The sequence below is a fragment of the Triticum aestivum genome, chromosome 2D (genome assembly GCF_018294505.1).
Source record: "Triticum aestivum cultivar Chinese Spring chromosome 2D, IWGSC CS RefSeq v2.1, whole genome shotgun sequence".
In the NCBI taxonomy this organism is placed as follows: Eukaryota; Viridiplantae; Streptophyta; class Magnoliopsida; order Poales; family Poaceae; genus Triticum; species Triticum aestivum.
The window spans coordinates 601169285-601226816 of record NC_057799.1 but is presented as its reverse complement, the minus strand read 5'-3'; the positions used below and the strand labels follow the sequence as shown (position 1 = coordinate 601226816).

Below are 57532 nucleotides of genomic sequence, written 5' to 3'. Positions count from 1 at the left end.
GCGTTGCCCGACTGTAGCGAGGGGATAGAGATTGGGAGGGATGTGGAAAACGCGGATCAGATTGCAACCCATATCGCACTGCAACCTCGGGGAATCCATGCACAAACCGTTTGAGATCATCCGCCGCAGGGAGGAATCCGTTCCGCAGCCCAAGTAGTCTTCCTTTTGTTACATGCCAAAATGTAGGTGGTAGTGATTATACTTTTTCTTATATAATGCTTGGTATTTTTAATCGATTATCATAACTTCTCTACATCTATGTGCTATCTCCTAATGTTGTCCCCTTTATCCTATACTTCTATTTCAGTTTAGTTTTGTTTTCAATCACCAATGTGTATTCTGATACATGAAAGCTGTAGCATGGTTTGGCGATTTTGTGACTAGGCCTGCGACGAAAAGGTGCTCCGGAAGCTTTCTGGCGATTCAAGCATGAAGGCAGTAATACATATGCATACACTACTCGAATTGAGCTATACGCCGAGTGCCACGGACACTTGGCAAAGGGCCAACAACCGCCGGCAAAGCCTTTGCCGAGTGCTGCACTCGGCAAAAGCCACCCGGCGCACACCACTCCGGTAAACAGGAATTTGCCGAGAGCCAGGACACGGGCACTCGGCAAAGACTTTGCCGAGAACCAAACAGTACACCCGGCAATAATAAATGACTTTCACGTCGGCTGGTTCTGTCAGCTCTTTGCCGAGAGTGGCTCTCGGCAAAACTGCCACAGCCAACCGCCAGCGCATGCCACTTTGCCGAGAGTCGCTCTCGGCAAAACTACTAGCGTGCCACTTTGCCGAGAGCCGCTCTCGGCAAAGATCCGTTCCCAGACAACTTTTGTACTGCTTTCCCTCGGATCTCTGTCGCAAAAATATATATACAATACACAAACATGCATTTCAAGTCTCAGAGTCTAACGACAAACTCACATAACCATTATATAAAATAGTTCACACGAACTTCTTTTGAGATATCACAATGTAGTTCTTTAGTACAAATGCCTACTTACTAAACAATAAAGTGGTCAATGCATTTCTACATGCGACCACAAGATAAAAGCAACACCACATGCCTACTTACTAAACAATAATTGCATCCACTTGAGGGAAAATTGCTATTGTCCTACAAAACTCTGCGCTTGGAGGCCCAACACGTGTCTACAAGAATAAAGTTGAGTAGTAGGCATCAGTAACCCAGTGGCAGGGCATGCCCCTCCCTCGTCTGTGCAAGGCCTAAGAATGCCACAAGGACATCACAAATGATTTCCCATGCCGCTACCGGGCATGATTTCATGTGTCGCCTTGCTGATCTGCAATTCCCGGCGATGAAACCCTAGCAGAGCAATAAATTTCTCGAATATTACACGCGTCCCCGAAAAATGCGAGGCCGTGGCACGTGCCATGCAGTTGCCCCCTCTTAGAGCACGATAAGTTTCGAGGCCAACGGGGAAACAGGACCAGCACTTCCTGCACAAACCGGACACGTTCCCTCTCGATACTAGCTCGGAGACAGTGCGGTTTACAAGCTCAGGGCCCTGTGATGACACCATTAATAAAAAAATGCTGGCATCCACCATTAAGAAGATGACCTATCACTTTGAATGTTCTCTGCTCCAGAGAGGTGAACATTCAAAGTGATAGTCCATCTCCTTAACAAGAGTGTAATGAATACCAAAGCTTACTGCATTGGGACTATCCCACTATTTAAACAGGTTTTTTTGCTTGTCTCTTGGGACTAAACTTTGATGGTGACCTAATCATTACCGAGAGCCACTCTCGGAAACTGCTCTCTTACCAAGAGCTCCTCTCGGGTACTTTGCCGAGTGCCCGTGTTTTAGCTCTCGGCGAAGACGCCGACACCCGGGTATATGAAAATTCCAGTAGTGATAGATGTACCAGATCGTGAGATGAAAATTCAGTGTGAATCCTACGATTAACACTGTTTACAAGGGTTGGAAATTTCAGGTGAGGAGAAGCACATTTCAAAATCTATGCATCCTTCTCTCTTTAAGATTCAGCATGGCAATCTCTGTTTATTTTCTAATCTTGAAATGGCATGATAGTTCAGTCATTGTGCAGACGGCAATGGATGTGGCCATTTCTTCCATCTCCGCGGTAGGAACATGGTAGTTCAGTATCATATCATGATACTGTATCATATCATTTTTTATAATGTGGCACATAATTATATGAAAAAAAAGAGAGTTGAGTATCATATTAAATGATGTGCTACTATTTGTCATGCATGGCAATTTGAAGCCCACTATGATACCACATATGATACTATGCATTACGAATGTAGTATCATACATTAGTATCATATGCATGATACTCCCCACTACGACCGGTCTAATGCATTCAGGCCATGGCGTACAGGAAGTTGTGCCCACATCTTAAATATGTGCTGGTCTTCCAGTCCACACAGGGTCACTAACCACTCTATATTCAACTAGAACACCACCCACATTGCTTACGTTATTGTTGAAAAATATGCCATGTAGAAAGAGGATGTGATAATGATGTGACAAAAAGCAGATCATACATGAGCTATTTACAATAAATGTTAATGTCATGAACTCATGATGTGTTGTTCTGTACCAGTTTGTCTTCAAGGGATACGAGTCCGAATGTACTATATGAAGTTGCTAGGTAGTTTCCAAATAAAACTGACAATTGGGCAAGAGCGCCAGACACAAGGTGACTTAAGTTGTGTTGAATGAGTCATTAGATGACAAAAAAATAGATTCGAGTATGAAGACTAGTTTATTCAGAATCATTAGTACATATACGTACAAAAAGGACTAACTTGTGTGTTAGTTGCTTAGATAAATAACAAAGCATGACAAGTGGGCATCTGCGTACGTAGTCTGAACTAAATGAAGGGGTACCAAGACTTGGTATGCTATGCTCAAGTCTTTTCCTATTTTATACAGCCAACTCAAATTAACGATTTGACCTCTGCTAAAAAAAGGTCTACAGTTAGAGTTAGTCCATACAAAAGGTGGAATTATTTCGGTCGCCCACAAAATACAAGCGGGTCATCATTTACCAATATATGCAAATACTTGGCTAGAAGTTATATGTGTTGATCATCCTACTTCAGTAGCAATTGTTGCTAAAGTTTCAATAATATTTTATTCCATATGTTAAATCCAATACTATATTTTTGCATTCATGTAGGAAAATATGTTTGTTAGTTCTAACTAATTAATAACTATCAAACACCTCTTTCTCGATTGTCCGTTGGCCAAACTATTATTGAAGTTGAGTTGTTATAATCTTTAATATCACCCCTCCAATTAGTACTAACACATTATTTGGGACAAGATTAAATGGAGTAGGGACAAATATTGCGAGACATTTTCGGATAGGAGTATGTGCATTATTTTGGGCTATGTGGAACTATAGAAATGATATGGTGTTTAACAGACAAACATGTATAATTTTTTTGCAGGTTATCTACAGGGCCACTGCTTGGATTAGTACGTGGTCGTTACTCACTCCTGCGGAAGACAGGGAGCCTTTGGTTACTGGGTCTACCCAACGGGAGATGATAGCTGGGGATATCTACAACCAGTTTGGATGGCAGACCAGTAATAGGATAGGTGTTTAGTCATCTCGTCCTATTTTCGCTGGTTGTGGCAACTTTTACTGTTTTGACTACTTTTTCAGCTTTGAACGAGCTTGTTCTGGACCACAGACACTTCAATTACTTTGCTTAGTAAAGGGGTTGCATGCATCTTTCTGATGCAGAGGCCGGGGGTAATCCTCCTTTTTAAAAAAAAAACCTTTGTGTGTTAGTTTGATTAGCTAGCTAGTGGCCTATTGTTGATCTTCATAGTTTTCTACCTTATTTTTTAAAAAAATATTTATATAAGCCAACATTTTAGGGTATACCCCAAGCTAGTACCCAATCATTCAAGTAACTTCTAACTAAACAACTACTGGGGATCGTTGAAAATGTACACTATGGATGACTCCTACAACTAGTTTTTTTTTAAAGACCCAGCATCGCTGGCGTTCATTGATAATAGCAGGAAGCAATGGAAAACAACAAGACGGTGAAGGTCCTAGCACCAGAGGATCCGAAGATCAAAGAAAAAAAACAATAGCCCCGAAAGCTGCAGCACAACACTCCATACAATCCATACTAGGCAGTGCAGCTCCGACTCTAACGATGAACTACTAAGGAAACTAGGCAGGGGTGGCGTCACGAAGGATCACCAAACGAACCACTTATCACGCGTCACCGTATACCGCCGGCCCCTCACCGCGGCTTCGACTTCACAGCAACAGACAGTCGAGGCACTCCCACGGACACGTCGGAGAAGAAGAGCCGACTACCACAACCAAGGCCACACCTCCGATATTGCTCACCACCATCATCGTTGCCACAGAAGCCACCGTGCACGTCCAGTCGCAGGAAGCACCAAAGGGATCAAAGTCTTCAAGACGGCGCCCTAAAGAGGGGAACGACGTTGAAGACGAGGCCACCGCCCGACCCTGCAGCAGGATCTGGGATTTCACCCGAACTACTTGATCCGGGAGATCTGGCTGCGAGTTCCGACGACACCTCCAAGGAGGATTGCGACGCCCACAGGCGCCGTTGCCGCCGGCCGGCCAGCACCGACCAGGCTTTCACCTGAGGCAGACACTCCCATGCAGCAGGCCAAGGTTGACCCATGCCTCCGCTGGACCGCACACCCCACACACAGCGAGCGCACCACCGCTGTGCAGGGCCACCACCAAGCCTCCCCGACGAGGGGCCTCCATAGACCAGATCGGGCTCTGCACCCCGCATCCAACCGCGGCTGGAGCCTGTCTGCTCCAGCACCGCCCGCGCTCACGAACCGGCCGCTGTCACCACGCGCCGCCACGCCCAAATCCGCGCCACCTCCCCCAGCCGCCGGACACCAGAGCAGCAGATCGGCCAGAGAAGCCCACCATGCTTTGTCTGGCCCAGATCCGCGACAGCCATCTCGCAGCAGCCGAACGCCCGCGCCTGCACCAGCCCCACACCGGCCCGCCTTTGCAGACGCACCTCCGCACATCTCAGCAGCCCGGCGCCATCACCTCCACGCCCGCCAAACCACAACCTAGGAAGCTAGATCCGCGGCGGAGGACGACTGCGCCCCGGAGCCACACGCGCACGACACCCTCGCTGACGCCCCGGGCAGACGCCAGATCCGCGCAACATTTCACCGGATCTGCAGCGCCCGCGCATCTTCTCGCGTCCCCGACCAGAATCGCCATGGTTGGCGCCGGACCAGACCGCCGCCAGTCGCCATCGCCTGCGCACACCGCAGCACTGTCCCCGCGGCCTCGCTAGCGCACGCATCCCCGCCACCTCGCCACTCCAGTCACCCGCACCGCCGCGCCAGCAGAGAGCATCTGCCGAGAACAGCAGCCCCCGCGCCGCAAAGCCCGAGGAAGGGTAAACTGCCCCACCGCCGCCAGCGTTGCACGGGCTTTGCCCGGCGATGCCTGAGGGCGGCGGCGAGGGGGAGGGGAGCGGGGTGGTCTCTGCTGGCTAGCGCTGCTTTTTGGCTCCCGGGCCGCTGCGGGGAGGTGACACGGGAGAGGAGGGGAGAGGAAGTAGCCCCACAACTAGTTTTTTAGGCACCTGAAAAACTTTGGCTATGGGGGGTCCTTTCACTGACTGTTCGTTAGGGCATGTACAATGGTTGATAAGACCCTCTTATGACAATAGATACATGCATACAATAGGTTATCTCTGTATTCTTATCTTCAATAACTAATTGTTTCTAAAAACATGGTGAGACATATTATGCTAAGAGATGATCTTTTAAATAAGAGAAGACAAGCATTTTTTTATGATTTCTCTCTTCTCCACCTGAGCATTTATCCTATGTGACTATGCTAAAATAGCATCATTGTACAATGCCTTAGACCTCTCCGGAGAAATACTTGTGGATAACACCCCAACGGAATCCTCTTTGCGTCGACTCGAATGCGGTTGGGCGAGTCTAGCATTATGGGCTCTACCCGCTGAGCTAGTGCTTGACGGGTGTTAGTTGGCATCAACCATTTGCATCAAATCAAGAACCAGATACAACACAACGACTGCATCACGTAGCGCACACACACAGACTGGAAGCGAGCCGTGCCAAGCTGCCCAAGCCTTGTACTTAGCACCCATCACCACAAGAATAGATTGAAAAGAGCGGGAAGGAGTATTGTAGGATCGATCAAAAGGAATCGTGACATCGAGAATATGAAGAGAAAAATTTCACCCGGTTGTCCATCGTACACTCTTAACCTAAGAACTAGGAGAGTTGTAGCCATCGTGGAAGGGCATCCCACCATCTATGCCACCTTCTGACGTCGAGAGTCACCTAAGCTACTAAAGTGCCTAGATTCTAGAGTATATCTCCTCCTCCAAGAAAGAAAGCTAGGGTTTCTGCCTCTCGCCGGTGCCGCCGCAGGTCCGCCTCGTCTCCGGTGGCCCTAGGGTCATGAGGGCGCGGTGGATCCTGCCATGGGCCGGTGGGAGGGCTCCGTTTTCAGTCGCTTTTTTCTGTCTTGTTAGGGTTTATGTCCTGCTCAGGAAGGCGAGACGGCGGCGGCTCCCTGCAGATAGAATAAAGGTCTCCCCGCCTAGCCCCCGTTCCAGCTGTGCATCTAGCATCGTTGGTGGGCGTGTGGAGGTGTGTCTCCGGCGGATCTATCTTTGGTGGATTTGCTCGGATCTCGTCGTTGTTCGTCTACGTTCGTGTGTCTCCGGGTTGATCCTTCCAACCTACGTTATTCTTCATCGGCGGCGGTTGCTGTTCTGGTGCGCTGGTCCTATGGGGCCTTAGCACGACGACTTCCCGACTGTCTACTACAACAAGTTGTGCCCGACTCCGGCGATGGAGGGGTGATTACGGCGGCGCGTCTTCGACTCGCTTCAGTGCTTGTAGTCGTCGCTAGGTGGTCTACGGATCTGGATGTAATTTTTATTTCTGGTGTTCGTTATACTGCCATAATTGAAGATGAATAGATTGGAAGTTTTTCCGGAAAAAAAGCTACTAAAGTGCAATTGTGTCGAGCAACCACTACAGTGGAGATGCATAAGTCCATGGTCTCTGGGTGGAACCAACAGGAGACAGCCTCTTGGGCTATGCTTAGCCGATTTGACATCGTGCCCCGCTACCAAATCTGCTGGTCATCCAGTATTCCAGTCCACGGGGTCCTAATCACTCTATTTTCCATTAGAACATCTCCCACATCGCTTACGTTATCACTGAAAAAACATGCCATGTAGAAAAGGAACATGATAATGATGTGACAAAAAACAAATGATACATGAGTTATTGAATACATAAAGGATGAGGGACTGCGCCCAACTAGCGGCCATGGCCACGTCTCCTTTTATTCATCTATAAACAGTGCGCGCGAGGGAAGGGATAAGGTCCCGAGCGCCGAGTCCAGCATCCTCTCCTCTCCCTTTCCCCTCGCTCGCTTCCTCCTCCCGAGCCCGCAGATCCCTAGCCGCCTTCTCCCGCAGCACCTCAGCCGCCTCCTCTCGCTCTCCACCCAGCCGCCTACTCCCTCTCGCCCAGTGCGGACGGCCTCCTAGCCGCCGCAGCCTTCTCTTCCTCTTCCTCTCCCTCAGCGTAGCCCCTCCACCTGCCTCCTCCGTCGACGGTGCCTGGTCCAGATCGGGCTCAGGTCGTCTCCATGGAGAGCAGGGGTGGACAGTGGGAAGCAGTGCGTCTCCTCCACCCGCTGGCTGCCACCGTCCAGGTCCCCTCACTCACGGTGGAGAGGCTACGGCGGAGGGGATGCATAGGACGAGCGGGGCTCGCAGAGGAGGAGAGCACGTGGCCAAGGGAGGCCGTGGAGGAGGAGGCGCCGCGGTGGCGGGAGCTCGCGATGGAGGAGGAGATTCCGTGGCGGTGGAACGGAGCTTGCGTATGTGTGGAGTGCGCTCGGAAGGAGAGTGTGCGGCGGCGGAGGGGCTGGGGAGGCCGGGCCCGAATCACTAAAGTAGCAGGGGAGGCCGGACGAGGGCGGCGCGGTGTCCTGTGGCCATGGTGGCCGGAGGGGCGGCGCAAAGTCGCTGCCTCAGCTTCCACCCCGACCCTTTTAGTCACGCGCGGTGGCCGGTGGACCTGGGTGAGCAGGCTAGGCAGGATCTTAATGGTTAGTGGAGGAGCAGGGAAGGCCAGCGACATGGGGGAGGAGCAGGCCGGGGAGAGGCCAGCGTCGGGGACAAGCAGCAGCAGGGCCAGTGGTCCCGCCGCGGTGAGGTGGATGGAGAGGGAGGAGTCGGCGACGGGAGAAAGAGCAGGCCGGCCCTGATTGTCATGGATGATATCGTCCAACAGCACGGCTGCTCGCCCTCCTCCGCCTCTACCTCTGTGGACCATGGATTTGTGGTATGTCATGTTGCTTCCCTTTGTCATTAGACGATGCCTTCTCCCCCACTCGATTTCTTCCTCTTTCATGCCTGCACATCTCTAGCTTTTTTAGTTTACCCCGTCTAAATTTCCGTGACATAAGATCTCCTGAAATAATGTGATGCTTTTGTTATTATTGAACTATGATGCTCTGTTTCTTTTTTCGAAGTACGAAGTGATGAATCGAACAAGGAGGAAGGGAATGCTTGATCTTCAGCCATTTCTTGACTCTGAAACCCAGGTTAGGATTGTCCCCTGTTAAGTATGAACATATAGCAAGGTAAAAGGCCATCCATACTGATTTTCCTTGTTTGTATTCTTGTTCATATCTGTAAAAAAATTGTGGTGGTCATGATTGATCTAAGTATCATGATTTGTAAATTAGATGCAGATGTTAGAACCAGCGCCAATTTTGTAGTCAATTGGTTATGTTGTGCTGTAGTGACCGAGGGTAGTATACATCTCATACTGCACTCTCAAATTTGATTAGTGATTTTCTCAAATAAATAGAAGCATTGCTATCATAAACTGTTGATTGGTGAATCATGATTTGTAAATTAGATGCAAATGTTAGAACCAGCGACGATTTTGTAGTCAATTGGTTGTGCTGTAGTGACCGAGGGTAGTATACATCTCATACTGCGCTCTCAAATTTGATTAGTAATTTTCTCAAATAATAAATAAGAGCATTGCTATCATAAACTGTTGATTTGTGATGCAAGCACTGCATACCTTAAAGAAGGGGTTCTGGAATATTGCTCGAGCTATGCTAGCTAAATATAAGAATTCAGACCATATTGATTCTCATCTGTTCTTGTCTTTTTCTTTCGGGCAAGGTTCTCTTCTTGTCGAGGGGAAGGTATCTAGAATGTTTCATACATATTTTGTTTTCTATCCTTGTTTTATTGTCTTATACCTTGAGTTGCACTGCATTATACTACGATGGTATAATGCAGTTACTGAACTAATATACCTATTCGTGCTTATGTGATCAGTGGAATTTTGTATTTGTATCTATGAATCGGTCAGCCTACCTACAACATTCAGACGTTGTATCTGCTTGTTTCTAGGTTAATTTTTTACTTTGTCATGCAGGCTTCTAAGTTCTGCATGTACATTGTTTATTCGATGTTGTCTGTCTTATTTTCTCTTTGGGTTTCTACAGAAGAGAGATGTCTATGGAGCTTGGGAACAATATCTTGGGTTGGAGCGGACTGATACTGCAATAAAAGGGCCTATACAGCCTATCAGGTATGCAGTTGTCTTGCTGGGAGGTGAACATATCTAACTTTCCGATTTCAAGTTCTACCTTTACCCATGCTTGGGCTTAGATATGTCGTACCTATGCTTTGTTGTCTATGTAATAGAGCTTCAATTTCTTTTACAAGATTTTCTGTAGGCTTTGCGTTTTTTCAGACAGTAATGAAAACCTTAATTTCCATTACAGGGACATGCATCTCAATATATCATTGCTCTGTTCTGGTGGTTTTATGTACCTGCAGAACATCACACACATGAGAAGGCAGTGACTTCAAGCAAAAGGGAGCAATGTCGATGGTTCCAGGCACCAATGGAGATCAAGATTGCTGCCTTCCCGAACATGATCTCCTAATCATCCATTAACCTTGTTGAGTAGACGCACTATTTCTTATTTCGTCACATTGGATATTCTTATCTTATTGACCACATCAAAACAAAGGCTGCCGTGTTGAGTAGATACATTACTTCTTTCTTGGTCGCGCTTGGATATTCTTATCTTATTGATCACATCAGGCATAAAATAGAGAGTATGAGATGTTGTTTGGTGGGTCTCGATGTTGTCACCTATGTTCCTGATCTGTAAATCTATCATTGTTGAACTATATGTCCGTGGTGCCAAGTTCCCTAAAATGAATTTTTTGTAGCTTTATGTGTATGAGAAATAGTGGAAAAAGAACTTTACCTTAGTGATCATCTCTCTACTGAAATTCTTGTTGTGATGATAGGGGTATATGAGCTAGAGTTCTGAGAATTATGTTTTTTAATGTGAACTTTTACCAACAAAAAAAAACCCTGAATTTTCTGCGTTACACTTCAATGGAAATTACGGTACCATTCTGCATTTTAACATGTGCATATTCCAGGAAAAGGAAATTCACGATTCATACAAAGGAATGTCATGCTTCCTGTTTTTACCCACTCTTGACCTGGATCCAAAGCCTTCGTTAGGTTTTTGTATGTGCATGTTCATTTGTTTGTTGCAGCACCATGCCATTTATTTGTTCGGCCCTGTAGTTTGCGTTCTTGCGGCATGCCTCCGCGCTGTGCTGTACCACCGTGGCGTCCTGGCTTTGTCGCGGCTGTTTTACCTGATGTGTCACTCGCTGCTGACCCACTTGTTTTTCGGAAGAGGAAACGTACGTCCTTTCCTTTTTCTCCCTTATGTGGTCCCTTTCAAATGTATGTTGGCCCCTAGGTCTTTTCCTCTTAGCATGTTCTTAGTTTTCTATTTCCCCGTAGGAGATAGGTTTTTCCCATTCCTTAGTTCTGTTGACACAGCAAGGAATCGTAAAACGGTGCACATTTCTGTTGGAAAGGCTACGTGCTCACAACATGGGTGGTTAGTTCTTCGTATTCCTCTCTATCATTGGTTGGAATGTACCTCTAGTTTCTCTATGTAAGCTTCGCACCTTCTTGTTCTACCTGATGCAGAACACGTGCTTTCATCACCTACAATAGTCAGTTGTTTTTGGCACTCTGTGCAAGTGGTACATCATCGATAGGCATTGGATCACTGTTTTCTTATTTCAACAATTTTTGTTTCAGCTACCCAATTTTTGTCTTGATGGTTGTCTAAGATGAGTTTCACTTCCTTGTTCAAATCATCCCTGTAGTAGAAGCCATGCAAGCGCCATGTAAAATGGTTTTGAATCAGAATCGAAGCCATCTGTTGGAAGTAACATCTGTAGGGACTGAACATGTATGCCACTCCCAGTAATATAGAGTAAAGGCAATAATAACAACATTGTTTGTTTTTGGTTTATAATGGGTGAGTTCCTACTCCTTGGATTCACCTGTTTATCGCCAGCACACCTTGGCTAGGATATGTTGTTTCTTAATATTACCTGCAAGTCTGAATCTTTTAATTATTTGTACAATATTTTTCATTATAGGAGTATCGGCCATCGTTTATTCTTGGTATGCACATCAAAGTTTCAGATATTCTTAATCGTGGATGTACCTTTAGGCTTTCGTGAAATAGATATGCATCATATATTGATGTGTGTCCTAAGCAGCAGATGATTACTATAGTTTATGTAGTGTCAAAACCTTAAATTATGTGCCTTCTTTTAAGTTTTCACATAAAGCTAGGGTGTTCCTCTGTTTAGAGAGTTTAGATAGAAGGCAATATTGAACCACCTCCGTTTATTTTCTCGATGTGATCTTTTAAGATTGTTTCTCAACTGTGTTCAATCTGGCTTATCAATAAAATATACACTACACCATGACCAAAGAATAGGGGTCAGAACATCTGCCGGGAAAAGTAGCCATTGGAGGCAGTCAAACTGCCGGGAAAGTTTTTTGCCGGCAATTACAAACCGCCCTTGAAAGTCCCGTCGGGGAAAGTAATTCCCGGCAGTTAGTGTGAACCCCGGCAGATGTTCTGCCCTTCATATTCATACCATTGCCGGCAATTAGAATTATTACCGGCATACTGCTCTTCCCCGGCAGGCTGACAATTCAGGGCAGTTAGAAGATTTCCCGGCAGCTCTTCTGCCTGGATTTGAGTTCGCTGCAGCCACACAAGTCTCCCATACATGTATTTCAACAGCTATTATCTAAAGTCCATTTTGTGCCATGTATATATAAAACACACATGCATGCATATACTTATGAGCAATCCATCATCCATAGATTCACAAGTCTCCATCCATACATAATCCATACATATATAGGTTCACAAGTCCAGGACAGCCAAAAGCACAACCATCCATCAGGTCTAAATGCATACAGTTGTAGGTTCATAAGTCAAAGTATTACATCATAGACAAAAGTGCAAAATAGGTTTTAGGTAGAAACATATCCCAGCAGAAGATCCTTTTAGCCTCACCAAACACACCTCTTGAAACTTGTGAATGCAAAGGCATTATGCTGGTGACCTGTAAAGAAAAAGGTAATGGCCAAATAGATCAGCTCGGAAGAACACATCTTCCAAACATAGAAGTTGCATGGGTTAAAAAAGAAAATCAACTCATCCAAACGAAAAGACACATGTGTGTTACCCTGTACTTTGCATTGCACAAGGCATAGAAAGAATGTGTGGATGTACTCATATGAACAGATTGTGCACTATGTATGAATCATCAGGAAAATCAATGTAACCTATCACTATAAATATATACCAATTGTCATCTTTTGGTGTAGTATAATTTCTCTTGATTGCTGTGAAGTAAACAAAACATTCAAAAACAGGGGCCATGTGCAAAATCAGAACTTAGGCCCTCGATGTCATTCAAAATTAGAAAGCAAACTTTATAATATATATCACGTTGGCAGTGCGATTGTTTGAATAACTACATTCTATCAAAAAGTGATTTTCACTGTAACTCAAAAGTAATACATTCTAGTGCTAGAAGAAATTGCAGAAAAGGAAACTATATTACAGAAAAAACGGCGACTAAATAAACAGATGGGTTTTAGGGTAAATAACCAGATGGTTGGTTGAGGCCTTGAGGGTGATCCCCAAGCTAGTAACTGGTCAAGTTTATTGAGTAGCCATTAGGATAGTCACTAGTAATACTAGTCAGGAGTCAGGATTACTATTACGTGCAAAATTGGGGCCCTAATAATTTGGGATAGTCATCAATAGTTATGAGAATGTATACCAAGTGAACAACCCACTGATTAAGTTTGCACTTGGTTTCAGGAAAAGAGTTTGCAGGCACATAAATGTCTGTGGAAAGTTTAAATAGTAGCTGCAGAATTATTTAAGAAACAAGAAACAGAGTTGCTGGTTGTGATTCAGAATAGAAGGACTTAAGCATATGTTTGAAAGTAGGCACATTTTTTATCTACTGGGAAAACCAAAAAAAGTACTAGTTGCTAAGGAGGAAATAAGAAACTTGTAGGTTGCTACTTTCAAGCACATGCTTCATTCAGAAAAATAATAAGTCATCAGTATGTGAAAGGAGAAACATATCTTTTCTTTAGTATAATATTCCAAAATTCGAAGAAGATACAATACCTTCTAGCTGTGGGAACTGCTATGGGCTGCCATGGTTGCTTCTGCATAACTTTACGAACACCCCAATCTGCAAACATAGGATTATCAACAGGAAGCAATTTGAGAAACCTACAATTGCTGAAATAGACATGATTAGAAAGAAGTTTAAAATATCTACAAGGTCATGCAATAGATCGCCCGAGAGCATTGGCCATGGTCCTCACATTCCCATAAGGGCATTGCAAAATAGCATCATTTTTCATCACCATGTTAGCTACAACTTCAGAACATTGAGAACCATGGTCGGCGAGTCCCCTGGAAAGGCCTTATTAAGCAGCTCTAGCAATATGTTAAAACTCTTATCACTCCAACCCCAAGAAATTTGGTGTGGATTAATCTAACTACAAAGTGTAGCTTTGAGAAGCTTGTGCACCCGGGATAAAGTTTGGCATCTGCATCATCTAATAATTGGTGAAAAGCCTCTATATTTAGATCACTTCCATCTTCCCTTAGGTCACCATCATTCCCACCATCGTCCCCAACTTAACCGAATTCATGCCCTATATCTTGGAGCATTTCTGGTATCTCATCAAGTACCTCAAATATGTCCTCATCTTCAACCTCATCATTTTGAAACTCTTGTCCATTACGGTTTGCTTGTACTAAATTTCGACCCTTGCCTAAATATCGCAAGCCAACACAAATCAGTATTTTTTTTACAGAACCAAGGCATTGAAATCATAATTACAAACCAAAGCAACCTTCCAAGTATTCGAAATATAGTCAAACAATTACCATGTAACGATAGAAACAAATCACGAGATATTCAAAATATAGTCAAAAGAAACCACACAGTGATATATAAAAATCAAATTCTCAGTTATGATAAGACTCACAAAAGGCTGCAAGGGCACTTCTTCGGTTATTGATGGTTGCAGCTTGATACTTCTTCCCTTGCCAACTTTGATCTCAAAACTTGTCTTTCAAGATCAGTTTAGGCTGGTTAACCTGCAAACCATCCAAACATAATTAGCATGGGTGAAGAATAATCAACAATTATCCTGCAATTATCTATCCAATATCTATTTTTTGTTAGCCTATTCTATCTGTGTGTTCATCATGCAGCTCATCCTACTTAACACTACCTTCAGGAAGGCCTAGTACTTGGTTAACCAGAATATGGCATACATGTTGGTAACAAGTTTAATTTTCAGTTTTATTCCTTTAATCCTGACATGCATACTGGCATATGTAGGTCGTATATTACTTCATCTGCACTATACTCCTTGTTGTCAAATTTACATAACTAAGTATTTATGAGATCACAATAGAGGTTTTGTGAGTTGTATATTTCTGTTGCCAACATTTGCTTATTCTTTTCTATATGTGCAAGCATGATCTGCTGCAAATTCTCTTTGCATATTGTTGTTGCATAAACAGATCAGAAGGTTTAGATCTTCTCTTACTAGTTAGTCAGAAACCTGTTATTTGGAGCATATCAATGCCAGGCTGCTAGATCTGAAGGCTAATGTGACAATTTGCTAGATAATTTGATAGAGCGCAATAGAGAATGATCTTACAAAACATGGCTTTAAATGCATACCTGTAAAGACCGACCACAAACAGAGAAAAGAGCTCAGTTGCAGCCTCTATGTGCGACTGAGGCTAGCTGTTGCTGCTGCTGCTGCTTCAGTTGACGAACACAAGTTGAAGCCGTGGCAGAGGGCAGAACAGAGGAGCAGCAGCAACAGACGAACAGCAGTGGCAGTTGCACCAGATGGTAGCACGAACGAACAGAGGAGCTGTCACACCGGGCTGCACTGTGAGGCGAAGCAGGGGCGGGGATAGGGATTGGGGAATGGGGTGGCGGCGCTGGACTGGGGATGCTGGTGCGGCGTGGAAGGAGATGGGGATGGGAGGCGGCGGCTCAGGGTGAGGGATGCCGGTGCAGTGTGGATGGGGATTGGCGGCGGCGTGTCTCGGAGGTGTGGGTGGGGCAGCGCGAGTACGAGATTTGGTGGCGTCCGGCTCTACGAGTACAAGATTTGGGGGCGGCGGCGCTGGGTAGAGGCGTGCATGGGGAGGGCGACGGCAGGGTGATGAAGCGGATGGAAGCGGGGTGGCAAGGATGCGGGTGAGCCGCCGGCGGCGATAGGCTGGGCGGGCGGCAAGGACGCTTGACGCGGGCGAGTCGGCGGCGGCGCTAGGGTTGCCGGCATCGAAGGCGAGATGCAGTGCGGCGGCTTACGAGGAGGGAGGGAGAGTGGCGGAGGAGATATGTGGATAAGGGAAAAGATAAGGCCGCGTGGGCTTCCAGTGCCTTCTAATTTTTCGCTCTCCCGCGACTGCGCGCGTTTTCTTGGGCCGTCCCCGCCAACTTGGTTACCAGCAGTCCATTTGCCCTCAACTAGAGTTCGTGGCAATTGGGCTGACCTCGAAGAGGCCGGCAGTTATTCTGCCTGTCTATAACTACCGTTCCCGGCAGTTAACTTGACTGACATAGTCTTGCCCGGCAAATAGAGCATTCCCGGCAGTTAATTGCCTCCAATACTGGATCATTCCCGGCAGTTAATTGCCCCTAAACTTTGGTCATGGTGTAGTGATACTCACTGTCATGCGTTCTGCCTTGATCCGTTGGCTACATTTATTTGGTTGGGTTAGTGCGGGTATCTGGCCAAGCTACTTGGCTCACTTTCGTTGCCTTTTGCGGGTCCTTCTGTGGGATGTTGTTGTCATTCTAGGCCTTAATGCTCGGAGGAGGGTCAGGGGCATTTCCTGCACGGGAAGAGGGGCATCTGTGGGGGTATTGGCCAGAAGTAGGCAAGGTAAAAAAAAACTAGGTTCTATCTCTGCTACATCTGATCAGGCAACTAAATTTGGTCCCCTTACTCATTTCTTTTTCACTTACTGTATGTGAAGCGATACAATTTTATTTTCATTACCGCATCTTAATATGTTTTATCGATTGGTGAATGCACAACTTTAGCTCATAAACTGGATGGCAAATGCTAATTCTGATGGGGCTTTTGCCACTTATTGTTTTATGGTTGTTTAGACAGATGATGGCATGCTTCTTTCTTGCTAATTGTCAATTCTTTTGTATAGGGTCCCTCAGCTACTTATGCTTTGCTAGACAATGAGGGTATGTAGATAGCATGTATGGTTTTTACATTGTTTTGCGCAGGTTGAGATGCATCACATGATGTTTTCCTTTTACATTTATGGGTATTACAGAGTCCTTTCTTTTTCCACAAGGGGCAGTAGCTGTGCCATTCGATTCGAAGGACAAAGAGTTGATCACAAAGGGGTAGCATTCAGGATATATACACAAAAGAGTATAGAACCAAATTATATGATGTAATTGACCACTATTTCTATTAACTTCTCATGTACACAATGTTCACAAGTTCATGTATTAAGTACATTTTATTGTGTCACTTGTGTTTACTCCTTTTTTAATGCAAGTTTACAGCTACTCGGAGTTCCTAATTGCAGACTCAACTATCTTTACCTACCGATGATCTAATTTGTGGCATTATTACCTTAAGAAAATATTTGCATTTAATTTCCTTTATATATAGGGGTATAAGTTCTTACCAAATGTACTCAAATATACAATTATTGAAAAAATGCAAATATTTTCAACACGAACATGGTTTTAAACGGGTCTGTCTTGGCTGCGCCGGCGATGGGGATCTCGGAGATGAGATTGCTGCGTTTGAATAGCCTGCTGGGCTCTGTTGGGCCGGCTCGGAGGGAGTCGGGTCCACGAGGATATGGGCCTGGGTCAGATGGGTATGAGGCCCATGCTGTACCGGAGCATAGTCCTGCTCGTATCGCTATCACATGCACGTACGTGGGAGATCGATCTTCTTCCTGTCATGCGCCGTCTTCTGATGCTCCTAGGGTTCACAGGCGCGGGACTAGAGGATTCCCGGTGTGTGGTGCTCGTCGGGCAAGGAGGATCCGGCCTCTCCTGGACATGGCCGGCCGCGGGGCTGCGCCGCCGCCAACCAAGAAGCTGGCTTCGTCCGATCCAGCAGGGCGGGGCGGGGAGGTTCCGCCGCAGGCGGCGGGTGCCGGGCGTGGAGCCCTGGTGCCGCTTGGCCAGAGGCAGACGGCGGGCGGGGGTGCTCCTCTGGGTAACCCGGGCCGTGGTAATACTAACTTGGGCGGGAGGCCGCCGGCGCCCGTCGCTCAGCCGGCAGCGGGTCGAGGTGGGACTAGGCCTCCAGCGTTGGGGGTGCCTTTGCAAACGGCGGCTGGAAAGGGCGGGCTGAGGCCTCCGGCGCCCGTCCCTCAGCCGGCAGCGGGTCGAGGTGGGCCTAGGCCTCCAGCGCCGGGCGTGGCCGGTGTAGCTGGTGCTGGCAGGGGTGGTGCTGCCCCTGGGGTCGTGCCGTCGCATGCGGGCGGTCAGCCTCATGCCGCGCCTCCGCCTCACTTCATCGCGAGGCCGGCTCAAAACCGGTCGGGACCGTCTCAGACGAGGATGAATTCAAGCTCTAAAGAGTCCCATGTTCCGCCCCGAGGCCAGTGGGGGGACGATGCGTTAGATGTGTATGGTGATGGACAACATCGTGGTTCCTCTTCCACGGGAGGAGGTCGTGGTTATGCCTGGCAGAGTGACGGGTCTACTGAGAGACCGTTTCTCGGCCCTCCAGGAGGTATTGTCGAGGGTGCCTCCGGTCCGGACCACCGCCAGAGAGGTGGCTACCGTGGACATCGTGGTGGTCGGAGCGGTGGCCGCGGGAGGTATCGCAGACCGCCGCCGCCTCCGGCAGTTGTTGACCATGTGGCGTCAGCAGTGGAGACCGATTACGCTTCCACGGAGCTCCCTACCCAGGCGATGGAGGTGGTGACGGCTTTAGCCAATGTTGAGGTTCCTGCGACTAGGACTGTGGCTGAGGCTACCGACAGGTCTGATGCTGAGAGGGCGTCCAAGTGGGCGCGTTAGAAGGAAATATGCTTTGCTACCATTGTGGTGAGAAGGGCCACTTCATTGCTGAATGCATGGCAGAGCTGTGTGAGTCGTGTGGCAAGCCAGCACATGCCTCGGGGGATTGCCCGTTGTTGCGTGACCAGGCTTCGACTTTGACAATGTATGGAGTTTATTGTGCTGAGCTAATGTTCTTTGAGTCCCCGGCCGCGAGAGAGATTCCGGAGGAGACTTTGAGCTTGACCACCGGGGTTGTCAAAGCTACTCAGGGTGAGGTTTCGGAGGCTCAGATTGTGCAGAGGCTTCAGGAACTGGCACCGGGGGACTTCCAATGGGAGCTGGTTACTCTCGAGGCCAATGTTTTTAAGGTTGAGTTCCCATCTGTGGATGATCTGCAGAGACTGTTGAGCTTTGGCTTGTGTAGAGTTCCTGGCACTAGGTGCATTCTGGAGTTTCATGAGTGGCAGAAGGTGGAGCCTAAGGGAAAGCCGCTTACGCAGGTCTGGTTGATGTTTTCGGGGGCTCCATCTAAGCCATTGCAGGATGTTCGAGTTGTGGCCAGTATGGGTATTATGGTTGGCAAGACGGAGAAGGTGGATATGGCTTTTACCCGTGCTCATGGAGTGGCCCGCATCTTAGTGAGCGTTTTGGATATTGAGTTCGTGCCTGATGTGGTTAACTGGACTTATAGGAGAGAGGTGTTTCCACTTGAGATCGAGTTTGAGGACGCTGACCTGTTTGCCGAGGCGATTAATGGGAACGATGTTGATATGCACGAGGGGGACGACAGTGCGGGAGCAGAGGGGGCACCGACTGATGAGTCGACACGTGAGGGGACTAACGGTTCTCGTCCTGATGCTCAGTCCGGGGATGAGACCGGGGTTGAGCCGGCACCCTCACCTTCGGTGCCTATGACTTCGTTGCGGTTTGGGTCCTTTGAGCCAGCCTCTGCCCCTCCCAGACTATGGAGTGACCGGGTAGATTCTGATGATGTGTTTGAGCATTCGCTCCCTTTGTTGGAGTTCGAGGGTGCCGGCGGATCCTTGGCTGGATGCTTGGTGAGGGCATCGTCGGCGAGGACTTTGGTTGGCGTTGGGGACGGGGAGCCGGTGGTTGCTTCCATATCCCTAGCTTCACCTGTGGTCGAGGATCCGGAGATGACGACTGCGGCCGAGGTGGGGCGTGGGGGAGGGGGTTCGGGGCAGGTGGCCTCGACTTCTCTCTTCACTATCCCGACGTCGGCGTCGCCGGTCATGGCGGGATCGGCGGGTGCTGGGAGAGGGGGGCCCGAGGCAGGAGGCTTCGGCTCTTTCTCCTCTGGTCGTGGCAGCGGCGCCCGCGCCTTCTGAGGCGTTGGGGGAGGGGGGTTTGGGGCAGGTGGCCCTGACTCCTCCTTCCTCGTCGGCGGTCAGGAGGACCGCGTCTCCTCCGGTCGTGGCGGCGGCGCCCGCGCTTTCAGAGGCGCTGGGGGAGGGGGCTTTGGGGCAGGTGGCCCTGGCTCCTCCTTCCTCTTCGGCGGTCAGGAGGACCGCGTCTCCTGCGACGACGACGACCCGTTCTTCGCCGAAGGGTGGAGCGGGAGGAGGGCTCGGGCAGGTGGCCCCCGCCATCCTCTCTCCCAGCGTACCCGGGGCCATGGGTCTTGGTATGGGGCACTTGTCCGAGGGGCATGGGAGCCCGCAGCCGCCTCCTCCGGTATCCTTGGTTGACCCTTTGCGGGTTTCAGCGCGAGGATTTACTAGGGAGGAGGTCGTTGCTTTTGGCGGGATCCCAGACCCGGCCTCGACGGGGAGGCGGATGAGTGCTCGCATTCAGGAGCTTCCGGAGGTTGATGACATGCAGCAGAGGTGCGCTATGAGGGCGGCCAAGCTTCATGATGCTGAGATCTCTACTGGTATGTCCGTCAACATATCTAATTCTTTATTGCATTTTTCTAATGAGGAAATTATAAATAATGCAAACCAATTAGGAGTTTCACTAGGGGCTACTGATAGTGAGATTTCCAATTCGGTGAATGATTTGTTAGATTTGGAGGCGGAGCGTGCCTTAGAGACTATTCGTAATCTTGCCGTGGTTAAACCCATGAATGATAATGAGATTGATGCGTTAGGGGTCAGAGTGCTCGATAATATGTGTGTGGATCTAGCACCCTCCAATCATGAGTCTGAGGACGATGATATGCCCATAGATAATGCAGTTGTTTGTACCGCTGAGCCCGGTTATGAGGATCGGGAGACAGAACCTAGTAAACCAAAGCGCAAGTGGAAACGGAAAATTTATCCCGATTCTGCAGTTCATAGGAGTGCTAGGATTCGGACTACTAAAAAATTTCATGATGAGTGATGAAAGGAATCTTTTGGAATAGCAGAGGTCTGAAAGACTTGGCTAAAAGAAGGTTTCTTGCTGAGGCATCTCTGGAGCATCCTTTAGATTTTATTGCTCTATCAGAAACTGGTAGAGATAACTTTGCGCCCCAGTTTCTTTCCTCTCTTGCGGGTGGTGTTGATTTTGATTGGCATTGCCTCCCTCCGCGAGGAAGATCGGGTGGTATCTTGCTGGGTGTGAGATGCGATTCGCTTGAAGTCCGAAGTGTAGTGATGGGTGACTTCGCGGTTAAGTTTCGAGTCAGGTCTAAGGTTGATGGTTTCAACTGGGCTTTGGTGGCGGTTTATGGTGCCGCACAACCCGAGCTTAAACCGGAGTTTTTGGCGGACCTTGCTCGGATCTGTGGGTCCGAGCAGCTTCCAATCTTAGTTGGGGGTGATTTCAATATCATTAGGAGGAGAGAGGAGAAGAATAATGATAACTTTGACGGCAGGTGGTCGTTCATGTTCAATACTATTATTGAAAGCTTGGATCTGAGGGAGATAGAGCTTTCTGGTAGAAAGTTTACCTGGGCTAATTCTTTGCCAAACCCGACTTACGAAAAGCTTGATCGAGTTCTCGCGAGTGTGGAGTGGGAACAGAAGTTCCCTCTTGTTACGGTTCAAGCTCTCCCGCGGGGCATTTCCGATCACACACCCTTGTTCGTGGACTCAGGGGAGCCGAACCACGTGGGAAACAAAAACACCTTTTCATTCGAGATGGCCTGGTTCGAACGCGAAGGGTTCTTGGACCTGATCGCTAGGGAATGGGCGAAGGGTGTAGGAGGTAGGACTGCGGTCGAGCGTTGGCAGAATAAGATTAGGAATTTGAGAAGCTTCTTACGGGGTTGGGCTAAGCACCTTAGTGGGGTGTATAAGATTGAAAAGGACAAGCTCCTTTCTCTTATACAGAACCTTGACATTAAGGCCGAATCCACGATTTTGCTGCCTGCTGAGCTCTAGGTTAAAACTGAGGCAGAGAAGAGGTTGAAAGAACTTCTGCGCGAAGAAGAATTGAAGTGGGCTTTGCGGGCTAAGGTCCGCAAAGTGGTCCAAGGGGACGTGAATACTCAATTCTTTCATCTGATTGCTAATGGTAAGCACAGAAAGAAGAGAATCTTCCAACTTGAACAAGATGAGGGCACTATTTTAGGACAGGATAACCTAAAAACCTATATAACTGAGTATTATAGGCAGTTATTTGGACCTCCAGAGGATAATTGTGTATCCCTTGATGAGTCCAGGACTGAGAATGTGCCCCAACTTTCGGTTGCTGATAATGATATTTTGGTTGCCCCGTTCTCAGAGAAGGAGGTGTTTGATGCTATTGCACAGTTGAAAAACAATAAGGCTCCCGGACCGGATGGATTCCCGGTCGAGTTCTACAAAAAGTGCTGGCATATTATTAAGGGGGATTTGCTACCTATGTTTCATGATCTGTTCTCTGGACAGCTTCAATGATTTCACTTGAATTTTGGAACTATCACACTGCTTCCTAAGAAAACGGATGCTGTGAGAATTGAGCAGTTCAGGCCGATCTGCCTTCTCAATGTTAGTTTTAAAATATTCACCAAGGTCGGGACTAATAGGCTCACACAGATTGCGCATTCTGTGGTGCATCAATCCCAAACTGCTTTCATGCTGGACAGAAACATCCTTGAAGGGGTGGTCGTCCTTCATGAAACGCTCCATGAAATCCATTCCAAAAAAATAGATGGAGTAATTTTTAAGGTGGATTTCGAGAAAGCGTACGATAAGGTCAAATGGCCATTTCTCCAACAGGCATTGCGCATGAAAGGTTTTGATGAAGCCTGGCGCCGCCAGGTTGAATCATTTACGCAAAAAGGAAGTGTGGGAATTAAAGTGAATGACGATATTGGTCATTACTTCCAGACACATAAAGGCCTAAGACAAGGAGATCCGATGTCCCCTATCCTGTTTAACATTGTGGTTGATATGTTAGCCATTTTGATAGGAAGGGCTAAGGAGAATGGTCAAGTAGGTGGCTTAGTACCTCATCTTGTTGATGGAGGTGTATCCATCCTTCAGTACGCTGATGATACAATCATCTTTATGGAGCATGACTTGGCCAAGGCGAGAAATATGAAGCTGGTGTTATGCCTTTTCGAACAATTGACCGGGTTAAAGATTAACTTTCATAAGAGCGAGTTGTTCTGCTTTGGTAGAGCCAAAGACGAACAGGAGGCTTATAGGCAATTGTTTGGGTGCGACTTGGGGGATTTACCTTTCTCTTACCTAGGTATTCCAATCCACCATCGAAAGCTGACTAACAGAGAATGGAAGTGCATCGAAGACCGGTTTGAGAAGAAACTGAGTTGATGGAAGGGCAAGCTCATGTCATACGGAGGCCGATTAATTCTGATAAATTCGGTGCTCACGAGTATGCCTATGTTTCTCTTATCGTTCTTTCAAGTCCCAGTTGGTGTTAGGAAAAGACTGGACTTTTATCGATCGCGTTTCTTTTGGCAGGGTGATGATCTAAAAAGAAAATATAGACTTGCAAAATGGGATATCATCTGTAGACCGAAAGACCAAGGGGGTCTTGGTATTGAAAATCTTGAAGTTAAGAACAGATGCCTTCTTAGCAAGTGGTTGTGGAAGCTCTCATATGAGACTGATGCCATGTGGGCCCAAATCCTTCGCAACAAGTACGTACAGACAAAATCCTTGTCCCAGGTCACAGTCAGGCCGACTGACTCGCCTTTCTGGAAAGGACTGATGAAAGTCAAACAATATTTGTTTAATAGGACAAAGGTTGTTATTGGCAACGGCGCTAGTACACGCTTCTGGAAGGATACGTGGCTCGGCGAGACACCCTTGGCCATTCAATATCCGTCTTTATATCGCATTGTTCAACGACGTGAGGTGTTCGTTGCAACGGTATTTCAATCTATCCCCCTTAATATTCAGTTCAGACGGTCGTTAGTGGGCAATCGTTGGGAAGAATGGCTCCTTCTAGTTCGGAGACTGATGGACGTACAGCTTTCTCAACAACCCGATGAATTACGCTGGAAACTGACTAGGTCTGGAGTATTCACAGTTAAATCAATGTATATTGATGTTATTAATTCGAGCTCCATTCCTACCTCCAAGCATGTTTGGGCTGTCAAAGTTCCTTCGAAAATAAAAGTGTTTATATGGTTTGTCCATAAACAAGTTATTTTAACCAACGATAACTTGATAAAGCGTAATTGGACAGGACCTACGAGGTGTAGTTTCTGTGATCGGGATGAGACGATGAAACATCTCTTTCTTGATTGCCCGTTTGCCAGAGCCCTTTGGCGGACGGTTCACATTGCTTTTAATATTACTCCACCGAATTCTGTCACCACATTATTTGGGACATGGCTTAATGGGATTGAGCCTGACTTAGCAAGACATATTCGTGTTGGAGTTTACGCTTTGTTGTGGACTATCTGGACTTGCAGAAATGATTTGGTTTTTAACAGAACATCACGTATTCGCTTTTTGCAGGTTATTTTCCGAGCCACGGCCGTGATCCGTTCATGGTCGCTACTCACTCTGATGGAGGCCAGGGAGCATTTGGTTACTGGATCTATCCGCTGGGAGATGGTAGCTCGAGATATCTTCAACCAGTTTGGATGGCGGTCATGTAATAGGATAGGCAATTAGTTTTCTTATCTATCTTTAGCCAGCCGGTTGTGGCGTCTTATCTTGGCTAGTTTGTGTTTCTAGCCTTTTTGGCTCTGTGTGAGCTTTCTTTTTAGTTCTTTTCAGTCGGAGATTTTGGAACCTTGTTGGAACCTTTTTATTTGGTTAATAAGATGGCCGTATGCATCACTCTGATGCAGAGGCCGGGGCGACCCCCCTTTTCGAAAAAAAACAAAAAGGACCAACTTGTGGGTTAGTTGCCAAGGTAAAAAACAAAGCATAACAACTGGGCATCTGCATGCGTAGTATGAACTAAAAAAAGGGGTAGCAAGACTTGCTATGCTATGCTCAAGTCTTTTCTATTCAATAGAGCCATGTAAAATTAATGATTTGATCTAACTGATGCTTGATTTCAAGTCAATAAAATTCATCATTTGTCTGAAAAAATTAGAGAAGTCAAATTAACTATTTGACCTCTGGTAAAATAAATTCTACAGTTAGTCCATACAAGAAATTCTACAGTTAGTCCGTACAGTTAGCCAGAAAAATAGAGAAGTCTTTCGAAGTCAAATCATCCTATCTCAGTAGTATTTGTTGCTACAGTTGCAAATACATCATTTTCTTATGTTAAATCCAATGCTCTATTTGTGCATGCATGTAGGTAATATATATGTTTGTTAATCCTAGCTAATTAATACCTTGGCTTGTTAGTTCGATCAGCTAGCTATTGGCCTACTGTTAATCTTGATAGATAATCACCATGTGTGTTTAAATCAATTATTTATACTGATAAAACATCATTTTTAGAGTCTACCCCAAGCTAGTACCCAATCGCTCAAATCGATACCAAGGTATGAGATAGGGTTTTTTGGAACATAGTATAAGTAAACCCTATCTCTTAGTATAAGTAAACCAAGGTATAAAATACTCGATATAATAAAAGATGTTGGCATTTGGAACAAATTATTGCATATATCAACATCAATACCAAGGTATGAGATTGCTAACCGGACCTGCCGCCCGGTAACTTGGAACAAATTAGGTACATGTGAACTCCCTTCACATGTGCGTTGATGATTCGAATGTCGGCTTCTACTCTGAGAGACTTTTTTTTAGTATATCATTTATTCTTGTGTAATTGCAACATGGACGTCACAAATCCTTTTTCTTAAACATGGGATGGGAAACCTCCCAAAAGCGGGCCTCCACTAAAAAATAAGACATGATTGTTCGTAGGTCCCCAGTGCCAAGAATTAACGGGTATGATTAAGTCTTGATATAAAAGAACGGCTGTTTTGTAGGGTGATATGGCTTAATGAGGATGTTGTATTAGAAAACCGTTTAGAATAAAGACAGATAACAAGCACACTAAGTATGGCTAGACTTCCAACTCAAAAAAAGTATGGTTAAGACTCCACTTGTATGTATATATAGTAGTCAAATGAAGTCATAAAGAATAATTAATGAACACGGAGTTAGTTGGCCTGTCTATACCAGTGTAGAACGTACGGGTCTACCTCGAGCAGTGTCTCGTGTATATAAACCCATGCATTCGCCTTCTTCCTTCACAACAACAAACCAATCAACAAGCTAGCTTAAAGAGCCATGGCACTCCGACGACCCTCATTTCCTCCATTCTTGTTACTTTGCTTCCACCTGCTGGCTCCATTATACACAACCTCCGATGCAGCCGTGAGTTCACACATGCCTCAAGCCATGCAGTGTTCAACGTCTGGCAACTACAGCTCTGCCAGTGCCTACGCTGCCAACCTGAACCAGTTCCTTGCTTCGCTTCCCGAGAAGACCGTTTCCAAGAATGGCGGCTTCTTCAACGGCACGGTCGGCGTGGGTGTGGGCACTGTGTATGGCCTCGCGATGTGCTCCGCTGACCACTCGCGCTCTGACTGCGGTGACTGCCTCGCGGCCACTGCTAGCAGCAGCGCTAATGGTCTGCTGAACCGCTGCCCTGGGAGCACCACTGTGCTCGCCTGGTTTGACGCGTGCCTCGTCCGCTACTCAGACACCAACTTCTTTGGCACGGCTGAATTAGGTAATTGCTTTCTTTGCCATGATACATGTATTGTTTGTCATAAGATTTGGTGTAAACTCTCGATGAATTCTACCCGTGAAGCAGAAACCTTTAAAAAAATGGAGGTTATACTTCCAGCCTCTACATCGGTTGATCCATACCAATACAAGTAGCTACTCGCTCCGTTCCAGATTAATGTTTGAAATTTGTTTGACCAACTTCATAGAGAAAATTGCTAATATCTATAAGATCAATATATAGAGTATGAAAATATATTTTACGATGAATCTAATAAAGGTAATTTGGCGTTGCAGATGTTGATATATTTATATCTACAAAATTGATCAAATCTAAAGATGCATGTTTGACTTAGCACAAACCTAAAACATCAATTATTTTGGAACCGAGAGAGTAGCTCTTTGATATGAGATCAATTATGTGTAATAGAATATGGACGAATTCCGTAAAAACTATGTACTTCCGTCTGTGCAGGTGTTATCTACACGTCGCATGGTCCAACATCCACGCAGCCAAAGCAGTACACTGACGACTTGGAGAGAAACTTAAACGTGGTGATAAAGGCCGCAGTGGCCTCGCCTCAGAGATTCGCGGCGTCGTCGACGTATCCATACACGTTGGTGCAGTGCACGTGGGACCTGCCGCCGGAACTGTGCAAGACGTGCCTGCACGTGTTGTTCGACAGTTGGTCCAAGGACTGGGTTTCCGTAGATGGCAAGCGCAGGAGCTATAGCTGTGCTGCTAGGTACAGCAACACCAGCTTCATGGTTGTGACGTCCGGTGGTGCTCCTACGCCGCAATTGGTAGATCAAGCGGCCAGATCAGATACTGCTCAGTCCAGCGGCGGCAAAGACCAAGGTTCTACTCCCTTCTGTTCTTAAATATTTGTCTTTCTAGAGATTTCAAGAAGTGAATACATACGGAACAAAATGAGTGAATCTACACTCTAAAATAAGTCTATATATATATGACGGCAGTTTGGCACACCTAGGTGCCCAGGCACCTTGCCTAACTGTCGTTGGATCGTGTTTAGCGATTGATTTGGAAACTATTGAAAATGTCTTAATTTGGCAGGTGTTAATTCTTTAATCATTCCATGCATGCATGTCAAATCATAGAAAAGGAAGGAGTTTAAATACCATATTGATTAAAAATCAATATTTATTACCTCCTTATATATCACTTATTTATTCATAGGCTAAATCACTTTGTATGTACATACACGTGTATGTTACTTAATTTCAGTTAGGTATACATACACCCACAACATAATTGGGTATACATATACTCACGACATAATTGGTTATACATATACCCATACATGTAATTTTGTTAGTAGGTATATGCATGCCCGTGTATGTATAATTTAATCAGTAGGTATATGCATACCTGCGTATGTATATAATTTCATTAGTAGGTATACGCATACCCGCGTATGTATATAATTTAATTAGTACGTATATGCATACCTGTGTATGTATATAATTTCATTAGTAGGTATATGCATACCCGCGTACGTACATAATTTAGTTAGTAGGTATATACATATCCACTATGCATATAATTTCTTTATTAGCAAGACCTAGAATAAATCATTGGATATATATACGTGTCCGCGTATGTACATAATTCATAGTAGGTATATATATATCATGGGTATGTCTCTACTATTTGGAGTCAGTGCACAATTTATTAATACAAATAATAAGTCATAGATACCTCATGAAGGTACAATTTTAATGTGTATGTGTATTCATCTATGCGTACAAGGTCTACAAACCGGCGAGTCACATTATGCGTACATGCATGTATATTTCTTTCTTTTTTATTTTGTTATTCTCTCTCTACCAATTAATGTGTGTTTTAATTCTTTTCCAATCAATAAATGCAAATTGGTTGACATGCGAGCTACTAATTTATCTAGTATTCAAGATGTTGATGTTTTTTCCTATAAATTTTGTCGGTCCTAGAAATGTGTGACTTTAAAAAATATATAGACCTTATATTTTTGGATCGACAAAGTTTTTTTTTTTTTGAAAAGGAGGATAGCCCCCGGCCTCTGCATCAGAATGATGCATGCAACCATATTATTAAACAAAGTGCGGACACAAAGTATTGTTTAGCAAATCCGTTTATATTTGGCCTGAGACTAGGTCCAAAATGACTCGATCTATCTATTTATATATACTATAATAAAACTAATATATGGACAACCTGGAGCAAGAGAAATAGGCTAGAAAAATTCTATTTTAATCAGAAAATACTGGCCCTTGATCTGTTGGTTCTCTTAAATTAAGATTATGTGACCGTTCAATCTGTGTAAAATATATAACATGCTGGGCCAAGGAGATTTGCAAGACATATTTGGCACAGCCCCCACGTATAACGTTAGGAAAGAAGCAAAAAAAAGAGAGAGAATTGGACTGTCACATCGCTTCATATCCACGTGGAGCCCCTAGCCCCTACATGTTCAAGGAAACATATTTGGTACGGCAACACCAGCTTCGTGGTTGTGCCGTTCGATGGTGCCCCTACGCCGCAATCTCTAGATCAAGCGACCACATCAGCTACTCAGTCGAGCAGCGCCGCGGGGAAAGGTATATATGCCGTGGTGGGTTCTGTAGTTGGCCCTACGCGACACACACAGATGCATGCATGCTAATAACCTGTGCAACAAAGTTAATAAAACCTAATTTGTGAAATCGGGGAAAGATCGCTTTCATTCAAAAAAAATGAATATCACAAAATTCTGAACAAAAAGTATGTTGTACTAACAACAAGAATCTGTCAGACTACAATATTTGAGATCCAAATTGAAAAACTCTAGGAAATCATAACTCTGTCTTGTGCTTGTGCTAGGTCCTCATTGATTGCTGTTTTGTGATAAGGCCCTCATAACTCTATCTTGTGCGCTTGTGCAGGTTCTCTGACAGCTGGCGTGGTGGGTCCTGTAGTTGGCCTAATTTTGTTGGCTTGTGCATGTTTGATTTGGTATCGACGGAAGGGCACGGCAGGTTCGTGTGACCCTCCTCGCTGAACTATTGTTAATATTTTTTACCCCCTTTGATCTATATTAATTGTCGTTGATTGTACTAAATTAGGAACAATTAATACGAATAGGAGGGAATAGAGTATGTTGTCTCTCATCCATTTCCAACAAGAAGGACTTATGTTGCTCTTTTTGTTTTTATAGGGAATGAACGAAAGTTTTTTCGTTTGCAAAACACAATACAGACACAGACGGACACGCAAAAGCTTGCACACCCAAATGCTCACAAATTCACTTACCAACAATTGGTGGACGCAACCCGTGACTTCACAGACACGCGAAGGCTTGGACAGGGTGCCTTTGGTGTTGTCTATAAAGGTGCAGTGATGGTGCAAGACAAAGAGGTGGACGTGGCTATAAAAACGGCACTTGTTGTGTCAGATGAAGCTAGGGCTGCCTTTAAGAACGAGGTTGAGATTATGAGCCCGCTGAACCATTCCAACATTATACGTCTTGTGGGTTCGTGCGACGAAGAGGACAATCTCTTACTTGTTTACGAACTAGTGGAGGATCGCAACCTTCAGGCTCGGCTTTATGGCCGTGGTGCTCGTGTGGACGCAGAACTAACCGGTGTAAGGGCTCGGGGTTCAAGCCTTGATCTAGATTGGCGGCAAAGGTAGTTAACACACGAATATATGTTACATAACTCCAAAGTAAATGTTTTTCAATATAACCTTTTCTTATTATTATTTTCCATCATGGAAAGAAACCAGGAGACTATGACCTTCAAATTACTTGTCTGACAGAGAACTCAATGTTTGTGTTTCAGGTATAACATACTGCTTGGAATAACCTGGGGTCTTGAATACCTCCATGCTAAATGCGCTAAATGTGTCCTGCATAGGGACATCAAGCCAGGCAATGTGATGCTGGATAGGGACTCCAATGCTAAACTGTGTGACTTCGGGCTGGTGACGCAACTCACCCACGCAATAACCTCACGCTCGACGAACAACATCATTGGAACACAAGTCTACATGGACCCAGCATACCGGAACACCGGGAAGATAACTAAGGAATCTGATGTGTACAGCTTCGGTGTGCTGTTGCTTGAGGTTGTATGTGGCGAGGAGCCAGTCCTAATTGACGGCGCTGGGAAAAACAGCCTCATCGAGAAGGTCCGAGAATGTGAGAAGAGAAATGCAATTCTTGATGCAGCTGACCAACAACTAAGGGGCGAGTTTGATGAGGAAATCAAAGCAGCACTATCGATTGGGCTCTGTTGTGTCGAAACAAGACGTGGTGACCGTCCAACAATCCAAATTGTGTTGGGCCGGTTATTAAGCCTGACCGGCAAATTAGCTTCCAATAACCGCCATCCAAACGCAGTGTGTGATGAGGTGTGAGTCTTGACAGAGGTAGTGGAAGATGTTCCTAGGGCAGCACAATAACAGTCAAGCCCTGCATAGTATGTGGAACGACGAACTTCATCATTGAAGCAATATTCGCTATTCGCTCGCCATATGCTACATCCATCCGTGTGACGATGTGTCCGTGTGTGTTTGTGTACTTGATAGCAATTATGTAACTGTCGGTCATCTCATGATTCAATAAATCTTGTTGTCATTTTCATTGACATCCTAATTTAACCAAGCTTGGTAGCATTTTTTCATCTCATCAATTTATCTATCTAAAATCTTTTTATCGAGATCAAGAGTCAATCAAATGTATAAATAGCTCGCATGCTGTGTGAGCAGGAACTTGAATGGTACCAACATTCTACCTCTAAATTTATCCTGAAAGGTAACTAAAATACTAGATACTTCCATGGTGTCATCAATGATAGACAATGAAAGAAACTTATTCATTCCCTACAATATGAGGAGGGTACGATTAAGGAGCATGAGCAACTTCAATTTTTTATCACCAATTATTATAAAAATCTGATTGGCACCCAGAGGAAGGATACTTCTCGATGGATGAGTCCTGAACAGATGACATTCCCTAGGTCTCTGATGAGGAAAATAGCCTTCTAACAACTCCATATTCTAAGGACGAAGTTAGAAATCTGGTTTTCCTAATGGAGCACAACAAACCCCTGGATCAGGATGGTTTGCTGAGTTCTACCAAAACTTCTGGGAAGTCATCAAACCGGATCTCATGCTTTTGTTTGGTTACATACATGCTGGCCAGTCGGAATTGTTTCGCTGAAAATTCGGTGAGATTACTTTATTACCTAAGGTTAATGAGGCTGAAAGGATGCAACAATATAGACCAAGCTGCCTCCTTAAGGTTAGTTTTAAAATCTTCACAAAAGTTACGATGATTCGGCTAAATTTGGTTGCTGACCATGTGGTTCATCCTTCAGAGACTGCTTATTTGCAAGACAAAAACATCCTAGATGGAGCTGTTATCCTTCATGAAACAGTCCATGAATTACATCCAAAAAAATTGAATGGGGTGGTACTTAAAATCAGCTTTAGAAAATCTTATGACAAATTCAAGCGGTCTTTTCTTGACAAACTCTCAGAATGAAAGGATTTTCTGCAGAATGGTGCGCTATGATCCATAGTTTCCTATCTGGAGGTAGTGTGGCCATTAAAGTCAATGACTACGTTGTCCAATATTTCAAAAGGAAGAATGGATTGCGACAAGGTGACCCAATATCGCTCATGCTATTCATTATAGTGACTGGTATGTTAGCGGTCATGATGGAGCGTGCCAAGGATGATGGCTGATACGTTCATTTTTCATCATGTTTTCCTACTGATATTTATTGCATTATGGATTGTTATTTCACGTTATGATATAATTACTATGCCTTTTCTCTCTTATTTTGAAAGTATGTCTAGCGGGGGGGGGGGGGGTGATTGGACTACTTGACCAAATAAAAATATATCATTTTCTCAATTTTAGTTGTGGGCAGACTTTAGCAATTATGACGAGTCAAGCAATCAACCTACAATGCAATTCTAAGACTATAGCAACGGAATGTAAAACATAGCATATGAAGGTAAAGGGAAGGATTTGGAGAAGGCAAACGCAATGGAGACACGAAGATTTTTGGAGTGGTTCTGATAGTGGTGCTATGGTACATCCACGCTGATGAAGACTTCAACCCACGAAGGGTAACGGCTGTGCGAGTCCACGGAGGGCTCCACCCACGAAGGGTCCACAAAGAAGCAACCTTATCTATCCCACCATGACCATTGTCCACGAAGGACTTGCCTCACTCCGGTAGATCTTCACGAATTAGGCGATCTCCTTACGCTTACAAACTTCTTGGTTCAACTCCACATCATGTCAGAGGCTCCCAAGCGACACCTAACCAATCTAGGAGACACCACTCTTCAAAAGGTAATACACGGTGTGTTGATGATGAACTCCTTGCTCTTGTGCTTCAAATGATACTCTCCCCAACACTCAACTCTCTCTCACAGATTTGGCTATGGTGGAAGAGGGATTTGATTCGAAAGCAACTTGGGGAAGGCTAGAAATCAAGATTCAAATGGTGGGAATGGAAACTCTTTATCTCAACACCTGAGTAGGTGGTTCTCGCTCGGAAAATGAATGGTGGAACTGTAGGCACATTCTGATGGCTCTCCTCAATGATGAAGAAGGGGTGGAGGGGTATATATAGCCTCCACACAAAATCCAACCGTTACACACTTTTGACCCATCTCGGTGGCACAAAATCCCAAGGTCCTTTTCTCTACAGCAAAGAAATATGTTAGGGTTTACAAGCAGGCAAGTTTAAAATGTTAATATTTCAAGAAGTAGCAAGCCTGTTGTCTGTTGGCACTCGTTATTAACATTCTGTTCTCAGGCCGAGGACAACATGATTAAGATTGTCGTGCACTGCCATATCCAAGGCGATGTTGTCCTTGAATGCACCAGCATTGATGCTGATAAAGAACGAGAAGAGACGATGTTCCGAGTAATGTTCAATACATCATTTATCAGATCTGATATTCTGACGCTAGACCGTGATGAAATCGATATGATATGGGACGCTAAAGATAGATTCCCGGAGAACTTCAAAGCTGAGGTAATGTAATCCAAATCATCATCACAATCAACTTAATTTTCTCTCGTAAAATTGCGCAAAAACTAAGCGATGTTTGCCATTTGTGGCCAAAAGGTTATCTTTTCAGAAATGGCCATGGAGGTAACCAAGGAGAACCTACCAGTTGAAGCATTTGAAGAGGTTCAAGAGATGTTCAGCAATATGGATTGTTTGGACTCAGAAGAGAATGCTGCATTGTAGTCCAGTTCATAAAAGCCAAGACCGAGGGTCGATGTGGCATCCCCTAGTGTTGATAGCATGAAGAAGCAAGGAGGCTTACCAGACAGGAGCCGCACCAGTCTTATGATGGATGGCGCAGACGTGCTCATCTAAAATGGGAGTGGGCAAGCAATTATAGTGGTATATACTACTCGGCTGAATGGTTTCTGCAAGACAATACTGAAGATTGTCTTGGCAGCATCGCTGAAATGCTGCCAAATGTAGTACTAATGCATGCTGGAGTATGCCATACCCCAAGTGCCACAAACAAGCTAGGAATGAATGCTTATCATACTCATTGTCAATTCTATTCATGTACATCTCTAAGAACTTACCATGATGCATGGCACCGGCCAGTTCCACAGTATCGTTCCTGTGTGTAATGATAATTAATCGGTAACAGTTTTCTGTCTAAATGGATCTAGAAATGAGAGTCTCGACTGTGCCACGTGTGCATCTCCTTGATAAGAAATAATTGCATGTATGGGTACTTTCTTTTGGCCACCACAAGGAGGCTCCTAGTTTTCGAAATCATAGAAGGTTGATGCTGTGTATTCCATGGGCCAATGGAGAATTGGTTACAGTGTATTAGCCTGTGTTATCTAGCTTAGGTGCCTGCATCAAGGAAATCTCAGCTTCAAGCCTTCAACACAGGGTCTTGAAGCCACGACTTGAATTGAAGCTGAGATTTCAGTTGGCTCAAGCTTACAAGACCGATCTCCTTGACATGGTCTGACTTCATTAATAATTATTGTAGATTTTGAAGTACAATTTTTTAGCAATCAGTAACAGATATTGCCTGACTACCAACAGTGTATTTTTTATCCATCGCAGTTAAAAACAGTGTACTGTTTATTCTATAGGTGGGCCTGGAAGCAGGTGCACCATCATAGGTTTTCGAACAATAGCTGAAAATGTAGATAGAAAGACGAGGTCCTGGTTAATGAATACTCCCTCCGTTCCAGAATATAAGGTGTATTGGTTTCCGTGCAAGTCAACCATTTGAAAGTTTGACCAAGATTATAGAATAAAATAACAACATCTCCAATACCTAATAGATAAAATATGAAACTACTTTTCATGATGTATCAAATGATATAAATTTCGAATTGTGGATATTGACATATTATTGGAGTAATTACCATAAGATCGGCATAGATCACGTGATCACCATCCATCATCAAACAGGACCAAAGCACCCTATACATGCACTTGAGCAGCTGGACTTATCGAACTATTTGGCTTTGACTAACTTCTTGTTTTCAGCATAGCTTGCAGCGTCTTTTCTGACGTTGGGAACATTAGATGAATTCTCCTGATTTCCTGAAACAGTTACAAAGAACATCAAATGCACACATATTTCTTTCTCTGCGTGGCGCGGCTCCCCTGGATTATCATCGATTGTTAATACAAGTTCAATATGACTTATGGTTCATGAGAAGCACGGAATCTTAGAACACACGGCATGGCAGGAAGTTGGTAGCCACAGGAGTACAGGATCCATAATCCAACCGCTCCCATCTCACTTACAGAGCTTTGACTGGCAGTTCAGGACACCCTCTACTGAGAGAATGCCCTAGCTAGGGCGCTGGCCAAGAGGAACTCGTTGGGCGCCTCGCCGTCGGAGGCCCTCCAGAAGGCCACGAAGAGGGCGTTGGCGTGTTCCTCGTGTCCTGCTGCGCGTATATGAAGATGGCGGAGCCCCAGGAGACTGGGTTCAACCCAGGCATCGGGTTGAACAGGTGGCTGGCGTCGCGGAGGTAGCAGAGTTCAGAGCAGCCACGCAGGATGAGGCTGGCGAGCAAGAGGTCCGAGAGAGCGTCCGTGACGACAGCGCGGCCGTCAGGAGCGCGATCGCCGGCGAGGCATGAGAGGAGGGGCACGTGCCACCGGCCCGGAAGAGGGCAACGAGCTTCTTAACCTCCCGCGACTGCTACGCCACCACACGCTCTCAGACGCCTGCGCCCCACGCGTTTCTCTCAGGCTGAAGTCGCGGCGAGGCCGGTGCTCGGCGGCCGCCGTGTTCCGCTTTGAACCGTTTGAGAAGAAACACGGGATGCGAAGACGCACTCGATGTATTTCTTTTTTCTGATGAGGGAACAAGACGCCGGGATCCTATTTGGCGCGCGGGTCGCTGGTTAGCGACCGCGCGCGCACCCCGCTACCGGTTTTTCGTTTTTGTGCTCTTGTTTTTTCCTTCGGTTTTTTCTACTTTTTCATTTTCGTTTTTTATTTTCTTTTTCTTTGCCGTTTTAATTTATTTTATTATCTTATTTCATTTTCCCTTTTCCTTTTTTATTTTGTGAATTTTTTCGAATTCGTGAACATTTTTTTGAATACTGATTTTTTTGGAACTCCTTAACATGTTTAAAATCCATGACCATTTTTTACAAAGTAAAAAAAATTGGGAACCATTTTTTAATATATGAACTTTTTTTGAAATTTGGAAACAATTTTAGAAAGTCACGGACATCTTTTCAAATTCATGAACGTTTTTCTAAGACGAGAACATTGTTTTGTTTTCACGAATATGTTTTACAAATCTATGAACTTTTTTGAATTCAGTAGCATTTTTTGAAACTCATGAGCAATTTTTGAGAATGTGAACATTTTTTAAAATCACATACATTTTTTGAATCCGTCAACATTTTATGATTTCTAGAAAAATTCTTTTTTCGAAATTCACATTCCTTTTGTATCTTGCACGTTTTTGTAATCCTGAGTTATATTAAATTAGAATAAAACAAGAACAGAAAATTAAATGGAAAGACCAAAACCGAAAAACACCAGGCGTCTAGCTGATGGAGTGAAATGCAGCAGATCTCTGGTAGGGGGTCCTAAGTTGGTAACCTTGGCACGATGGAAATAAAGACACATGGACACATGTGTTACCCAGGTTCGGGCCCTCTAGAGGAGGTAATACCCTACTTCATGCTTTGCTTGTATTGATTTTGATGGGGATAGAGAGTACAGGCGATCTACCATGAGATCATGTGTATGAGTTCTAGTTGTAGTTGTCTAGAAAATATTTTATCGACTAGCCTAGCCTAAGTTTATATAATGTATCGGAGACCTAGGATAATAGGAGTCATAGTTGGCTCGTCGGTAGAGAGGAGTCCTCCACGGATTAGGAGTCCTTGTCTTGTACGTCAAAGTTGTTGGGAAACATAGTAGAAAACACAATCTTTCGCCCTACGATCACAATCTCAGGAACACTATGAAGATGCATTAGAGGTTTAGATCGGATCGTTATCAACTTCGAGTTGCAGCGGAAGAACAGTTGGTGTAGATCGTTCATGAAGTGCCTTGAATTGTTCACAAACGATCCCTCGAACCAAAGACCGAAAGCGCTTCGTCATCCAGAGCTAATGGTCGCGGAAGAATTAGAGGGAGAAGAACAGAACCTCACAGGGGTTCACTATTATGACGATTAGAGAGAACTAGGTCTAGCTCTAATCTGGATCAACTCTATATCAGAACTAGAACTAGTGAATTAGAGGATGCTCCAAAAACTTGTGTCCCTCAAGTGACAAATCCTCTGGTATATATATTGGTGGAGAGGGGAGGAGGGGGTACCACAAGGGGAGAAGGGAGTCCCCCCCTTGGAATTTTGTTCCCCACCTCGGTGATCAATTTTTTTCCACACTTGAATCCCCTAGTTATTTTACAGCGAATCTGCAAATCCTCATCTTATTTATGACTTAATAGATCTATGAATCCGTCAATGCCATAAAAATTAAAGCTCAGCGTTGTTTATAAGACTATGCCAAAAAAGACCTAATTGCAAACTTAATTATATACTTCATACGCTATATGTCGGAGATGATTCCAATAGATCCCTCGGTAGGGTATCATGGTCAGGTGATTAGGCTGGATGGTAACAGGAGGCGAGGTTTACCTAAGTTCAGCCCCTCATGATCGAGGTAATATCCTCCTCCTAGTCATGTATATTGCTATAGGGGTGTGTCAAAGTACATGTATAGTACCAAGGGATTGTGAATGATCTATCTAAGATGTCTTCTCTTGAGTAGCCCGAGCCCGCCTTATATAAAATACCGAGGTCCTAGGATTACAAGAGTCTTAATGGGCCATGTCGATGGAGGGGATTCCTCCACGCATACATATTGTCTTGAATGGCAAGGCTCCTTGAATCTTATTCATAGAGCGCCATGGGCAGGAAAAAGTGGCCTAGGGTGGAGCCGACCTAGGGGTTCTTGGGCCGGCTCACCATGCCTGCGACCGACATGGTGAGGTAACACTGGGCCATAACACCATCAGTAGCCCCTGAGTCGTTCTTCATGCTTGGTTGCACCCGGACCAACACCGAATTATACATCGTATTTAGCTTGTCGAGGTTGAAACAGGTTCTTCTAAGCGCCCTTACTACAATTGTTCGTCCACGGCCTCTATGGTCGGACTTCTTCCGAAGTCGGGCGAACCACACCAGTCTTGAATTGTCGATGAAGATAGCTGGCTTCTACGGGAAACTTTTCCTGCCAAGCCGGCTTCCTTGACCTAATTTCTCGTGATTTTTTTCTCATTGGTGCAATTTATTCTCTGCCAAGTTATACAACCAGTAGCTCTCAAGGTGCAGATTGGCACTAGATCCAGTTGGCGCCATGATTCATGTAGCATAACTTAGCACATCTGTGTACTGTGGCCCCTAAGTTGCAATTCGACTTGACACAAGTTGGGTTGCGGGTCGTATAATTTAGACTTAACATAAATTTTTGATGCAGTAACCCCCGAGACTTAGTCAGGAAAATGGCCAATTTGAGAATTGTATCTCCTCATGTATAGCTCATTATTTAAGCTGCCGATCCAATTACCGCCGAGACTCAGGCCCAGCTGAAAGACCAGCCTGAGGAATGACATCTTCCTCATACACTTGTAACTTGATCAAACTAATGTGCAATAGCCCCCAAGACTCGGGTTGGGTAGAATGACATCTTCCTCAAATTGCTCATTGCACTAGAATTTTTGACTGAAACACACTTAAAATAATAGCGTGCTATAGCGGTGCTAATAGCATGCTATAGTGTTTGGAGCAATGTCTCACTAAATAAATCTATCTACAATATCTCGCTAATAGCACGCTATAGCGCATGCTAATAGCGTATTTTAAGGGCAACGTTATTTTTCTATAGCACGCTATTTTTTCATTGAAACGTCAATGCAATAGCCCCCGAGACTTGGTTGGCCAACATGGCCGACCTGGGGTTTGAATCCCCTCTAGAACTACGTCAGCTGAGTAGCGGCGTTCGGGCACAAGTAGCCCCAGGCTCGGTTCTGGGGGATCCATCGACCAATATGCCAGGCGCAGGCCTAAAATATAATTTAACCGACCAGTCATGGGCGCAAATAGCCCTCAAGCTTGGTTTTCGCGGGATCTATTGATCAACCTGTCAGATATCAGCCTAAAACATCGATGTTGCAGCCCCCAAGACTTAGGTCGGGCAACATAGCCAACCGGAGGATCGAATCTCCTCGGGGATATTCTTACGGCCTTTGATTTAAACACAGATCCAGTAGTCCCGAGACTTAGGCCGGCCTGAGGATCAAAATATTCTTCAGGATCACTTATTTGTGATACTTTTGCCTTTCTGAAAAAATCATGGGTGCCACACCCCATGCTCAACCTCGGCCAAGAAGAAGTCTTGCCTCCTAGATCAAAATCACATAACATGCTAGCAATGTCATTTGCTCGGAAATACTGAATAGCTTATGTAAGAACATTATGCTTCAATTAATTCAAGTCTTTTGCCTAGTCACTTGGTCTTAAATTTAAATTTGTGCTTTCGGGAGCAAATGGCTTTAAACGGATTTGCTTCCACGAGCGTGCCTCTCGGAAACAGGAAAAAACGTGTGTTTCTTCCTTCCGCGAGAGGCCGCGCTACTAATAGGTCATTACCCCGCACTACTACTAGGGTTTTCCCTAGTAGTGCGTGCCTTTCGCGGAAGAAAAAAAAGAAAAGGCGTTTCTTTTTCCGTTTTCGATTGTGCCTCTCGCGGAAGGAAAAAACACACGTTTTAATACGGCGCCACAGCTAACTTTTAGCAGTAGCGCGGATCCAACCCGTGCTACTACTACTTCTGCTAGTAGTAGTGCGGTTGCCACCCATGCTAGTACTACTTAGCTGTAGCGCAGGTAAGGTTCCCGCGCTACTTACTAACTAATTAGGAATTAAAAAAAATTCATCCAAGGCTGCTGCTGCTGCTGTTGGGCGTCAACGTCTTCTCCATCCAATGCTGATGCTGGTCCTGGAGGGGATGAAGTCATCCATGGTGATGGTGCTTCCCCGCCCAACTCATCCTCGCACCTCTCCTCTGTTGCTACTACAAAAGACGAAGAAAACGATTAGAAGATGAAGAGAAAGAGAGAGAGAGAGAGAGAGAGAGAGAGAGATTGAGAGGAGTAGGAAGAACAACTCACCTGTGGTTGTGCCCATGGCGACGGTGCTTCCCCGCCCAACTCATCCTCGCACCTCTCCTCTGCTGCTACTACAAAAGAAGAAGAAAACGATTAGAAGATGAAGAGAGAGAGAGAGAGATTGAGAGGAGTAGGAAGAACAACTCACCTGTGGTTGTGTCCATGGCGGATCTGGCCGCCGCCATGGATGGCGCTCCGCTGGATCTCCCTCTCCTTTCAACATCAGATAAGGAGGAGGAAGGAGGGGGAGGGGGTTGCGGTGGGAGTGGACGTCGCCAGATTTGGGGAAGGCATGAGGTGCGAGGCCGGCGGTGGTGGTGGATGAGGAAGGGAATCGCGGGTGGGAGGGAGAAGCGAAATGGGAGAGCCTATGGACAGAGGGGGAGAGTGAGGGAGAGAGGAGGGATTCGGCCGAGGATATGGAGAATTCACCTACCTTGTACTTAGTAGTAGCGAGGGGTATAAACGCGCACTACTACTATGAACTTAGTAGTAGCGCGGGTTCATACCCCTCGCTACTACTATGGCATATGTCCCGGGGGGGGGCACGATAGAGACCGCTTAGTAGTAGCGAGGGTTAAAAACCCGCGCTACTACTACCAACTTAGTAGCAGCGAGGTGTAAAAAACCACGCTACTACTAAGTAGCAGCAGCGAGGGGTATAAACCCGCGCTACTAGTAAGCGCCTGCCTATAAGCTTTTCCCTAGTAGTGACGGTCGGAAACGAAAAAAATATTTTCTTTTTTTTTCTTCCGTGAGAGGCACATGTTTACTTCTCTAGGAGGCACGGAATTGCTTCCGCGATAGGCACGGTCGTACCTCTCGGAAACGGAAAAAGAAAACCTTTTTCCCTTCCGCGAGAGGCACGGGTTTATTTATTGTGGAGGCACGCATTTGCTTCCGCGAGAAACACAGTCGTGCCTCTTTCGGCAAAGGAAAAAACATGCTCCCTGTTTGGTTTTTTCGTCCGATTTTTTTGTGAAAAAAATTTCATCAAAACCTGTCAACATGGGATCTAGTTTGGAATATCTTGACATGAGGAATCCAACGATGAAAACGGTTTGAGATTTGGACGCACGGTTTAAGAGATAAAACATTTTGAATAAACGTATCTACGAAGAAAAAGGAAAATGCCACTTGTCGCAACGTGGTGAGGTGAGAGTGACCTTTGCAAAGAGTGCTCCTTAGAGCATCGACAACCGGACTAGCAATTCTGGGCTCTCAAACGCCCACAGACGCGCCCGGGCAGTGACCGATCAGTCCTCAAATTTGCTCATCTGCATTCGGATACCTCATAATAGAAATATTAAATCCATACAAAAGCATGCAAAGAAAAAAATACGTACTACGTAGATAAGCTACCCTAGTCCTCGTCGGAGATATCCACTATCTTCGTGCCCGACTTCGGGTACATGGGCGGCAGCCACAACTCTGGCTCCTGCGGCTCCTCCGCGCCGGCCTCCGCATTCATCTCCGCTTCGACCTTGTCGAAGAGTGCGTCAGTTGCCACCCATTCTTGCCGGATGAACTGACGGTTGGCCTCCACATAGGCCTCATCCTGGATGGACTCCAAGATGGCCTGCTGCTCCGCCATGTCGTCCGCTTGGGCGACGGCGAACTCCGCCTCCGCGTCCTCCATGTCGAAGCTCGGAGCTGGCACCAGCTCCTCCTCCGGATCCGCCACCTCCTTCGGAGCCGGCTGCTGCTCCTCTAACTCCTCCTCCGTCGCCTCCTCTTCCACCACCACCTCCTCCTCTGCCTCCGGCGAGTCCAGAGGCAGCCCGGCAGCGATGCAAGCAGCATGCACAGCGTGCCTCGCCGAATCTCATGCTCGATTTGGTACTGGTGCTCCGGCGTGAGCATAGCGTACGTGGTTATCTTCTGTCGAACCATGGTGAAGTTGGAGAGCGTGGGGAGAGAGGAGGTGGATGGGCTCGGGTTGGCGGCGGGAAGAGGGAGGAGGTGGACGGGCTAGGGTTGGGGGACGCCGGCCGGCTTAAATAGCTGGATTTGGCCTCAAACGGCGAGCCGAAGTGGCTCCACGTGGAGTTCACACCCCCTACCAGAGGATACGTTCGTCGGACAACTGGGTTTCCGGGCGATTCCGCGTGGGACCCATCGACAGTCCGACATGGCAGACTGATACGTCCATTTTGCATCATGCTTCGATATTGATATTTATCGCATTATGGGTTGTTATTACACATTATGTCACAATACTTATGCCTTTTCTCTCTTATTTTACCAGGTTTACATGAAGAGGGAGAATGCCGGCAGCTAGAATTCTGGGCTAGAAAAGGAGCAAATATTAGAGACCTATTCCGCGCAACTCCAAAAGTCCTGAAACTCCACGGAAGTCATTTTTGGAATTTATAAAGAATACTGAGCGAAGAAAATACCAGAGGGGGCCCACACCCTGGCCACGAGGGTGGGGGGGGCGCCCCCTGCCTCGTGGGCCCCCTGGCAGGCCTCCGGTGTCCATCTTCTGCTATATGAAGTCTTTTACCCTGGAAAAAATTATAAGCAAGCTTGCGGGACGAAACTCCGCCGCCACGAGGCGGAACCTTGGTGGAACCAATCTAGGGCTCTGGCGGAGCTGTTCTGCTGGGGAAACATCCCTCTGGGAGGGGGAAATCATCGCCATCATCATCGCCAACAATCCTCCCATCGGGAGAGGGTCAATCTTCATCAACATCTTCACCAGCACCATCTCCTCTCAAACCCTAGTTCATCTCTTGTATCCAATCTTTGTCCCAAAGCCTCAGATTGGTACCTGTGGGTTGCTAGTAGTGTTGATTACTCCTTGTATTTGATGCTAATTCGTTTATTTGGTGGAAGATTATATGTTCAGATCCTTAATGCATATTAATACCCCTCTGATTATGAACATGAATATGATTTGTGAGTAGTTAAGTTTATTCCTGAGGACATGGGAGAAGTCTTGCTATTAGTAGTCATGTGAATTTGGTATTCGTTCGATATTTTGATGAGATGTATGTTGTCTCTCCTCTAGTGGTGTCATGTGAACGTCGACTAAATGACACTTCACCATTGTTTGGGCCTAGAGGAAGGCATTGGGAAGTAATAAGTAGATGATGGGTTGCTAGAGTGACAGAAGCTTAAACTCCAGTTTATGCATTGCTTTGTAAGGGGCTGATTTGGATCCATATGTTTCATGCTATGGTTAGGTTTACCTTAATACTTCTTTTGTAGTTGTGTATGCTTGCATTAGGAGTTAATCATAAGTGGGATGCTTGTCCAAGTAAGGGCAGCACCCAAGCACCGGTCCACCCACATATCATTATCAAAGTACCGAATGCGAATCATATGAGCGTGATGAAAACTAGCTTGACGATAATTCCCATGTGTCCTCGGGAGCATTTTCCTTTATATAAGAAATTGTCCAGGCTTGTCCTTTGCTACAAAAAGGATTGGGCCACCTTGCTGCACCTTATTTACTTTTGTTACTTTTCGCTCGTTACCAATTACCTTATCACAAAACTATCTGTTACCGATAATTTCAGTGCTTGCAGATAATACCTTACTGAAAACCGCTTGTCCTTTCCTTCTTCTCCTCGTTGGGTTCGACACTCTTACTTATTGAAAGGACTACGCTAGATCACCTACACTTGTGGGTCATCACAGACGTGCTCGGGCGCCCCCATACCTGCCCATTTTTGGGCTGGATATGAGGGGTGCCGGTCAACCCGAGTGTTTGAGGCCCGTCTGTGTCAAATTTTCGTGACCGGGCCGTCTGCCCGGGCATTTGAGGCCGGTTTGTGGTGTTCGACTGTAGATGCCCTTAATTAGTGATTTCGAAGAAAGGGAGAGAGACTCAAGCGCCAGCGTCATTGGATCCAACCAGCAAAGGCCGGAGCCCAGAGTGAAGGTTTTCATCGTGAAGAAACAATGTCTGAGTATATCCAAGCAATGCCTTCAACAAGACCTAGATTTTCATCCCGGAGCTTGAGGCCGGATAACCACCATCAGAGTTAATCTGTTATGGCCATCACTTTTTCATGATCCTAGCAGCTGTAAGCGCTAGGCTACAGAACCGACCGCCACCGCTGCACAACCATACCCTCTGCGTAAGGGATACAAGTTGAAATTCACTACATGAAGTTTCCAGGTAGTTTCCGGATACAAAATGACAATTGGGCAAGAACGCCACAGACAAGGTGACTGAAGTTTTGTTGAATGGGTCATAAAATGACAAGAACACAATCAAAAAAAATTGGAGGAACTTGTTTCTATGCAGATGCCCAGTTGTCATGCTTTATTTTTATGTTGTACAGAGTATTTCTACTTTATTCAGAACCATTAGTACGTACAAACAAGACCAACTTGTGTGTTAGTTGCCTAGATAAACAACAAAGCATGACAACTGGGCATCTGCATACCTGATATGAATTAAAAGAAGGGTATCAATACTTAGTATGCTATGTTAAAGTGGTCTATGAAGGTACGTGGACAACACTCTCCCCTCTCGTTGCTGTGCATCACCATGATCCTATGTGTGCGTAGGAATTTTTTTGAAATTACTACGTTCCCCAACAGTGGCATCCGAGCCTAGTTTTATGCGTAGATGTTATATGCACGAGTAGAACACAAGTGAGTTGTGGGCGATACAAGTCATACTGCTTACCAGCATGTCATACTTTGGTTCGGCGGTATTGTTGGATGAAGCGGCCCGGACCTACATTACGCGTACGCTTACGCGAGACTGGTTCTACCGACGTGCTTTGCACATAGGTGGCTGGCGGGTGTCAGTTTCTCCAACTTTAGTTGAACCGAGTGTGGCTACGCCCGGTCCTTGAGAAGGTTAAAACAACACTAACTTGACGAACTATCGTTGTGGTTTTGATGCATAGGTAAGAACGGTTCTTGCTCAGCCCGTAGCAGCCACGTAAAACTTGCAACAACAAAGTAGAGGACGTCTAACTTGTTTTTGTAGGGCATGGTGTGATGTGATATGGTCAAGGCATGATGCTATATTTTATTGTATGAGATGATCATGTTTTGTAACCGAGTTATCGGCAACTGGCAGGAGCCATATGGTTGTGTCAGGACCCCGATTCTAAGTCACACCGATCTAGCCTGTAACACCTCATATCATATTGCGGCCTCACGCACGGTACTCCCACGGGTGTCGCCTTACCATGGCCCGGGACCGTTTGCGCCTTTTGGCTCACGTATATGACAATGTCGCTAGCATCCATATGACAGAGAACCCGGGCCGACATGGCTAGTCGTGAACCCAAAGCGGCACTAACGTATGGGGACAGGCATACATGAATCAACATCGAACGTGTCGGTCAGCAGTGTGTGAATCTGGGCTGTAGCACTGGGCTAACAGGACTCCGGGATCCCGGGCTGTAGCAGGCTAGGCAGGACTCCGGATGTCACCGCGTGACATTTCCCCGAAGGGACAGACACAGGAACGATATGAAACACATGCCGGCCAGTCAAGTGTCCAGAGCAGTAGTGCTGGGCTAGCAGGACTCCGGTGAACCGGGCTTTAGCGGACTACTATGGCTCAAGGAGGCACTAGACTACATTTCCCCATAAGAGAGGCTGCCAAGGATAAACAACTAGATTGTCGGATCCCACACATACCAAGAATTTCAATCATACACACAATATGCTCGATATGTGCAAATACAACATGGCATCACAACAAAACTCTACAACTTAAAGTACTTTATTTAAAGGGCTCCAGAGAGCCTTACATAACTTGTTCATACAGATAGGGGTCACATGACCCGACACTCAAGTCATACAATCATACAAACACATGCGGAAGCAACTTGTCTGGGTACAGACACTAGAAAGAAAGAAGGCTTGACGAAGCCTGTCTATCTACGTAGGCCCTTCACAAGCCTAGATCACCACCTGGGTGGCAAGTCACTCGTCTTCGTCGAGTTCTACATAGAACCCATCGGAAGGGGCGGTGTTGTCGTCTGAAAACAGTAATTGAAGCAACATGAGTACAAAGGTACTCAGCAAGTCTTACAACATATCCTACTATACATGTTCATTCTCAAGAAGGTAGTGGAGTTATTGCAGCAAGCCAGCTTTGACTCTTGGCTAAGCTATCATACGAGACACCACTTGTGAAATAGTTTTCGCACACGAGTCCACTAATCACCATTACAATACTCCACCGTGGATCCTCCCTCGTCATCCCACAAGAGAGCCATCCGCGGTACTCACACTTATCTGGAGGCTTTTAGTAGTATCCATTTACTTGTCTATGAACTGCATAAGCGACCAAGTAGTCCTTTACCGCGGACACGGCTATTCGAATAGTTTTATACCCTGCATTGGTGTACTTCGTCACACACGCTCTCACCACTTACCGTCGCTACACGACATGTACTCGGCAACCTTCAAGCGGAAGCCCAACGTGGGTGTCGGCCACAGCCTACCTAAACACTCAAGTCTCTAGTCCAGGTTTATCGCCTATTCAGGTTCCATCCGCAGGGAGTCCGGCCGAGGTTTCCACATACGGCCCCAAACGATGTGTGCAGGGTTCCCGGACACCAAACGGGCGACTCGGTACACCGTGCCACGAGCCTACCGCATCACAGCCCACCCCTTGGTCAGCGCTGTCCATGGCCTCCAGCTTACTACAAACACTGGAAACTACGTGCAACTCCTGGACAGAGGACAAGGGTGATTAAGAAGCCGAGGGGGTCCATTGGTTTCGGGCCCAATGTGTGGTAGTAGCTGAATCTTAAATCATGCATACAGATCTCAGTTCTTAGGGACGGTCTCAATGAAACAACCCACCATGTACTCCTACATGGCCTCCCATTGATACCTTTACCAAATCGTATTCAACACCTCACTCTCATTATCGACACACGCTTTCACTCTAGTTCATCACCCTGATGAGCCAGAGCTGACACGACTCTAAGCGTAGCAAGCATAGCATTGTAGGAACACAACATGGCTCAATCAACTCGTACACATGCTAGTGGGTTTCATCTAGTTACTGTGGCAATGACAGGTCATGCAAAGGAAAGTGGGTTCAACTACCGCAACACACAACAGTTTGAATCGCGTTGTCTTAATGCAGTAAATGAGAGCAGAAGCGAGAAGATGGGTTTGTATCGAAATGATCAATGGGTTGCTTGCCTGACGGAGTGGTGGTGGGATACTGCCCTTCAGTTGGATACTCGTGAATATCCTCGGAGGCAGAACCTACCACAATGAACACATCGAAGCACAATCAACACCAAGCAAGTGCAACAATATGATGCATGCATGAGACATGGCAAAATGGATGTATTGGGCTAATGCAACTAAGACCATATGGGTTTGGACTATTTTGAATCAAAGATTCAAATTCCATGTTCATAAATGGCCCATGTTAGTGCTTTATCTTGTTCTGCATTAAACAGTGGGTTAATTTGCTTAAACATGCATGAAACCAGTACAGATGGATAGAATGGATTTTTCTGATCATTTTTCATATATAAATCTTTTCATTCTGAGCTATAGATTATTTTCTATGATTTTTTGAAGTTTGTGATAATTTCTGGAATTTCCTGTATAAGAATAATTCCAGTAATTAAGTTACTTATTACGTCAGCAGTGTGTCATGATGACGTCAGCGGTCAACGGGGTCGTCCAGGTCAAACCTGACGTGTGGGTCCCCTGTGTCAGTGTCACGGTTAGATAATTAACTAATTAGGATTAACTTAAATCTAACCCAGGTTAATTAGCAGGCGGGCCCCACTTGTGAGTGACTCTGGGGAGTCAACCCGTGGTCAAACCACGCTGACTCGCCGGTGTTTAGCCGCCGGCGACGTCCAGACGCGGCGGTGGGGTGCGGGATCCGTGCTCCGGCGACCAAATGGGCGGCGGAGAGCATCTACACGCAGCTGGGAACGAGCCGCATCGACTGGTGGTGGTGGTGGTGGAGCTCGGGGTCGCCGGAATCAACGCCGGCGACGAGCCGTGCGGCTGCCGGGGTATGGGTGTAGTCGAACCCGTCGCTAGAGAGCACGGCGAGGGGCGTGCGATGGTGCTACGGGCTCCTGGCGATGCAGTGAAGCTAACGACCATGGTGGTGCGACCGTTGGATGGCCGGAGCCTCGTCGGCGACGAGCTCGTGCGGCGGCGTGTGCGGTGCTGCTGGTCACGGTCGACGCAAGGGGCGGCAGCAAGAATGAGAGGATGGGGAAAGGGCAGAAGCTCACGGCAGAGGCGATGAGCTAGGTGGCGCTGTCGGGGACGAACTGCTGCGGTGGTGACGGCGAAGGGGATCTCCGGCGGTGGGCGGTGAAGGCGAGGTCGAAGCAGTGGCTTCGGGGCAAGCGAGCACTCAGGGCTCGACTTGCTCCAAGGAGAGGGCGATGGCGGAGCTGCTGGACACGGTCAGGTGACGCGGGGACGGCGGTGGCTACGGCTACTCCGGCGAGGTGGCAGCGGCTGGGTCGGCCATGGCGAGAGAGAGCGAGGGAGAGGCGATGGGGGCGAATGGGGGTGTCCAGGGGCTCGGGGGCGCGACGTGGAGGTCGTCCAGCTCGTCCACGGGCGAGGCGGCAAGCAGGTGGCGCCGTGGCGAGCTCGCGCACGCCGGTGTCACCTCTGTGCCTGCTCTAGCGGGACGAAGCAGCTGACTGGCCATGGGCCAGCACAGTGCTGGGCCGCCAAGTGGGCTGCCAGGTAAGTTCCTTCTCTGCTTTCTGTTTTTCTTTCTATTTATTTCTGTTCTGTGTTTTGAAATAGTAGAAATACTATTCCATTTAGGAAAATCCTGGAAATATTCAGAGGCACATTTGAAATTATTCTCAACAGCCTAAAAATACCTTCAAGATTATTTGGGCATTTTAAAATATTTATAGGAATTAAATTGCCAAAATGCAAATACTTATGGCTTGGTGCAAAAATCCAGAATGGCCTCCAAAAATATGAAACCATTTTTGGCAGAGGTTTTAGCCAGGACCAGAGATGGTGAACATTTATGGAGGGCATTTCAGGTTCATTGAAAAGGATTTTAGTAAACCCTAGTTGTGTTCAGGGGGGTGCTGGGGGTTTCTGGCATCCCCATTTCAAGTTTCTGTGAAAAGTAGACATGATGCAACACTCTAATGCATGAACTAGCTAGGATGTGATAGGTTGTCGCTTTATTGTATGCAATGCAATCGCCCTATAATTGCTTTACTTTATCACTAAGCGATATAGATAGTCGTAGAAGTAATGGTTGGCGAGACGACAACGATGCTACGATGGAGATCAAGGTGTCGCGCCGGTGACATGGTGATCATGACGGTGCTTCGGAGATGGAGACCATAAGCACAAGATGATGATGGCCATATCATATCACTTATATTGATTGCATGTGATGTTTATCTTTTATGCATCTTATTTTGCTTAGATCGACGGTAGCATTATAAGATGATCTCTCACTAAATTTCAAGGTATAAGTGTTCTCCCTGAGTATGCACCGTTGCGAAAGTTCTTCGTGCTGAGACACCACGTGATGATCGGGTGTGATAGGCTCTACGTTCAAATACAACGGGTGCAAAACAGTTGCACACGCAGAATACTCAGGTTAAACTTGACGAGCCTAGCATATGCAGATATGGCCTCGGAACACTTAGACCGAAAGGTCGAGCGTGAATCATATAGTAGATATGATCAACATAGTGATGTTCACCATTGGAAACTACTCCATCTCACATGATGATCGGACATGGTTTAGTTGATTTGGATCACGTGATCACTTAGATGATTAGAGAGATGTCTATCTAAGTGGGAGTTCTTAAGTAATATGATTAAATTGAACTTAAATTTATCATGAACTTAGTACCTGATAGTATTTTGCTTGTCTATGTTGTTGTAGATAGATGGCCCGTGCTGTTGTTCCGTTGAATTGTAATGCGTTCCTTGAGAAAGCAAAGTTGAAAGATGATGGTAGCAATTACACGGACTAGATCCGTAACTTGAGGATTATCCTCATTGCTGCATAGAAGAATTACGTCCTGGAAGCACCGCTAGGTGCCAGACCTGCTGCAGGAGCAACACCAGATGTTATGAACGTCTGGCAGAGCAAAGCTGATGACTACTCGATAGTTCAGTGTGCCATGCTTTACGACTTAGAACCGGGACTTCAACGACGTTTTGAACGTCATGGAGCATATGAGATGTTCCAGGAGCTGAAGTTAATATTTCAAGCAAATGCCTGGATTGAGAGATATGAAGTCTCCAATAAGTTCTACAGCTGTAAGATGGAAGAGAATAGTTCTATCAATGAGCATATACTCAGAATGTCTGGGTATAACAATCACTTGATTCAACTGGGAGTTAATCTTCCGGATGATAGCGTCATTGACAGAATTCTTCAATCACTGCCACCAAGCTATAAGAGCTTCATGATGAACTATAATATGCTAGGGATGGATAAGACGATTCCCGAGCTCTTCGGAATGGTAAAGGCTGCGGAGGTAGAAATCTAGAAGGAGCATCAAGTGTTGATGGTCAACAAGACCACCAGTTTCAAGAAAAAAGGCAAAGGGAAGAAGAAGGGGAACTTCAAAGAAGAACAACAAACAAGTTGCTGCTCACGAGAAGAAACCCAAGTCTGGACCTAAGCCTGAGACTAAGTGCTTCTACTGCAAACAGACTGGTCACTGGAAGCGGAATTGCCCCAAGTATTTGGTGGATAAGAAGGATGGCAAGGTGAACAAAGGTATATGTGATATACATGTTATTGATGTGTACCTTACTAATGCTCGCAGTAGCACCTGGGTAGTTGATACTGGTTCTGTTGCTAATATTTGCAACTCGAAACAGGGACTACGGATTAAGCGAAGATTGATTAAGGACGAGGTGACGATGCGCGTGGGAAATGGTTCCAAAGTTGATGTGATCGCGGTCGGCACGCTACCTCTGCATCTACCTTCGGGATTAGTTTTAGACCTGAATAAGTGTTATTTGGTGCCAACGTTGAGCATGAACATTATATCTGGATCTTGTTTGATGCGAGACGGTTATTCATTTAAATCAGAGAATAATGGTTGTTCTATTTATATGAGTAATATCTTTTATGGTCATGCACCCTTGAGGAGTGGTCTATTTATATTAAATCTCGATAGTAGTGATACACAAATTCATAATATTGAGGCCAACATATGCAGAGTTGATAATGATAGTGTAACTTATTTGTGGCACTGCCGTTTAGGTCATATTGGTGTAAAGCGCATGAAGAAACCCCATTCCGATGGACTTTTGGAATCACTTGATTATGAATCACTTGGTACTTGCGAACCATGCCTCATGGGCAAGATGACTAAAACGCCGTTCTCCGGAACTATGTAGCGAGCAACAGATTTATTGGAAATCATACATACAGATGTATGTGGTCCGATGAATGTTGAGGCTCGCGGCGGGTATCGTTATTTTCTCACCTTCACAGATGATTTAAGCAGATATGGGTATACCTACTTAATGAAACATAAGTCTGAAACATTTGATAAGTTCAAAGAATTTCAGAGTGAAGTTGAAAGTCATCGTAACAAGAAAATAATGTTCCTACGATCTGATCGTGGAGGACAATATTTGAGCTACGAGTTTGGTCTACATTTGAAACAATGCGGAATAGTTTCGCAACTCACGCCACATGGAACACCACAACGTAATGGTGTGTCCGAACGTCGTAATCGTACTTTACTAGATATGGTACGATCTATGATGCCTCTTACTGATTTACCGCCATCGTTTTGGGGTTATGCTCTAGAGACAGCTGCATTCACGTTAAATAAGGCACCATCAAAATCCGTTGAGACAACGCCTTATGAACTATGGTTTGGTAAGAAACCAAAGTTGTCGTTTCTTAAAGTTTGGGGTTGCGATGCTTATGTGAAAAAGCTTCAACCTGATAAGCTCGAACTCAAATCGGAGAAATGTGTCTTCATAGGATACCCAAAAGAGACTGTTGGGTACACCCTCTATCATAGATCCGAAGGTAAGACTTTTGTTGCTAAATTTGGATCCTTTCTAGAGAAGGAGTTTCTCTCGAAAGAAGTGAGTGGGAGGAAAGTAGAACTTGATGAGGTAACTGTACCTGGTCCCTTATTGGAAAGTAGTTCATCACGGAAACCAGTTCCTGTGACGTCTATACCAATTAGTGAGGAAGCTAATGATGATGATCATGAAACTTCAGATCAAGTTGCTACTGAACCTCGTAGATCAACCAGAGTAAGATCCGCACCCGAGTGGTACGGCAATCCTGTTCTTGAGGTTATGTTACTAGACCATGACGAACCTACGAACTATGAAGAAGCGATGGTGAGCCCCTATTCCGCGAAATGCTTGAAGCCATGAAATCTGAGATGGGATCCATGTATGAGAACAAAATGTGGACTTTGGTTGACTTGCCCAATGACCGGCAAGCCATTGAGAATAAATGGATCTTCAAGAAGAAGATTGACGCTGACGGTAATGTTACTGTTTATAAAGCTCGACTTGTTGCAAAAGGTTTTTGACAAGTTCAAGGGATTGACTACGATGAGACTTTCTCACCCGTAGCGATGCTTAAGTCTTTCCAAATCATGTTAGCAATTCTCGCATTTTATGATTATGAAATTTGGCAAATGGATGTCAAAACTACATTCCTGAATGGATTTCTGGAAGAAGAGTTGTATATGATGCAACCGGAAGGTTTTGTCGATCCAAAGGGAGCTAACAAAGTGTGCAAGCTCCAGTGATCCATTTATGGACTGGTGCAAGCCTCTCGGAGTTGGAATAAACGTTTTGATAGTGTGATCAAAGCATATGGATTTATACAGGCTTTTGGAGAAGCCTGTATTTACAAGAAAGTGAGTGGGAGCTCTGTAGCATTTCTGATATTATATGTGGATGACATATTGTTGATCGAAAATGATATAGAATTTCTGGATAGCATAAAGGGATATTTGAACAAGAGTTTTTCAATGAAAGACCTCGGTGAAGCTGCTTATATATTGGGCATCAAGATCTATAGAGATAGATCAAGACGCTTAATTGGACTTTCACAAAGCACATACCTTGAAAAAGTTTTGAAGAAGTTCAAAATGGATCAAGCAAAGAAAGGGTTCTTGCCTGTGTTACAAGGTGTGATGTTGAGTCAGACTCAATGCCCGACCACTGCAGAAGATAGAGAGAAAATGAAAGATGTTCCCTATGCTTCAGCCATAGGCTCTATCATGTATGCAATGCTGTGTACCAGACCTGATGTGTGCCTTGCTATTAGTTTAGTAGGGAGGTACCAAAGTAATCCAGGAGTGGATCACTGGACAGCGGTCAAGAACATCCTGAAATACCTGAAAAGGACTAGGGATATGTTTCTCGTTTAGGGAGGTGACAAAGAGCTCGTCGTAAATGGTTACGTCGATGCAAGCTTTGACACTGATCCGGACGATTCTAAATCGCAAACCGGATAGATGTTTACATTGAACGGTGGAGCTGTCAGTTGGTGCAGTTCTAAACAAAGCGTCATGGCGGGATCTACATGTGAAGCGGAGTACATAGCTGCTTCGGAAGCAGCAAATGAAGGAGTCTGGATGAAGGAGTTCATATCCGATCTAGGTGTTATACCTAGTGCATTGGGTCCAATGAAAATCTTTTGTGACAATACTGGTGCAATTGCTTTGGCAAAGGAATCCAGATTTCACAAGAGAACCAAGCACGTCAAGAGATGCTTCAACTCCATCCGGGATGAAGTCCAGGTGGGAGACATAGAGATTTGCAAGATACATACAGATCTGAATGTTGCAGACCCGTTGAATAAGCCTCTTCCACGAGCAAAACACGATCAGCACCAAAGCTCCATGGGTGTTAGAATCATTACTGTGTAATCTAGATTATTGACTAGTGCAAGTGGGAGACTGAAGGAAATATGCCCTAGAGGCAATAAGAAAGTTATTATTTATTTCCTTATATCATGATAAATGTTTATTATTCATGCTAGAATTGTATTAACCGGAAACATAATACTTGTGTGAATACATAGACAAACAGAGTGTCACTAGTATGCCTCTACTTGACTAGCTCGTTGATCAAAGATGGTTATGTTTCCTAGCCATAGACATGAGTTGTCATTTGATTAACAGGATCACATCATTAGGAGAATGATGTGATTGACTTGACCCATTCCGTTAGCTTAGCACTTGATCGTTTAGTATTCTGCTATTGCTTTCTTCATGACTTATACATGTTCCTATGACTATGAGATTATGCAACTCCCGTTTACCGGAGGAATACTTTGTGTGCTACCAAACGTCACAACGTAACTGGGTGATTATAAAGGAGCTCTACAGGTGTCTCCAGAGGTACTTGTTGGGTTGGCGCATTTTGAGATTAGGATTCGTCACTCCGATTGTCGAAGAGGTATCTCTGGGCCCACTCGGTAATGCACATCACTATAAGCTTTGCAAGCATTGTAACTAATGAGTTAGTTGCGAGATGATGTATTACGGAACGAGTAAAGAGACTTGCCGATAACAAGATTGAACTAGGTATTGAGGTACCGACTATCGAATCTCGGGCAAGTAACATACCGATGACAAAGGGAACAACGTATGTTGTTATGCGGTTTGACCGATAAAGATCTTCGTAGAATATGTAGGAGCCAATATGAGTATCTAGGTTCCGCTATTGGTTATTGACCGGAGACGTGTCTCGGTCATGTCTACATAGTTCTCGAACCCGTAGGGTCCGCACGCTTAAAGTAAGTTGACGATCAGAATTATGAGTTTTGTGTTTTGATGTACCGAAGGTAGTTCGGAGTCCCGGATATGATCACGGACATGACAAGGAGTCTCGAAATGGTCGAGACGTAAAGATCGATATATTGGACGACTATGTTCGGACACCGGAATGGTTTCGGGGAGTTTCGGACATATACCGGAGTACCGGGGGTTTACCGGAACCCCCCGGGGAGTTAATTGGGCCTAGTGGGCCTTAGTGGAGAAGAGGAGGGGCACCCAGGGCAGGCCGCGCGCGCCCTCCCCCTCTAGTCCGGATTGGACAAGGAGGGGGCGACGCCCCCCTTTCCTTCCCCTCTCTCTCCTCCTCCCCCCTTATCCTAGTCTGACTAGGAAAGGAGGAATCCTACTCCCGGTGGGAGTAGGGCTCCCCCTTGGCGCGCCCTCCTTGGCCGGCCACCTCTCCCCCCTTGCTCCTTTATATACGGGGGCAGGGGGCACCTCTAGACACACAAGTTGATCTGTTGATCTATTACAGCCATGTGCGGTGCCCCCCTCCACCATATTCCACCTCAGTCATATCGTAGCGGTGCTTAGGCGAAGCCCTGCATCGGTAGCAACATCACCACCGTCATCACGCCGTCGTGATGACGGAACTCTCCCGTGAAGCTCTGCTGGATCGGAGTTCGCGGGACGTCTTCGAGCTGAACGTGTGCTGAACTCGGAGGTGTCGTACGTTCGGTACTTGAATCGGTCGGATCGTGAGGACGTACTGTTGGAAATATGCCCTAGAGGCAATAATAAAATGGTTATTATTATATTTCCTTGTTCATGATAATTGTCTATTGTTCATGCTATGATTGTGTTATCCGGAAATCATAATACATGCGTGAATACATAGACCACAACATGTCCCTAGTGTGCCTCTAGTTGACTAGCTCGTTGATCAATAGATGGTTACGGTTTCCTGACCATGGACATTGGATGTCGTTGATAACGGGATCACATCATTAGGAGAACGATGTGATGGACAAGACCCAATCCTAAGCATAGCACAAGATCGTGTAGTTTGTTTGCTAAAGCTTTTCTAATGTCAAGTATCATTTCCTTAGACCATGAGATTGTGCAACTCCCGGATACCGTAGGAATGCTTTGGGTGTGCCAAACGTCACAACGTAACTGGGTGGCTATAAAGGTGCACTACGGGTATCTCCGAAAGTGTCTGTTGGGTTGGCACGAATCGAGACTGGGATTTGTCACTCCGTGTGACGGATAGGTATCTTTGGGCCCACTCGGTAGGAAATCATCATAATGAGCTCAATGTGATCAAGGAGTTGATCACGGGATGATCTGTTACGGACGAGTAAAGAGACTTGCCGTTAACGAGATTGAACAAGGTATATGGATACGACGATCGAATCTCGGGCAAGTATCATACCGGTAGACAAAGGGAATTGTGTACGGGATTGATTGAATCCCCGACATCGTGGTTCATCCGATGAGATCATCGTGGAGCATGTGGGAGCCAACATGGGTATCCAGATCCCTCTGTTGGTTATTGGCCGGAGAGTTGTCTCGATCATGTCTACATGCCTCCCGAACCGGTAGGGTCTACACACTTAAGGTTCGATGACGCTAGGGTTATAGGGAAAGTTTGTACATGGTTACCGAATTTTGTTCAGAGTCCCGGATAAGATCCTGGACATCACGAGGAGTTCCGGAATGGTCCGGAGGTGAAGATTTATATATGGGAAGTCATCATACGGTCACCGGAAGTATTCGGGGGTTTGCGGTATTGTACCGGGACCACCGAAGGGGTTCCGGGGGTCCACCGGGAGGGTCCACCTGCCCCGGAGGGCCCTATGGGCTGTATGTGGAAGGGAACCAGCCCCTAAGTGGGCTGGGCGCCATCCCCCCTAGGGCCCATGCGCCTAGGGTTGGGGGGGGACCCTAAAGGGGGCTCTCCCTTGGCTTGGGGGGCAAGCCGCCTCCCCTTGGCCGCCGCCCCCCCTCTAGATCTCATCTAGAGGAGCCGACCCCCTTCCCCCCTTTGCCCTATAAATAGAGGGGTGGACGGAGGGCAGACGCACCACATCCAAGGCGCAGCCCTCCCCCTCTCCAACACCTCCTCCTCCTTCCGCGGTGCTTGGCGAAGCCCTGCTGGAGTGCCACGCTGCTCCAACACCACCACGTCGTCGTGCTGCTGCTGGAGTTGGCTTCCCCAACCTCTCCCTCTCTCCTTGCTGGATCAAGGCGTGGGAGACGTCACCGGGATGCACGTGTGTTGAACGCGGAGGCGCCGTTGTACGGCGCTTAGATCAGAATCAACCGCGATCTTAATCGCTACGAGTACGACTCCTTCATCCGTGTTCTTGTAACACTTCCGCATCGTGATCTTCAAGGGTATGAAGATGCACTCCCCTCTCTCTCTCGTTGCTAGTCTCTCCATAGATTGATCCTGGTGATGCGTAGATAATTTTAATTTCTGCAACGATCCCCAACAGTGGCGTCATGAGCTAGGTCTATGCGTAGTTTCTATGCACGAGTAG

At 45.9% G+C, this 57532-nt stretch overlaps 2 protein-coding genes and 1 long non-coding RNA gene across 4 annotated transcripts; 2 read left to right on the top strand and 1 right to left on the bottom strand.

Annotated features, from left to right (window-relative positions):
* The first annotated feature begins 8130 nt into the window (after nt 1-8130).
* Nucleotides 8131-10263, top strand: LOC123050299 (uncharacterized). Of its 2 annotated transcripts, none has more exons than XM_044473115.1 (4): nt 8131-8380; nt 8571-8642; nt 9567-9652; nt 9904-10263. In XM_044473115.1, exons 1-4 carry the CDS (start codon nt 8309-8311, stop codon nt 9917-9919), a joined length of 246 nt encoding a protein of 81 aa, XP_044329050.1. In that variant the 5' UTR covers nt 8131-8308; the 3' UTR covers nt 9920-10263. The 2 variants fall into 2 exon arrangements, with proteins under 2 accessions (XP_044329050.1, XP_044329049.1); XM_044473114.1 differs by having other exon boundaries at nt 9849-10263.
* Nucleotides 10264-12245: 1982 nt separating this feature from the next.
* Nucleotides 12246-15768, bottom strand: LOC123050298 (uncharacterized). Its single transcript, XR_006423747.1, has 5 exons — nt 15208-15768; nt 14501-14612; nt 14202-14284; nt 13626-13692; nt 12246-12540 (listed from the first exon to the last, which is right to left on the bottom strand). It is a non-coding gene; the product is annotated as an uncharacterized lncRNA (long non-coding RNA).
* Nucleotides 15769-26141: 10373 nt separating this feature from the next.
* On the top strand, nt 26142-33839 carry LOC123056022 (cysteine-rich receptor-like protein kinase 10). Its single transcript, XM_044479793.1, has 8 exons — nt 26142-26586; nt 27058-27328; nt 29059-29180; nt 29505-29593; nt 29839-30248; nt 30402-30960; nt 33399-33620; nt 33714-33839. Exons 1-8 carry the CDS (start codon nt 26142-26144, stop codon nt 33837-33839), a joined length of 2244 nt encoding a protein of 747 aa, XP_044335728.1.
* Nucleotides 33840-57532: the final 23693 nt, after the last annotated feature.

Excerpts from the sequence above, each read along its gene's own strand:
- LOC123050299 (XM_044473114.1), top strand. The coding sequence starts at position 8,309 with ATGGATGATATCGTCCAACAGCACGGCTGCTCGCCCTCCTCCGCCTCT. Across the intron at positions 8,381-8,570 it reads CTGTGGACCATGGATTTGTG|TACGAAGTGATGAATCGAAC; the intron begins GTATGTCATGTT and ends CTTTTTTCGAAG. Across the intron at positions 8,643-9,566 it reads TTCTTGACTCTGAAACCCAG|AAGAGAGATGTCTATGGAGC; the intron begins GTTAGGATTGTC and ends GGGTTTCTACAG.
- LOC123056022 (XM_044479793.1), top strand. The coding sequence starts at position 26,142 with ATGGCACTCCGACGACCCTCATTTCCTCCATTCTTGTTACTTTGCTTC. Across the intron at positions 29,594-29,838 it reads GGTATCGACGGAAGGGCACG|CTTGCACACCCAAATGCTCA; the intron begins GCAGGTTCGTGT and ends GACACGCAAAAG. Across the intron at positions 30,249-30,401 it reads GATCTAGATTGGCGGCAAAG|GTATAACATACTGCTTGGAA; the intron begins GTAGTTAACACA and ends TTTGTGTTTCAG.